This window comes from Nicotiana sylvestris, chromosome 12, assembly GCF_000393655.2.
Source record: "Nicotiana sylvestris chromosome 12, ASM39365v2, whole genome shotgun sequence".
Lineage (NCBI taxonomy): Eukaryota > Viridiplantae > Streptophyta > Magnoliopsida > Solanales > Solanaceae > Nicotiana > Nicotiana sylvestris.
The window spans coordinates 141,775,069-141,847,157 of record NC_091068.1 but is presented as its reverse complement, the minus strand read 5'-3'; the positions used below and the strand labels follow the sequence as shown (position 1 = coordinate 141,847,157).

The 72,089-nt window shown below is 37.7% G+C and overlaps 2 protein-coding genes and 2 long non-coding RNA genes across 6 annotated transcripts; 3 read left to right on the top strand and 1 right to left on the bottom strand.

Annotated features, from left to right (window-relative positions):
• Window positions 1–41,187: 41,187 nt before the first annotated feature.
• LOC104226756 (uncharacterized) lies at window positions 41,188–43,515 on the top strand. The gene is made up of 2 exons (XR_011404346.1): window positions 41,188–41,472; window positions 43,085–43,515. It is a non-coding gene; the product is annotated as an uncharacterized lncRNA (long non-coding RNA).
• A 657-nt stretch (window positions 43,516–44,172) lies between these two features.
• LOC104226755 (uncharacterized) lies at window positions 44,173–45,732 on the bottom strand. Its single transcript, XR_710916.2, has 3 exons — window positions 45,486–45,732; window positions 44,575–44,729; window positions 44,173–44,478 (listed from the first exon to the last, which is right to left on the bottom strand). It is a non-coding gene; the product is annotated as an uncharacterized lncRNA (long non-coding RNA).
• A 4,275-nt stretch (window positions 45,733–50,007) lies between these two features.
• LOC104226754 (protein IQ-DOMAIN 2-like) lies at window positions 50,008–55,042 on the top strand. 3 transcript variants are annotated; one of them, XM_009778815.2, is made up of 6 exons: window positions 50,008–50,068; window positions 50,807–50,890; window positions 51,003–51,323; window positions 51,468–51,689; window positions 52,216–52,335; window positions 54,091–55,042. In XM_009778815.2, exons 2-6 carry the CDS (start codon window positions 50,831–50,833, stop codon window positions 54,751–54,753), a joined length of 1,386 nt encoding a protein of 461 aa, XP_009777117.1. In that variant the 5' UTR covers window positions 50,008–50,068; window positions 50,807–50,830; the 3' UTR covers window positions 54,754–55,042. The 3 variants fall into 3 exon arrangements, with proteins under 3 accessions (XP_009777117.1, XP_009777115.1, XP_009777116.1); XM_009778813.2 differs by lacking the exon at window positions 50,008–50,068 and adding an exon at window positions 50,074–50,219; XM_009778814.2 differs by lacking the exon at window positions 50,008–50,068 and adding an exon at window positions 50,284–50,541.
• An 11,792-nt stretch (window positions 55,043–66,834) lies between these two features.
• On the top strand, window positions 66,835–70,393 carry LOC104226753 (mitochondrial import inner membrane translocase subunit TIM14-1-like). Its single transcript, XM_009778812.2, has 3 exons — window positions 66,835–67,000; window positions 68,358–68,536; window positions 69,898–70,393. The coding sequence occupies exons 1-3, from the start codon at window positions 66,998–67,000 to the stop codon at window positions 70,052–70,054; spliced, it is 339 nt and encodes a 112-aa protein (XP_009777114.1). The 5' UTR covers window positions 66,835–66,997; the 3' UTR covers window positions 70,055–70,393.
• The last annotated feature ends 1,696 nt before the right edge of the window (window positions 70,394–72,089 follow it).

Here is a 72,089-nt window from a genome sequence, read left to right as displayed (position 1 = left end):
GCAGCTGGAGAGGGTTTGGAGGTGGAACGATGGTGGTGGTGTTTGGACCGTCGGGTGGAGGGTGGTTTTGGGTAGTGGTCGACGATGGAGCTAGGAGGAGGAGGAATGGTCGTGGGCTGGTTTTTGGGTGGTTTGACGATGCTGAGGAAGACGACGAAGTGAGTAGGGTTTTCTCTTCTTCTTCTTTAGGAAGAAGAAGATGAATCAGTGGCCTCTTTTACCGTAGGGTTTCTTTGTTCCCTTTCTTTTAGGGAAGGAGATGAACAGTGCTCCATCCGTTTAAAAATCTGTCCAAGTCCAACCTTTTTAAATCCTCCCTTCAAAATTCTTTTTGTTCGTGTATTTGATATGGTTTTGCCCAGTGAAATGAGCCCCACGCGTGGTGGGGTTCGAGACTTGTGTCCCCCACGCGTGGTGGGGTTCCCCATGTGCCGTGGACTCGGTTTATTATGGGCTAGGTCCGAAAATTAGGCCTAAAACCGGGTAGTTTGAACCCGAATATTATTCTTTTGCCCGGATCCGAGAAATAGGAACATGACGTTGCTCAACTGGTTATGTAAGCAAAATAGCTACTAAAATAAGACTAATTATTTAAAACAAAACTATATTATTATTTTTTAATATTTTTTCGAGATTAAAATAGCTACAAAACATTAATAAAACTATTTTTTGTAATTTTTTCTTTTGCGACGAAATAAAGTAAAATAGTTAAAATAGCTATATTAGACCCAATTTCACATATTCATGCTAAAGATGTGAAATTTCTCGGGGAGGGTCAAAAATCCGGTATCTACAGCTGCCCCTCTTTGACTGGAAACACGAAGAGTTTTCCGACAAAGAACGGCTAGACATGTTTTTGACCCGGCCATTACTCGGACGGACCACACTAAGGAAAGGAAGGGGATGTGACCGAGCCCTGGTATCTGAGCTGCCTACATATCCTTGGTTATACAGGAATCAGGCCACGTGTAGTTCGGAAATGAGAGAGATGGTAAAGTGTACCGAGGTGAAGAGCCGATCGAAGTGCCGTTCCATTGAGGTTCCGGTCCGTGGTCCTGTCATTACATCAAAAATGAAAACTGAAAAAGACTAACTAAGCCTATCAGCTACTAGTTACACGGATTCATATCTTTAAGTCTTTCTGAAACTTGATCTTGAGTCTTGAATGGTGCTTCATACAGACTTTGGATTTGAACCTTGATACTTGCTAGTTGTAGGTGCTAGTTCTTGAGCAGACCGCATCTGTTCTCCACTTTCGTGCTTTGGATTCGTTTTTTTTCTCTTTTTTTCTCTTTTCTTGTTTTTTTTTTGTGACCAGCTTTTGTTGACCATCTCAGCCTGTTGACTCGCCTTCTTGAGGCGAGCTTCTGCTATTTATAATTTGGTTGAATGCTGGGGATTTTTGTTGTAGCCTTCTGCTTCCCGGTGCTGGGGATTGTTTCCTGCTGGGGATTCCTGTTGTAATCTTCTACCTTCCGGTGGGGTTACTGATTTCCAAAATCTGCAGTATAAGACTAAAAAGTATTTCTCTCGTTATACAGGTGGGCGCATGAAACATGAAATGTAAAGACTGAAATCTATTCATCTCGTTATACAGGTGGGCGCCTGACATGAAATGTAAAGACTGAAAAGTATTCCTCTCGTTATACAGGTGGGCGCCTGGCATGAAATGTAAAGACTGAAATGTATGCCTCTGTTCTATGGGCGGGCTCCCAATTTCAACACTTGAAAAGTAAAGACTGGAATGTATTCCTCTCATTATACAGGTGGACGCCTGGCTTTAGGTAAACTAAACGTTGATAATCTTAAGAAAACTAAAAATGACCTGTTTTTTTTTCAAATTCAAACGTTGTTTTTTTTTCTTCAAATTATCCTAGGAGAAAATTCGTCAGACTAGGATTTTTTTTGGTATCTTAGGAGAAAGATTCATCAGACTAAGATTTTGATCCTAGGAGAAGGTTCGTCAGACTAGGTCTCTATCTTAGGAGAAAAATTCATCAGACTAAGATTTTGATCCTAGGAGAAGGTTCATCAGACTAGGTCTTGTTTTTTTTGGTATCTTAGGAGAAAGATTCATCAGACTAAGATTTCGATCCTAGGAGAAGGTTCATCAGACTAGGTCTCTATCTTAGGAGAAAAATTCGTCAGACTAAGATTTTGATCCTAGGAGAAGGTTCATCAGACTAGGTTTTTATTGGTATCTTAGGAGAAAGATTCATCAAACTAAGATTTTGATCCTAGGAGAAGGTTCATCAGACTAGGTCTCTATCTTAGGAGAATAATTCGTCAGACTAAGATTTTGATCCTAGGAGAAGGTTCATCAGACTAGGTTTTTTTTTTGGTATCTTAGGAGAAAGATTCATCAGACTAAGATTTTGATCCTAGGAGAAGGTTCATCAGACTAGGTCTCTATCTTAGGAGAAAAATTCTTCAGACTAAGATTTTGATCCTAGGAGAAGGTTCATCGGACTAGGTCTCTATCTTAGGAGAAAAATTCGTCAGACTAAGATTTGGATCCTAGGAGAAGGTTCGTCAGACTAGGTCTCTATCTTAGGAGAAATGTTCGTCAGACTAAGATTTTGATCCTAGGAGAAGGTTCATCAGACTAGGTCTTGTTTTTTTTGGTATCTTAGGAGAAAGATTCATCAGACTAAGATTTGGATCCTAGGAGAAGGTTCATCAGACTAGGTCTCTATCTTAGGAGAAAAATTCGTCAGACTAAGATTTTGATCCTAGGAGAAGGTTCATCAGACTAGGTCTTGTTTTTTTGGTATCTTAGGAGAAAGATTCATCAGACTAAGATTTGGATCCTAGGAGAAGGTTCATCAGACTAGGTCTCTATCTTAGGAGAAAAATTCGTCAGACTAAGATTTTGATCCTAGGAGAAGGTTCGTCAGACTAGGTCTCTATCTTAGGAGAAAGATTCATCAGACTAAGATTTTGATCCTAGAAGAAGGTTCATCAGACTAGGTTTTTTTTGGTATCTTAGGAGAAAGATTCATCAGACTAAGATTTTGATCCTAGGAGAAGGTTCATCAGACATAGGTCTCTATCTTAGGAGAAAAATTCGTCAGACTAAGATTTTTATCCTAGGAGAAGGTTCATCGGACTAGGTCTCTATCTTAGGAGAAAAATTCGTCAAACTAAGATTTGGATCCTAGGAGAAGGTTCGTGAGACTAGGTCTCTATCTTAGGAGAAAAGTTAGTCAGACTAAGATTTTGATCCTAGGAGAAGGTTCATCAGACTAGGTCTTGCTTTTTTTTCTTTTTCTTTTTTTATCTTTAACAACCACTTAGGAGGAAATGCATCTCCTACGGGTGAAACTAAAACGAACTTAGGAGGAAATGTGTCTCCTAGGGGGTAAAACTTAAACTTAGGAGGAAATGCGTCTCCTATAGGTAAAACTTAAACTTAGGAGGAAATGCGTCTCCTATGGGTAAAAGTGAACTTAGGAGGAAATGCGTCTCATATGGGTAAAACTTAAACTTAGGAGGAAATGCATCTCCTATGGGTGAAACTAAAACAAACCTAGGAGGAAATGCGTCTCCTATGGGTAAAACTAAAACAACCTTAGGAGGAAATGCATCTCCTATGGGGTGAAACTAAAACAATCTTAGGAGGAAATGCATCTCCTATGGGTAAAACTCAAACTTAGGAGGAAATGCATCTCCTATGGGTGAAACTAAAACGAACTTAGGAGGAACTGCATCTCCTATGGGTGGAACTCTAATGATTTCAAACTAGGAAGTGCGTCTCCTATTAATGAAACCTTCGCTTTCTTTTTTTTTTGAATTATTTACTTACTTGTGTTGTCCCCATTCGAAACTGTTGGGGATTATTTAGATGGGGATGACTTTTTACCCTTTTTTCTTTTTTTTCATTATTATCTTTTTATTCTTTTTTTTATTCTTTTTTTTGTTTTGTTTTTGCATAGCTTCTTCCTTCGAAGACTACCTCCCTTGAGAGTCGTTTTGCCTTTCCCCGAAAGGAACCGCTGAGGATACCGACTTTCCAACCTTGTGTTGGACTCCTCGCAACTGCTAGGGATAACATTGTTGGGGAATTATTTACTTACCTGCTAGGGATAACACTGTTGGGTAAAATGTTATCAGCTGGGGGTACCTGACTTCCAGAAAATTTTCTAAATGGAAGGAAAATTTTCTGCCCCAGTTTGATAATATCCCTTGTGGCATGCAGTTCTGGCATCAATGCCATTTCCTTTACCTGTTTCAAATCAAACAAAATTGTTAGTTTAAAACATGGTGGTTGGTTGTGATACTCCCAACGGGATGGCTTTTCCTTTTTTCCTTCCTTGCTTTGCGTTGCACAACTTGTTGGGGACGATTTTATTTGCTGGGTACAATCCCTTTCTGCTGGGGATATCCCTCTTCTTTTGTGGCATAGCTTGGAAACTGGCATTTCCCCGACCCTTTAGTCTAGTATGGATTTCACCAAATCATGCTCACTGCTCTCCTTGCTTTGTTCACGGGCCTTGTCTTTGAGGTTTATAACCTTGGTTTTGGCAAGGATATCCCTCTTGACCCTCGTCAATCCTTTTGTCAATTCCCTTTTGCTGGGGATATCTTTCTTGACACTGGCCTCGCGCTTGTTCTTTGCTGACTATACCATTTGGAGGTACTAGTCAGATCTCATCTGGCATAATTGGAAAGCTGATGGCATATTTTAAAGTCATTTCATACTCGTTCTGACCAGACAGACTCTATTGGGGAGTTTTTCTATGAAAGGAGAAAGATAAGAGAAACAAAATAAAAGACAAAGGAAACGATGACTCTTTTACAAAAGAAACTATAAATAAAAATCTATCAAACGCAGATACCGACTCTAATGGCCATGACATGCGTATGTGGCCTATCCTCTACCGTCAATCATCTTTCAAGATCTTCAATTGGCGATTCCCCATCTGATTCTCAATCTTATTCGACTTGTAGTGCCCGAAGGGTTTTCACTATCAAGTCTCTCTCATTTTTGGGTTCTTCTCTCAGCTTTCATCGCCTTATGGTGCCTGTGAAGGTTTTCACCAATAAGACTCTCTCGTTTTATATCTCTCTCCAGCTGGGGGGATTTGGAGTGTTGCCGGTATGACTCTTTCTGTTGGAGATTAGAGTCCTTTCTGCTGTGGAACAGAATGTTATGTTCGCCGGTAAGACACTTCATTTGTCTGACTTAGCATCTTTTGGAGACTGATCAGAAGGTCTTTCTTTGGACCGTAATGTGGGTTTTGGATAGGCTAGAAAGAAAGGGTATAAAAGGCTCAAAAAATACATTAATTTTGGGTTATTAGTTACAACTTTCGGAATTAGATTTATTTACAACAAACGCAACTTTTGCCCCAGTTTCTTGCTTGGGGATATTTTAATTGATTTTTTTTCATTTTTTCTTTCAAAACTATGACCGAGCCGTGAAGCGCCTACGTATCCTCTTTGAGGAATCAGGTCAAACGTATTTCCCAATTCCTCTTTTTTTTTTCTTTGTTATCAATTTTTTTTCTTTTCCTCTTCCCTTTTTCTTTTTTTTTCGTTTTGTTGTTTTCTTTCTTTCTCTTTTTTTCTTCGTTGCTACTGATTCCGAACGAGGGGTATGAAAGAAAAATAAATAAGGCTCAAAGGGGGTAACGAAGGATAAAAGTGTTTGGGTAGCAGAACAAAATGCCTTCGTCATTCCAGTCTTCAAAACATGCCAAGTGCAAACAACACACTTTAAATTTGTAGTCTCTTCTGATGGTGCTGGACTTGACAATTATGTTAAACATTTTATTTTTCCTTTGTCATTTCTAAGCACCGTTGGGCGACACTCTCATTATCATGACCGACCCTCATGCCAATTTGGCGAATCTTGCTTTTAACGGTTTTCTTTGTGCTTAACTTGCCCCAGTTCCACATGACTCGAGCTCTGAATAATCTCAAACCGTCCTTATTTTCTTTAAATGGTCTGATCGCCTTTCCAGGGTTTTATGATTAACTTTAAAGATTAGGCCCAAACTGGGTGCGCATGTCATGTCCCTAGAATCGGCATTGAACGAAATGATAAAAGGACTAAACAAAAAGACGACTGGAACTAACAAAAGATCGGCTTTGTATTAGACTACCGGCGAAATGGTTTGAATAATAAAACAAACAAAACAACCAGAATAAAATCCTAACACAAACTGGACAAAATTTAAACAAACTGCTATGACAAAATGGAAAGATAAGAAGGTTTGACACAGGACAAAATCCAAATTACAACCTTAATAATCCGGACAACAGAAATGACAACAAAATAAGCCACCACAAGCTTCTCTCTTGCTAACCAAGGAACGGAGCGTCCTCCCCTTTATCAAAACTGGCATTTTAGCCACAGAACTTCGCATCGATACTGCCAAGACCATTATCAGCTTCAATATCATCAACCTCCATCAGCAAGTCCCCAATAGGATTCTAGTGCTTTTGTTATCATGCCTGATCCCAGCAGAATGTGTATCATGAGATGCAAGTAAAGGATTCTGGGTGTCATTGTCTGGCTTACCACAAACCAACCACCTTAACTTTCTTTGCAAAACAAAGAGGTTAGAATGGACTCAGTCGGTCCCCATTATTAACAACATCCTTTCTTTCTTTTTTTTCTCTCTTCTTTCTTTTTTTTCTTTTTTTCCATTCTCTTTTTTTCATTTTTTTTTGCTTTTCTTTTTGTTGTGGTCGAATCTTATGGAGATTGCCTACGTATCATGACCCCGCATGAATCAGACCTTGCGTAGTTCGGACCAATAAGAGATAAACAATAACAAACAATTTTTTCAATTTTCATATTAAAACAAACTGGGTTTCAAAGGTTTGAAGATGACCTACAAACTCGAAAATCAAATAACCCATATACTTTAATCAAGAGATTTATAAACTCAAAAACAAAAGGCTAACTCCCTTTCTCTGTTCGACAAATGCAACCAAATGGTTATTTTTGCAAATGTGGCCCCTTCCGAATTTCACATGAATTTTGAGGCCGGGGAGGATTATTTTATGACACTTTACCAACTTGTCCATTATTTTACGAAAATAACCTTTCGACAACTGAAAGATACTCTAAGGCTATTTCGGCAAGAACGGTTTAAGATGCGGCCGAAGCTGGCTCGGCTTATTATGACAAAATTTGAACGGTATTCACCTGACCGCCGACTCTTGTTTTTTTTTCAAATTATAATAAAAACTTGGTGTTGCAAACACGGCCCTTCAGCGCCTCGGGGACGAAAATTTTTAAGGCTGTGTGGGTCCATATCTCAAAATGACCCAAAGGTGGCTGTTTATGCCAAGTCAGCCTTCCGGCGTCCCTTTCGGGAACATTCGGCTATGTCTTGATAAAACAGCGTCACCCGAATTCTTTATGACAAAATTACAATTTGACATATTTTTTATTTATTATTATTTATTTATTTTTGGCTATTTTAGCAAAAGGTGGGGTTGGACCCGATGAGGGTTGCCTACGTATCTCACATCCGGTGAGAATCAAACCCGCGTAGTTCGGGCAATCAAACTATTTTTGGAGAAGACATTTTTCCATTTTCTATATTTTTTATTATTATTATTATTACAACAAATAAACAAACTATTATTCATAACAAACAAACAAACGTAAAACATAAAACATTCCTTCTTTTTTCATTTGTTTTTCTTATTCTAAAGAAAAGAAAAATGTTTTTTTTTTGGATTTTTACCTTGCTTAAAAAAATATTTTTTTAATTTTGAATTTTAAAGAAGAATCAAAATATTTTCGGATTTTTTTTTTATTTATTTTTTAAAATATTTTTTGAATTTTGAATTTTCTTTTGATTTTTTTTTTGGATTATATATATATATTTATTTTGGAAAAAACAAGACAGAACAATGATGATTTTTTTCTTCTATTTTTCCTTTGCTACTAATAAGACATTTTTTCTCGTTTTCTCAAAATTTCGGCAGAGTTTTGATACTACTCGGACATTGGTTTCTTTTTTCTAACAATAAGTAGCCACATCTCTACACTGTTATTTTCTCCTCTTTTCCACTATTTTCTAATTTGTGGATGATGAAAACATACACCATCCTTTTTTTGAATTTCCAATGTTTCTTTCGATATATATACATATATATTTTATTTTTTATATTTATTATATTTTCAAAAATGTGGCATGGGGGACATAGGGAATTTCAAGACTTCTTTGGATTCCGCAAATGTTCCTCATGTGCTTTTCAAAAATGAAGCGTGGGGGACATAGGGGAATTCCAAGGCTTCTTGGATTCCACAAATGTTCCCCATGCTTTGATTAAAATAACACCATGTTGGAGATGACCAAATGACTCATTCGCCCTTGACTAAATACAACATGTAGCACATAGGATGCCGAAAGATGGTCTATTATTTTCAGGTTGCTTGTCCTAGACGGACCCAACCCCTATGTTGAGTCCCCTAAGTCAAATGCACATGATGCAAATAAACGTTCCTACTAGGGATCCGGCATGTGGCTTTGTTATACTAGGTTCAAAAACCTGGGTCGGTGTTCTAGACAGTGTACCCGAGCGGACAACTCGAGCTGAGGAAGGAGCTCCTTTCCGGGAACCAAAAGGCCAGCCGGCTTAGAAACTTTCCGAGCCTCTTTTATTTAGGGTATGACACTAACAGAATAGGGAGTCTCAACCAGTAAGCACATCCCCGGAGGTAAGAAGAGAAAGGTTTCGGCACAGTTTATATACAGTTCAAATAATATCAAAGCGGTAAAAGCAGCATTTAGCACATTAGGCTCAAAACATGTAATAATCAGATAATAAATAAAGCCAAATAATAACAATTATTTTAAGCTCGAATTCTTAACCCTGAACCAGTGGTTCTGGGTCATATCCCCAGCAGAGTCGCCAGAGCTGTCACACCTCCTTTTTCCGCACCCGCGGGGGGGCAGGGGAGTTTTTCCAATTAAAGGACAATCGAAACGGGATTGGTTCATTTATTTCAGAGTCGCCACTTGGGAGATTTAGGGTGTCCCAAGTCACCAATTTTAATCCCGAATCGAGGAAAAGAATGACTCTATATTATAGTCTGCGTACCAGAAATCCGGATAAGGAATTCTGTTAACCCGGGAGAAGGTGTTAGGCATTCCCGAGTTCCGTGGTTCTAGCACGGTCGCTCAACTGTTATATTCGGCTTGATTATCTGATTTTATACAAATATGAACTTATGTGCAAATTTTATCTTTTAACCGCTTTATTATTATTGTTTTTAAAAGAAATATGAACATCGCTTAAAACACGTCTTTGGACTGCGTTACATGAAATGCACCCACAATCCGGAACACGTTTTATTTGATGTTTTGGGATTTGGATTCGGGTCACATGAAATGCACACCCAGGCTTAAGAAAGTAAAATATTAAACACGCGCCTAAAGAGACTATCGCGTTATTATTTTGGGGAAGACCGTGAAATTCGCTAAACGGTCCTTCCGAATTCTAATTAAACCATACATTTTGTGAGGGCCCCGCAATCTATACGTTTTATTTGGCGAGGCTCGTCTCATTTTTATTTTTAAAGGATAAACCTACAATGACTATATTTTCTATTAAGTTCGTCTCTAAAATAAAAGAAAATCTCTTAATTATTTACATGCTGAAAAACGTAACTTATTAGTTATTAGTTTACGGCTAATGCGAATGGAAAATTGCGATCGAGTTTGTACAAAGAAAAACTGCTTTCATTTTATATTCTGTTATTCAATAATACTAGAACATGAGATTGACCATAATATCAAAACAGATTAATTATTCTCCGTAATTTAAACTAACATTATTAGATGAAGAAAGTATACATATGCAACCTCATTATTCATTAATCATTCAACTACATCTTTATACGAAGAAAGAAAAATTATATTCAACCACAAATCTAAACAGGAGGAATTCAACAGGAACAAAGCCTGATTAATATTTCATTTTTTGCTTCAAGCCGAGATTGTACAAATGTGTACCTGGAAACAGCAGTACAAGAACAAAAGAAGGAGAAGTCAGCAGCAGTAATAACACAGCAACAGCAGATTCAGCAACATCGCAAACCAGTACAGTAGGAATAGCAGAAGGAAAAATCCCGAAACAGAGAATCAAAAGATGGAAATTTTACGACTAAAGCAATATCACGTATTCATTCGAGATTCAAGTATCACTCCGGCTAAAAATGTAATCATGCAAGAACAGAACAAAGAGAGAATAAAACTGGACCTCAAACTTGTAATGTTTTTGTTTCTTTTCTTTTTGAAATATGCTGAATAAAGTATTCAACACATAGTTCAACCATTAAAACCCAACTTAAACAAAATACAATCAATGACCAACATTAGGATTATAGTAGATTCCAAAACTCACGGAATCGTGTAATATATCTATGGATCAATAAAAGAAAGTGACAGGAACGAACCTTTCTTTTTCCTCAACGTAACGGACCTCGACGAACAACGACGACCTCAACGGAAACGAAAACTCGAACCAAGATTGTCAACGACCTCGACGCTCACCTTCTCTCTCTACGACCTTGACAGGCAGTGGGTTATTTGGGCGATGGAGGGAGCTGGTAACGAGCCCGTTTGGTGGTAGTGTTTTCGTTTTGTTTTGTTTGTCGAAATGGAGACGTTGGCTTGGTGGGGTGACGATTGGGAGGCAACAGCAGTTGCTGTTCGAACCAACCTGAGGCGTGGTGGTTGCCGGACAGTGACGACGAGCTATGGCTGGTGCGTGGGGGTGCCGGAAAGGATAGAGGGAGCTGGTTTTCTGGTTTCGTTTTCCGGCCAATTATGGAGGTTCACTGGAAGGGTCATTTTAGGGGTGGTCGTTCACTGGACTGCTTGGTTCAGCTATGCGCGAGGGAGCAGCTATGGCGAAGGGGAGGGCTGCTAACGGGTGTTTGACGGACGAGGCAGCTGGAGAGGGTTTGGAGGTGGAACGATGGTGGTGGTGTTTGGACCGTCGGGTGGAGGGTGGTTTTGGGTAGTGGTCGACGATGGAGCTAGGAGGAGGAGGAATGGTCGTGGGCTGGTGTTTGGGTGGTTTGACGATGCTGAGGAAGACGACAGAGTGAGTAGGGTTTTCTCTTCTTCTTCTTTAGGAAGAAGAAGATGAATCAGTGGCCTCTTTTACCGTAGGGTTTCTTTGTTCCCTTTCTTTTAGGGAAGGAGATGAACAGTGCTCCATCCGTTTAAAAATCTGTCCAAGTCCAACCTTTTTAAATCCTCCCTTCAAAATTCTTTTTGTCCGTGTATTTGATATGGTTTTGCCCAGGGAAATGAGCCCCACGCGTGGTGGGGTTCGAGACTTGTGTCCCCCACGCGTGGTGGGGTTCCCCATGTGTCGTGGACTCGGTTTATTATGGGCTAGGTCCGAAAATTAGGCCTAAAACCGAGTAGTTTGAACCCGAATATTATTCTTTTGCCCGGATCCGAGAAATAGGAACACGACGTTGCTTAACTAGTTATGTAAGCAAAATAGCTACTAAAATAAGACTAATTATTTAAAACAAAACTATATTATTATTTTTTAATATTTTTTCGAGATTAAAATAGCTACAAAACATTAATAAAACTATTTTTTGTAATTTTCTCTTTTGCGACGAAATAAAGTAAAATAGTTAAAATAGCTATATTAGACCCAATTTCACATATTCATGCTAAAGATGTGAAAATTCTCGGGGAGGGTCAAAAATCCGGTGTCTACAACAACTACCCGGTGCTGTAGGTAGGGACTGAATGGAACCTCTGGCCCTAGAAGGACCAGTAGAATGACCTGCCATAGAAGAACCCTATACTGATGGAGCACGAGATGAACTCTAAGCTAAGAGGGCACTTAGTGAAGGCTGACCCTGCTGAGAACCATGATAACCACGACCTGAAGATCCCATGCGATACTCTGGACGGGCCGACTGAGCGGGCCTAAAAGAACGGCCTCTACCATGCTGGAACTGGCCCCTAGATGGAGCACCACTGAAACTACTAGAACCTCGAGGCCTCTTGGCCTCCCTCTCCTCTCTATCCTGCCGGCGAGCTGTCTCAATCTCCCGAGCAATATCAACCACCTCCTCAAATGAAACACCCAAAACTCTCTCTCTAGTCATCAAGATACGGAGATGGTAATTAAGGCCATCAACAAATCTCCTGATCCGCTCATGATCGGTCGGAACCATCCAACTAGCATGACGAGCCAACTCAGAAAACCTTGCCTCATATTGAGACACAGTCATATCTCCCTGCTTTAGCCACTCAAACTGCCTACGCAGCTCCTCCCTACGGGACTGCGGTACATACCTCTCCAAGAAGAGAGTGGAGAACTCCTGCCAAGTAAGGGGCGTTGCACCAACCGGCCTACGCCTCTCATATACCTCCCACCAAGTGAATGCAGCCCCAGTAAATTGAAAAGTAGTAAATGCCACACCATTAGTCTCAAGTATCTCTGCTGTACGGAGCATCCACGGACACTTGTCAAGAAAACCCTAGGCATCCTCGCCCTCAGAACCACTGAATGACTGAGGCTGGAGCCTCCCAAACCTCTCAAAACGGCGTTGCTCATCATCTGACATAACTGGTACTACAAACTCCTGAGCTGCTGTAATCGGATGAACTGGAAGTGCCTCCGGGGTCTGCAATCCCTGTACCACCTGCTCAGGTGTGCGAGCGGCGGGGTCTGGTTGCCTCCCCCAGCCTGTGAAGTAGCCGTTGCTGTGGTAGCTGAAACTGCCTAAGCTAGGCCAGTGCAAACTGTCAGGATCTGAGTCAAGGTCTCCTGTAGACCCGGAATCATAATAGGCATTGTCGGTGCCTGGACTGGAACTGGGGCAACTGGTGGATCAATAGGTGCTGCCCTCGCTACCCTACCTCTGCCACGACCACGACCGCGTCCACGGCTTCTGGTGGCCTCAGTGGGTGGCATTGTTGGTCGTCCACCTCATCCAGTAGCATGAGTCCTCGCCATCTGCGAGAGAATAGGATAACAGAAGTTTAGTTCTCGGATCAACCAAAGTCGCACGACAAGAATTTCAAGAATATGAAGTTTTTCCTAAAGGTTCTGCAGCCTCTCGAGGATAAATACAGACATCTCCGTACCGATCCGCGAGACTCTACTAAACCGGCTCATGACTCGTGAGACCTATGTAACATAGGCTCTGATACCAACTTGTCACGACCCCAATCTTGGTCGTGATGGCGCCCAACACGATGCTAGGCAAGCCCGACCAATTACCACTCACAATCCCTTCTTATTAGAATTCATTACCAATTTTCAGAAATAGATACCAATTTAATATAAGTAGAAGTCTGAAATAAAAGATTGAAATATGTAGAAGGCCATAATGAAATCTCTACAAATGCCCAATGATCTGGTGTCACAAGTCTGAGCCTCTAATACAAGGATTCAACAGCCTAATGCAGAAATATGTCTAAAATGCGGAATAGTAAAGAAAGATAGAGGGAGAAATCGGGTCTGCGGATGCCATGCAGCTACCTCGATAACTTCGATGAAAAACTGAACGGCAGGAAAGCTCGCTCTACACCTCAGGGACACTTGTACCTTCACACACAGTGCAGGGAGTAATGTGAGTACTCCGACCCAGTGAGTAATAACAATAAATAATGGCTGACGGTATGAAATCACGTAAAGGCACTAAGTAGTTCTATATCAAAGCAGTAAAACCATTTAAATAGCAAGTAGTAAAGAAAATTGAATGAAACTCTTTGAACCAGGTGAAAACAGGTAATTTGACAGGCATTAATCCAGTATAAATTCGCTCCTCGAGCATTTCTGTTCATTTATTATTTCTTACCCTCAATACTCAATTCATATACTTCTCACAATAACCGAAATCGAAACATATATATATATACCGTTGCGGCGTACAGCCCGATCCGTATATCAAAATTCTCGAAATTGACAAAACCCGAGCCCCGGGCCCACTTCTCAAAATTCAGAAATTTTGACATCAACGGGTTCCTTATCTCCCCACGAGTTCATACATACCAAAAGTTCTCAAATCCGACCCCAAATGGTCCTCCAAATCCCCAATCAAAATCTCAAAATCCCAAGCCCTATTTCTTCCATTTTTAGCAAGAATTCAATGATTTTCTAGGTGGATTTCACAATATAAATGAGTTTTAGGTCCGAAATTCTTACCTTCAAACGTTTCTCTTTGAATCCCTCTTCAATCTCCTTCAAAAAGCACACAAAATGATCAACTATGGCTGAAAAATGGACCCAAATCGCGGACAAGAGGGCTTAAAAACATTCTGCCCAGGCTTCATTGAGGTGCACCTTGCGCTGTGCAGGTTGTACATCCTCTTACCATTTTCCCTGCTATACACCTTCTGTTAAAATGCTAATAACTCCTTATTAAAATATCCAAATGACAAACGGTTTAAATATTTAAAAACTAGACTCGAAGATCTTTCATTTGATAGGTTGTACACCATATAACTCTTTATATATTCCGAGATATGAGCTTCTAAAGTGCATCAGAAAATTCTATCAAAACTGATCCACCAGCCATATTCAATTCATCATAACTTTCTGATAGAATATCCAAATCATGAATGGTTTAACTTTCTGGAAACTAGAATGCAAAGGCTACAATTTTTAAGCTTTTGCACTTTTTCTGATTCCTTATATATTTCAAGATATGATCTTCCAAACTAGACTCCTCGCACCAGAAATTTTCTGGTGCACAACTGAAGCTAAACAAAAATCTGCAACTTTTCCAAAGATAAAATAGACCGTTTAACCACCCGAAACTCACCCGAGGCCACTGGGACCTCAACCAAAAGCATCAACACATCTTAAAACATCATCCAAACTTGTTCCAATCATCAAAACACCTCAATTAACACCAAAACCATCAAATTACATCGAATTCAAGCCTAAGTTCTTCTAAAACTTCCAAAACACGCATTCGATCAAAAACCCAACCGAACCACGTACGAATGACCTGAAATTCTTCATGCTTCGTTATCCATATCTTGTGTGATCGAGTTGATTTAGAGTGGTTTTGGTAGGAAATGAGACACTTAGTCTCTTTTAAGAAGGCTTAAGTTGAAAAAGTCAATCGGACATTGACTTATGAGTTAGAGGGCTCGGATGTGAATTCCGATGGTTCGGTTAGCTCCGGGAGGTGATTTGTGACTTAGTAGTGTGATCGAAAGTGGTTTTGGAGGTCCGGTGTAGAGTTTGGCTTGAATTGGCGAAGTTAGTATTTTGGCGATTTCCAGTTGATAGGCGAGATTTTGATAAATTCCGAGAGTTGTTGTAGCTTTGTTAGGTGATTTGGGATATGAAGAAATAGAAAATGGGGAAAACGGGGCGGTAACTCATGAGACGGCGGGTCGGGTCGTCACAAACACCCTTTAAAACCTTAGTAGCCCCCAGTGGTATAAAACATTAAGCCTCTTTATTGTTCAATATATAAATATGATTGAAATGGTATTGTCTTGGACCTTTATTTCAAGCAAGTTTAATGTAATGACATGATACACTGTTGAATTTAGAGCAGGGTTTGAATTTGTTGGTCACTCTCTTTGTCTGCTATTATTTCTATTTCATTGTTACAATATTCAGTTATTTGCTTTATTTCAATTCAATAGTCAAAATGATCAGTCCTTCACATTAGATGTTAAAGTTTTTCTTTGAATGAGATTGTGGATTTGTTATATTCCTGCACCCTTCCTCCATGAATATTTCTCCCATTCCTTAACGCTGATTTTTTGGTTGTTCCGGAGAAATGACATTCGAGAATCCAGTAAAATTAAGATGTCCATGTTGGCTCATGCTCATACCATATTCTTCCAAAGCACTACTCATTTTGAGACGTGAGTTGTTTGAAATTAATGGTGTTTTGGATGATTCTTGTGTCTTTTGAGCCAAAATTGGTTGAAGTACTAACTGATATTCCAGAGAAGATTGAAAAATGATGTGATAAGTGAGTTCCATTAAATTATGAAAAGATCAAAACTTTGTGAAAGTAGTGATGGCAGGTGGTTGAGCAAACTCGAAATTTAGTTGATAGCCAATGGTAATTATAGTAAGATTAGAAGCAATATTATTAGCTAAGCAACTCAACATGAATAGACAAGAAGGGTAAGAAGAAGCTGGAGATTAGGAGCAATATTATTAGCTTATATTATATATATTTTTCTCCTGAAAATAAGAGTTAATTCTTGTCCTTATTAATTTTTTCTCCTGAGAATGTTCTATTGGCATTATATAATATCTCAAATAACTTATTTTGGTGCAAAATAATTTTGAAAGAAAGAAACAAGAACTATCAGCTACTCAAAGTGCATCGACTGAGGTAGATGACACTAACTCAGCAAGCCAATTAAGTGAAATGGATATTTGGGTGCAATCTGTTGGTGGAAAGAAAAAGGAAGGGTTGCAGGCCTTGGCTCCTTGGGTCGATCTGTAAAAGCACTTAAGCATTTGACATCTACTTTACCAGGAGAAATTGATGAGATGATTAATGTCACGACCAAAATTTTTCACCCTCGGGAATCATGATGGCGCCTACTAGTGAAAGCTAGGCAAGTCCACCAATTGAACTATCTACCTTATTTCTATTTTTAATCCGATAACGGTTAAGAGCCAACAATTAGATAACAACAGAATTGAATAAGCGGAGGACTACATTGTAAAGATTTAATAATACTGCTAATACCAATCCATAACAAATCTACCCAAGACTGGTGTCACAACTTCACAGACTGTCTAGGGTACTACAAATAAAGGTCTGAAAGAAATAAATACAACATTGTCTCTGGAAATACATGAAGGAAATAGGAATAATAGATAGAAGGAGACGCCAAGGCCTGCAAACGCCTGCAAGACTGCCTGGGGTCGCCTGATGAACAAGAAACAACAATCTCGCTGCGGTCCGAAGTCTACAACATTGAGATCTGCACAAAAGAGTGCAGAGTGTAGTATCAACACAACCGACCCAATGTGCTGGTAAATGTCTAGCCTAACCTCGGCGAAGTAGTGACGAGGCTAGGGCCAGACTATCAAATAAACCTGTGCAATATAGCATACAAAATAATAGGAAGCAGATAACAATGATGGCAGCAATGATATAAAAAGCAGGCAACAAGAATACCATAAATGTTCCCCAACAATTAATAAATACAAGTGCAACCAATTAATCAAGTCCTTCAAATATAAATCTCTAAGGTAATATGCTTTTCAATGAATATATTTTGAATAAATTTCCTTTAAATAAATATCTTTCAGATAAGCATCTTTCGAATATAATTCTTTCGAGTAAAGATCACCTTGTGACGCCTCATTTCATAATCATAAATAATATAGGTCTCAGCCCACTTTCATATTTTTACAGCACCTCGTGCCCATATTTATATCACAATCGCACGGACAACTCACGTGCCATTAAATAAAACCATAATATTTTTCCCGGCACCTTGAGCCCACATATTTTTGCCTCACATTGCACAATAATACCCTCATGTTACTCAGTTCATAGGTTCCATAAACCCAATACAATTGAGAATGTTCAAAGAGCCTCATTCACTTAACATAAAGTAGAGTACAGCTTCCAACCCAATTAGGAAATCAACAAGAAAAGATGCGGTTATTTTTAGAAATCATTTGATAAAGAAAATACCATTTTCAATTAAAGTACAATATCGAATGAATCATTACCTTTTAATACGAAAAATCAATAAATCAAAACATAGTAGGAATTTCTTTTTAAGTAAAGTACAACCCCAAACGGTTTAAGAAAAATTTAATTGAGAAATCAATTGAGTTAAAAATGTAACAAATTCTGAAATTTAAAGTATTGAACATATAAAAAAAATAAGGCGAGGTATTGTAAACACTATGGATTCCAACACAAAGGATCACAACAGTAAAGGGATCTAAACAGTTAATACACTTGAATTGTTAATAACAAGTAAACACAGCAAACAGAAAGTGCACGGCATCACCTTTCGTGCTTTAACACTCTCTCACCAAAATAATACATGGCATCACCCTTCGTTCTTTACACTCTTCCTCGCCCAAGCAACAATCACAAGAAATAAAGGTAAGGGAATCTATAACATCGAAATAAAATCAAGTAACAATAGAAAATCAGTAAATAAACATAAAGGACAACATAACTCAATTAGAATTAAGAAAAATCAAGGACAAGTGACCGGCATCACCCTTCGTGCTTTTACTCTCGTCCTCACCATAAGAATCAATATAAACTGTACGACATCAACCTTCGTGCTTTTATTCTCATCCTCACCATAAAACCAATATAATCGGCACGGAATTGTACATCGTGCGGCATGACATCACCCTTCGTGCTTTACACTCTTCCTCACAAAATCATACACGGCATCACCCTTCGTGCTTTAACACTCTTCCTCACCAAATCATACACGGCATCACCCTTCGTGCTTTAACACTCTTCCTCACCAAAACAACAATCACAAGGAATAAGGGCAAGGAAATAAATTAAATCACAACAAAATTCCGGCAATTGAACAATAGTACAACAATCAAATTCCGCCAAAGGAAACAACATCAAAACAATAACATCCCGACAAGGGAGACAATATCATGATTCTCTCTCTCTCCTTTCTTCTTTCACGTTTACTTAACAACTCAATTCATAACTTGAGTCAATGCTCTACAATGTTCAACAATTCAATTCTCAACTTGAGCCAACGCTCTACAATATTCAACAATTCAATTCTCAACTTGAGCCAATGCTCTACAATGTTCAACAATTGAATTCTCCACTTAAGTCAATGCTTTACCATGTTTAATTAACAATAATACTTCCACAAGTCATATTTCTCGACAGAAATTATCATATAGAGCATATACAATATGAAACGGAGTCACATTAATCAAAGTATAAGACACATGGGCATGCTTGACACAAACGTATAGATACTCGTCACCATGCCTATACGTCGTACTCAACAAATAACACATAACAAATAGGACACAACTCCTAATCCCTCAAGCTAAGGTTAGACCAAACACTTACCTCGTTTTGAACAAATTCAAAATTCCAACAAGCCTTTGCCTCGCGAATTTGTGCCCAAAATTCTCAAATCTAGTCATAAACAATTCGATTCAGTCAATAAAAATTATAGGAATTAATTCCATATGAAATTATACATTTTCCCTTTAAAATTAGAAATTGCACTAAAAATTTGCCCGTGGGGTTCACATCTCGGAACCCGACAAAAATTACGGAATATGAAACCTCATCCAACCACGAGTCCAACCATACCAATTTTACCAAAATCCGACATCAACTCGACCCTCAAATCTTCAAATTAAACCAAGAGGGTTTTCAAGATTTTTCCAACTAAAATCACCAATTAAATGCCAAAACTAGTAATAGATTCGGGTAATGTAACCAAAATTAAGTTAAGAACACTTACCCCGTTGTTTTCTCTGAAAATCTCCCGAAAATCGCCTCTCCCCGAGCTCTAATTTGGTAAAAATGGAAAATGGGACAAAGTCCCATTCTCAGAACTCAACATTCTGTCCAGAATTTCCGTGGTTACTGTCACGCTGTCACACCTCCTTTTTACTACACCCCTTAAAGGGTATAAATATAAGGGAGTTTTTTTAATTAAAGGACAATCGAAACGGGATCGTTTATTTATTAAAAATCAGAGTCGCCACTTGGGATAATTTAGGATGTCCCAAGTCACTGGTTTAAAATCCCGAATCGAGGAAGTTGACTCTGTTATACAGCCTGCGAACACAGAAATTCGGGTAAGGAATTCTATTAACCCGGGAGAAGGTGTTAGGCATTCCCGAGTTCTGTGGTTCCAGCACGGTCGCTTTGATCATACTTGGCTTATTAAAATTGTTTAATTACTGACATTATATCCTATGTGCATTTACCCTTTACCGCTTTTAAATCACTTGATTATTCGTAGTTAAAGAATTGAGTTACGCGTACGTATACTCTTTTCCTTTGGCGCGTCAAAAATCATGTCACGCGAACATGTACCTAATTAATAACGCTTTATTTATTTATTTAAGAAAATTTGGTTGAAGTTGCGCGAACGCATCCCTCGAGTTACTTTTAGAATTTGCAATCATGTCACACGGACGTGTCCACAATCGCAATGGTATATTAAACATGCCTAAAGCAAACTACGAATGTACAATTTTTTTTCTAAAGCTAATGTTAGATTGTTGTGAGGCCAAAAGGACTCTTAGGAGCATACGACATATGGGTGTTACAATTTCAATTCTTCTACTTCATTTTGTTTTAGCCTTCATTTAGGTTACATGTTATACACATTTAGGCTACATGCTATACACGTCAGAATGGAATACACGGCTAAATCTAAACTAATAATGGAATGTGCACTGACCAAAAGTGAGACAAACGAAGCCTCCCCCTTTTAAAGAAAAAGATCAAAAAATAAATATATATAAAAATAATAAAGAAAACTAGTAAGCAATTTTGATTCGAATAAAATAAGATATGTAATCCAAAAACTAACTACTCTATTATTTTTATAAAAATGAGTCCATGATAATTAAATACCAACAGAAACATATACTTCATTCTTGGAAGCTTGGATGCACAACAAAATTACTCAATATTACTACTAAGCTAGTAAAACATGGAAGGGTCTTATGAGAAATTAGGCCATGATATTCCAAATAGAGTAGAACAAGAAAACTTCCTTAAGCCACGAAAATAAAGTAGATAACTGATTTCCTCTTTAAACCCATGTACCCTTAGATTTAAAATTGAACGAAAATTCATATCCTCAATTCATGAAACTTAAGCTATTGCAATAAGTTTTAATGGCTCTTTCATGTTTCAGTCATACAAAAAACCAGATCAAAGTAAGAAAGAGAGATAGAATAGACCTGAGAGTTTAGCTTTCGATTAATAGGGCTTTGGCAATTACAACAAGTGAAACGAGCCAAATGAATAGATCTGCAACAGAAGATTTCAACTAAAATTTCCAAGTAATAACTGCTAACCTCGACGAAACTCGACCGGACCTCGAAACCAGCATCACCTCGACGTACGACCGGAACACCTGAGTTTACAGCAACGTCGAGTTTCAGCAGCTCGAGCTCGACGAAAAAATGGACAGCGATAACCATAGACCGGAACCAACGTACGACAACTTTCCACACGACTCGAACTCACAAACGACTCCAAACTTCAGCTTCCTTACGCTCGTTCCCTCACTCCGTTCATGTGCATGACTGTGTGTATGCGAAAGTGAAACTCGCTGGATATGGCATCGCTGGCAGAAGGTCCGGCGGGTCAAGGTCGACGAGATGGGTTGTGGGAAGCTGGGTGTTGGGTCGTTTCGCTAGGGTGGGCTCGTTGGAAGCTACTGGTGTGAGGTCGCTTGGTTCTCCTTGTCGCTTTCGGAACTCGTTACTCCGACGAGCTGGTGGAGCTTGTTTTTTCCGGTGAGTTTCAGGCCATGGCTGCTGGTTTACCAGACTCTGACGGAGGTGGGGGCTGTGTCGTTTGGACTGAACAATGTCGGTAGCGTGGTTGAGGAAGGGAGGTGGTCGTTGGTGCGTGTGTGCGTTTTTACTGGTTGTTTTCGGCGAGGGGTCGCAAGATGGAGAAGCAGCAAGCGGCTCCTTGTTATGGTGTTTGTTGGCTTTGCCATTGAAGAAAAGGCAGTGGGGAGAGGGGTGTTTGGAGAAGATAGACGCGAGGGGTGGGGGGTCATTCTCTGGTGTTGAGTTGTGAAGAAGACGATGCGCAGCCTTCGTTCTTATTTTTGTTCAGCCTGTTTCGTTCTTCTTCTTTCTCTTAGGCTTTGTTTTTTTTATATTGTAGGTTTTTTGGTAGGGTTTTTAGGTTAAGGGGTATGAGCCTAGGAATTATGGGCTTGGCAATTGTGGGCAAGGTCCAAAATTAGGCTTAAAATAGGTTGCTCGAACCCAAGTTCTATTCTTTTGCTGCGAACGAGATTAAAAATACGGGCTCATTTATTAATTATTACTACTATTCAAATAATTATTAAAAAAAACTAACTATTAAAACAAATCTATTTTTGGTATTTTCAAATATCATATTAAAATAAAAATACAATACTATTGTCGTATATATTTTTTTGTAAGATTAAAAATGACTACGAAACATTAATGAACCTATTTTTTGTAATTTTTGTTTTCTTCTAATAAAATAAAGTAAAAGAGTCAAGATTACTTAAAATATCTATATTATGCCTAAATTAAATATTTACGCGCTAAAATGTGAAAAATCTTGGGGAGGGTCAAAAATCACATGTCTACAGCTGCCCCTCTTTGACTGAAAACGTACAGAGTTTTCAGATAAAGACTGACTAGACAGGTTTTTGACCCGACCCTTATTTGGAGAGACTAAAACTAAGAGAAAAGGGGAATGTGACCGAGCCCTGATATCTGGGCTACCTACATATCCTTGGCTATAAAGGAATCAGGCCACGTGTAGTTTAGAAATGAGTGAGATGACGGAGTATGCCGAGGTGGAGATCCAGTCGAGGTGTCGTTCCGCCGAGGTTCCGGTCCGCAGTCCTGCTATTACATCAAAATCAAAACATAAAAAAGACTAGCTAAGCCTATCAATTACGAGTTACAAGATTCCTATCTATAAGTCTTCTGAAGCTTGATCTTGAGTCTTGAGTGGTTCTTCATGTAGACTTTAGATATGAACCTTAACGCTTGCCAGTTGCAGGTGCTAGCTCGTTCTTCTTCAGATTTTCGGACCAAGACCGGACATGTAGTGCTTGTGGCCTTGGCCATGTCTTGAGCAGCTCACATCCTTCATCAACTTCTGTATTTGGATTAACTTGTTGCCTTTCTCTCTTTTCCTTTATTGATTAACTTCTGTTGATCATCTAGGACTACTGACTCGTATTCTTGATGCGAGCTTCTTTCGTTACTGACTTGAATTGAATTCTGAATTGAATTCCCTTTTTTCCAGGTAGGCGCCTGATTGCTGAACTTGAATCGTCTTATCTTGTTACTTGACACTGTTTTCCCTTGCACCTTGAACCATTTTCCCCTGAAACTTAAACTGCTTTCCCTTGAAACTTGAGTTGTCTCCCCTTGTTCTCCAGGTGGGCGCCTGATTACAACAAAATAGACAAAACAAAGAAATTTTTTCTGCCCCAGTTTGCACTAGGAAGATTTGTGAGTTGTTAGCAAAATTGTAAACCACTTGTACTATTGATGCAATGATGAAATTAAACTAAAGAATAGACTAGGAAAACTGTAAACTAAGCTTGACTAAAATAAAAACTTACGTTATTCTCCGTGCGGAGCTCCCTGACTGCTAACTTGAAATGTATTCCCTGCTCTCCAAGCAGGCTCCTGACCGCTAAACTTAACATATATTCCCTGCTCTCCAGGCGGGCTCCTGACTGCTAACTTGAAATGTATTCTCTGCTCTCCAGGCGGGCTCCTGACTTCAACAAAATAGACAAAACATAGAAAGTTTTCTACCCCGTTTTGTTGGCTGGGCACAGATGTAAGTGTAAAATGGATCACATTACCAAATATCAATAAGAACTTGAAAGCTAAAACTTAAATTGTACTCCCTTGTTCTCCAGGCGGGCTCTTGATTGCTGACTTGAAAGTATTCCCTGCTTTCTAGGCGGGCTCCTGATTGTTGACTTGAAAGTATTCCCTGCTTTCCAGGCGGGCTCCTGACTTCAACTTGAAAGTGCTCCCTGCTCTCCAGGCGGGCTCCTGACTTCAAGATAGACAACATAAAGAATTTGAAAGCTAAAATTTAAATTGTACTCCCTTGTTCTCCAGGCGGGCTCCTGACTGCTGACTTGAAAGTATTCCCTACTCTCCAGTCGGGCTCCTGACTTCTGACTTGAAATGTATTCCCTGCTCTCCAGGTGGGCTCCTGACCTCAACATAGACAAAACAAATAATTTGAAAGCTAAAACTTAAATTGTACTACCTTGTTCTCCAGGCGGGCTCCTGACTGTTGCGCTTGAAAGTATTCCCTGCTCTCCAGGCGGGCTCCTGACTGTTGACTTGAAATATATTCCCTACTCTCCAGGCGGGCTCCTGATTTCAACATAGACAAAACAAAGAATTTGAAAGCTAAAATTTAAATTGTACTCCCTTGTTCTCCAGGCGGGCTCCTGATTTTAACTTGAAATGTATTCCCTGCTCTCCAGGCGGGCTCCTAACTTCTGAACTTGGATGTGTTCTCCCTGTTCTCCAAGCGGGTACCTGATTTCAACAAAATAGACAAAAACAAAGAAAATTTTTCTGTCCCAGTTTGGTAACTGGGCACATATGTGAGTGTTAAACTGAATCATATTACCAAATATTACTAAGAATTTGAAAGCTAAGTCCCATTATGCATGGGAGTCCTGACAACTCTTAACTGAACGACAATTTTAAATCTAAGTTATATCTTCTACAGGTGTGACTTCTGTTAAATCTTGCTATCTAAGAGAATCTTTAAACTACTCCCCATTATCTAGGAGGGTCCTGAAAATCAAATGTCAAATTTTATCTTAAGGGTGACAACTTTCATGTCTGAATTATACTACCTTACAGCAGAGTTTATGCTACATGTTGTTATCGAATCGAAATCTTAAAGCTTAGTCCCATTATTCAGGAGGGTCCTGGAAACTCCTAATTGAATCCTATCTCGAACATGCAAACTTCTAAGCTAACTTATATTCTTTTGGGATACATTTATGCTAGATTATGCTATTTCTGAACTTTAAACTAGGTCTCATTTTCTATGAGGGTCCTGAAAATCAAAAATCAAACCTGTTCGGTGACTGCCTTTCTCCACGGAAGGTTTCTCCGAAACAAACGAGATTTCTGCCCATGTTTCAATCAAAGAAAAATCTTGTTAGTTTAAAATGCGGTGGTTGGTTTGTGGCCTTGACTTAGAGGGCGATTGCTCTTTCACTTCTCATGATAATTGAGTCCCACTCGAGGACCTTGCTTGTTTATGGACTAACCACTTTCTCTGTCGTCCTTATCACAAAAATACCCCTGATCCGTTCCAACCCAATACCCTTCATCTATTGCATTGTACTCTTACATTGACATGTACTAAACCTTTATGTTTCTCATGAATCTCAAAGCACGACAATTGCCACCCACTCATCGCGCATGTTGTTTTTTCTTGACTTAAACCACTGGCCGTGGCCTTGAGGTCTGTTGCTCCTTCACTTGCCACGATAACTTTGATTTCTGATCGAAGGACCTCGCTTATCACTGATTAAACACCTTTTGTCGATCTTACCACAGAAAATACCTTGATCTGTTCACCAAACCCCTCCATCTTGTTGCATTGATTATGAATTGATATGTACCAAACCGTCGCATTTCACCGAAAATACCTTTGATCCATTCACCTAACACCCTCCATCTGTTGCATTGTTCCTGAATTGATGTGTACCAAACCTTTGTATTTCATAAGGATCCCAAAACATGTTGATTATTACCAGCTCAATGCACTTGTTGTTCTTTCCTGACTTATGACACTTTGATGTACTGGCCAGATCCCGTTTTGTGCAATTGAAAAGCTGGTGGTAAATTTTAAAGTCATTTCTCACTTATTTTGACCAAACAGACTCAGGGAGAGGAAGTAAACAAGACTAAAGGAACAGAGTAAAGGACAAAGGAAATAGATGATTCCTAACAAGAAAACTACAAAGTAGAAACCTATCAGATGTGGATACCAACTCTAATGACCATGACATGCACCTGTAGCCTATTCTGTTGAGCAAGTCTGATGTTCAACTCCTGTTATACCTCTAAACCGTGAAACTGGGCTTCAATGCTCCGATCATCCAATCTGATTCACAATCCTTATTCGACTTGTAGTGCCTGAAGGGTTTTCACCATCAAGCCTCTCTCATTTTGTTCTTTCTCTCAACTTACCATCGCCTTACGGTGCCTGCAAGGGTTTTCACCAATAAGACTCTCTCATTTTTAGATTTGTCTCAGCTCCCGTCGCCTTACGGTACCTGTGAAGGTTTTCACCAATAAGACTCTCTCATTTTTCTTTTTTCTGCTTGAACCAGAGTGCTGCCCCTGACATGAATTACCTTTACCTGCTCGACTTGGCATTTCTCAAAGATTGATCAGAAGGTCTTTCTTTGGACTGTAATGTGGGCTTTTGGACAGGGTTAGAAGGAAAGGGTATAAAAGGCTCAAAACAATTCAAATGGGTTAAAGTTACAACTTTCGGAATCAGGTTTCTCACAACAAACACAACTTCTACCCTAGTTTCTTGCATGGGGGACTTTTGGATTTTTGTTTTGATGAGACCGAACCGTGAGGCTGCCTACGTATCCTTAAAAGGAATCAGGTCAAACGTAGTTCATGTCATAGGAATTACTTTGTTTGTTGTGATTTTTCTTTTCTTTTCCTCTTCTCTTCTTTCCTTCTTTTTCTTTTGTTGTTGTTTTTCTTCTCTTTCTTATTCTTTTTTTCTTTTCTTTTTTCTTTTTCTTTTCTCTTTCTTCTTCTTTTTCTTCTCTCTCTTTTCATTCTTTTTTTTCCTTTTCCTTTACTCATCTTTCACGCTTGCGTTTCTGATCTTTGCTACTAATTCCGAAAGAGGGGTATGAAAGAAAAATAAATAAGGCTCAAAGGGGTAACGAAGGATAAAGTGTTTAGATAGCAGAACAAAATGCCTTCGTCATTCCGATCTCCAAAACATGCCAAGTGCAAACTACACAATTTAAACAAACCAAGGAAAACATTCGTAACATCTTTTGATTGCGCCAGACTTGATAACCATATCCACACATTCGCCTTCTACATCTGTTACATACAAAGTACCATTGGACAACACTCTCACTCTCATTACCACGAACAACCCCTGTCAATTTGGGCAAACTTGCCTTTAGCTTCAAACCGATGCGGCATGATGCATTTCAATAGGGTTTCTTCATATTCTATCTGCCCCAGTTTCACACAATTCGGGCTTGAAGTGATCTCAACATGCCTTTACTTATTTCCCTCAAATGTCCCTATCATCTTCAAAATTGTTTCATTCATTGCTTCATGACTAAACTGAATTTTTAAGACCAGATCGAGAATTACGCATACATGTTATGTTACTAGAGTCAACAGAAAAAGAACTATAAAAGAAAAGAGAACTAAACGAAAATGACTAGAAATCAGAGAAAACAGAAAATTGCATTAGACAGATGGTGACAGGGTTTGGACAACAAAACAAACAAACTAAACTGGGGATACAAACCTAGAACAAACCTAGACAACACTAAAAAGGCTACTAGACTAAACAAACTAGGCAAAATAAGAGGATAGAAGGGTTTGAGTCACAAGACAATATCTGGATTATAACCCTGAAATAACCCGGACAACAGAAATGAAAACAAAATAAACCACCAAAACTCCTCCCTGGATAACTAAGACAGGAGCGTCTTTCCAATTGCCAAGCTCGGCATCTTAGCCACTGAATTCTGCATCAACATTACTAGAACCTTCACAACTTCCATCACATTGTTCTTAACAAATTGCTTTTGTGTTCCCTTTGCTGGCTCGTTCTTAAGATCAACCTCTGATAGCACTGAAAACTTTGAAGATCTCAGAAGAATTTTCATATTCCTTTTCAAAACAAATCATACTCACCATATGCGTCTCAGGCGATGGACTTTGGTTAGTGTCTGCTGTATCTGGATTTTGCACGACAATGTCACCTGCATCAATAAGCTTCTGAATTGCTATTTCTTCAGATTCCAACACTTCTCTATGTCATGCCCCGGGGCATCTGAGCAATATGCGCACCTTTGGGAAAAATCAAACTTCTTTGGAAGAGTGTTTGGCATTTTTATCTGGATCGGCTTCAACATGTCCAATTGCTTCAACTTTTGGAACAAATTGGCATATGATTCTCCAATAGGGGTGAAAGTCTTTTCTTTTTTAGCAACCTCTCATTCTTAAATGCTTGATTGGGCCGAAAACCTGATCTAGGGGGTTTTCGGCAGGCTCGTGGGGGCGGGTAAGCCATTTGGGGAAGTGGTGTGGGCCATCGCGGGCCTTGTGGGTGTGGAGCATATGGTGGTGCATTGTGGACAGGGTATTGGGAAAGTGATGTACGACTTTGGGAGTTCTGTGGGGAGAAGTAGCATTGGGGGGGATTACAAGCATATCCACGAGGTCGACATTGAGGTTGAAAGCATTTAGCAAGAACGACCACTGGACCCTGTCGTCGGCGGGGCTTACCAACATCTTTTCTATCAATGGGAGGACTATCCCGAGTAACTTGTTCATTCCATCTGAGCCAAAAATCCCTAAAACTTTTCTTGGGTTTCTTTTCTATTTGAGATAGGGAGGAGCGGTCTGAAATAACACCTGATCTGTATTGAAAGTATCGAACAAAATCTTGAGCCATGTCACCTAATGTAGGCCACTTACCAATATCTTGACGATTATGCCATTCCAAAGCTGCCCCAGTCAGGCTCTCACTGAAGTACGCCATCAACAAATCATCTTTCTCGCCAACACTTCTCATTTACTGCAATAATCCCTCAAATGGGCTACCGGATCCCCACACCCATCATACAAGTTAAACTTTGTCACTTTAAACCCCGCAGGCAGACGAACGTCGGGGGACATAGACAATTTTTTGTAAGACATGCTACCCTAGTCTCCCATTCCTTGCTTGTTCTTTAAAGACTGTTCTATGCCTTTCGGCCTCCTGGGTATCCCATCTCGCCCTTTTCTTCCTGTGAACTTTTCATTTTCAACATGAGGTTCATCCCACGGGCCCTGCTTGTATGAGTTAGGAATCTTGTGGGCAACCTTTGAGGGGTAATATTGGGCATCGTGAGCTTTGAGTGGGTGTTCATTGTTGGGGATGGTGGATAAGACAGGAGGGCAATTTTTGGGAAAGGTAATTGTAAAATGAGTGACGGAGCTACTAGGGTGGTTGGGAAAGCCATGATAAGCGGGTGGATCTGTAGAGTATGAGGGATCATCTGGCACTGTGACCGGTGTTTGGGTAAGGGTAGTATTTAGGAAGCTAGGTGGTGGCGGGGGTGGTGCCTTCCCAATCATCTAGGCCTGATACATGTCTACCATGTGTTGTCTTAACATCCTCACCTATTCAATCAACCCATTGTCCTGTTCAACCAATTGCTTTTGGGCACATGTATCAACCAACTCAGTTTTGTTGTTGTCTGCCATTGCCTTTTGACTTTATGTTGTGGAGAGGAGTTACTACTTCGAGAACCACAAACCAACCACCTTTCTGCTATGAAGATATCAAGAGGAACAAAATGGGGTCATCCTGTTAGCGTTAGGGCATTTAACACCAAAAATATCACATTGTGTGCAATGCACCTAGCAACAATTAATGGTTCTAGAATGACTTCGAGGGTCATAAGGTCACTTGGCATCATCCCAATTTGTCCATTTGAATCTTCTTTGTTCTTTTTTTTCCTCGCACTTCTTAGCTCGCTCATTTTCTTTCCCTTTTTCTTTCTGATTGTCGCTCTTTTCTTCCTTCTCAATTCTCACATCCCATAATTTCTGATTGTCCCCAGCAGAGTCGCCAGAGCTGTCACACCTCCTTTTTACTATACCCCGTAAAGGGTATAAATATAAGGGAGTTTTTCCACTTAAAGGACAATTGAAACGGGATCGTTTATTTATTAAAAATCAGAGTCACCACTTGGGATAATTTAAGATGTCCCAAGTCACCGGTTTAAAATCCCGAATCGAGGAAGTTGACTCTGTTCTACAGCCTGCGAACACAGAAATTCGGGTAAGGAATTTTGTTAACCCGGGAGAAGGTGTTAGGCATTCCCGAATTCTGTGGTTCCAGCACGGTCGCTTTGATCATACTTGGCTTATTAAAATTGTTTAATTACTGACGTTAGATCCTATGTGCATTTACCCTTTACCGCTTTTAAATCACTTGATTATTCGTAGTTAAAGAATTCAGTTACGCGTACGTATACTCTTTTCCTTTGGCGCGTCAAAAATCATGTCACGCGAACGTGTCCCTAATTAATAACGCTTTGTTTATTTATTTAAGAAAATTTGGTTGAAGTTGCGCGAACGCATCCCTCGAGTTACTTTTAGCATTTGCAATCATGTCACGCGGACGTGTCCACAATCACAATGGTATATTAAATATGCCTAAAGCAAACTACGAATGTACAACTATTTTCCTAAAGCTAATGTGAGATTGTTGTGAGGCCAAAAGGACTCTTAGGAGCATAGGACATATGGGTGTTACAATTTCAATTCTTCTACTTCATTTTGTTTTAGCCTTCATTTGGTTACACGTTATACACATTTAGGCTACATGTTATACCCGTCAGAATGGAATACATGGCTAAATCTAAACTAATAATGGAATGTGCACTGACCAAAAGTGAGACAAACGAAGCCTCCCCCTTTTAAAGAAAAAGATCAAAAAATAAATATATATAAAAATAATAAAGAAAACTAGTAAGCAATTTTGATTCGAATAAAATAAGATATATAATCCAAAAACTAACTACTCTATTATTTTTATAAAAATGAGTCCATGATAATTAAATACCAACAGAAACATATACTTCATTCTTGGAAGGTTGGATGCACAACAAAATTACTCAATACTACTACTAAGCTAGTAAAACATGGAAAGGTCTTATGTGAAATTAGGCCATGATATTCCAAATAGAGTAGAACAAGAAAACTTCCTTAAGCCACGAAAATAAAGTAGACAACTGATTTCCTCTTTAAACCCATGTACCCTTAGATTTAAAATTGAACAAAAATTCATATCCTCAATTCATGAAACTTAAGTTGTTGCAATAAGTTTTAATGGCTCTTTCATGTTTCAGTCATATAAAAAAACCAGATTAAAGTAAGAAAGAGAGATAGAATAGACCTGAGAGTTTAACTTTCGATTAATAGGGCTTTGGCAATTACAACAAGTGAAACGAGCCAAATGAATAGATCTGCAACAGAAGATTTCAACTAAAATTTCCAAGCAACAACTGCTAACCTCGACGGAACTCGATCGGGCCTCGAAACCAGCATCACCTCGACGTACGACCGGAACGCCTGAGTTTACAGCAACGTCGAGTTTCAGCAGCTCGAGCTCGACGGAAAAATGGACAGCGATAACCATAGACCAGAACCAATGTACGGCAACTTTCCACACGACTCGAACTCACAAACTACTTCAAACTTCAGCTGCTTTACGCTCGTTCCCTCACTCCGTTCATGTGCGTGACTATGTGTGTGCGAAGGTGAAGCTCGCTGGATATGGCGTCGATGGCAGAAGGTCCTGCGGGTCAAGGTCAACGAGATGGGTGGTGGGGAGCTGGGTGTTGGGTCGTTTCGCTAGGGTGGGCCCGTTAGAAGCTACTGGTGTGAGGTCGCTTGGTTCTCCTTGTCGCGTTCGGAACTCGTTACTCCGACGAGCTGGTGGAGCTCGTTTTTCCTGGCGAGTTTCAGGCCATGGTTACTGGTTTACCAGACTCCGACGGAGGTGGGGGCTGTGTCGTTTGGACTGAACAATGTCGGCAGCGTGGTTGAGGAAGGGAGGTGGTCGTTGGTGCGTGTGTGCGTTTTCACTGGTTGTTTCCGGCGAGGGGTCGCAAGATGGAGAAGCAACAAGCGGCTCCTTGTTATGGTGTTTATTGGCTTTGCCATTGAAGAAAAGGCAGTGGGGAGAGGGGTGTTTGGAGAAGATAGACGCGAGGGGGTGGGGGTCGTTCTCTGGTGTTGAGTTGTGAAGAAGACGATGAGCAACCTTCGTTCTTATTTTTGTTAAGCTTGTTTCGTTCTTTTTCTTTCTCTTAGGCTTTTTTTTTATATTGTAGGTTTTTTGGTAGGGTTTTTAGGTTAAGGGGTATGGGCCTAGGAATTATGGGCTTGGCAATTGTGGGCTAGGTCCAAAATTAGGCCTAAAAATGGGTTGCTCAAGCCCAAGTTCTATTCTTTCGCTGCGAACGAGATTAAAAATACGGGCCCATTTATTAATTATTACTACTATTCAAATAATTATTAAAATAAAACTAACCATTAAAACAAATCTATTTTTGGTATTTTCAAATATCATATTAAAATAAAAATACGATACTATTGTCGTATATATTTTTTTTTTAAGATTAAAAATGACTACAAAACATTAATGAACCTATTTTTTGTAATTTTTATTTTCTTGTAATAAAATAAAGTAAAAGAGTCAAGATTACTTAAAATATCTATATTATGCCTAAATTAAATCCTGCCAGTAGTCATATGCTTGTCTCAAAGATTAAGCCATGCATGTGTAATGTCATGGGCTGCTTTCCAGACATGCCCCATGACCCCTTGGCCGCGCCCCATGGCGGCCTAGCAAGCCTCACAATGCCTAGCGCCATGGTCGGCCCCGTGGTCTTGGCTGCGCCAAGTGACAAGCGCGCATGTGCCTCTGTCGCCCCACCGATGCCTCTCGCCAGCGCCCAAGGGCTGGCCAATGACAACAGCGCCGCGCGCCCTGACAATGCCGCGCGCGCAGATCCTGATGCCTCGCCAGCGCCCAGCTGCAGGCCCATTCCAGCAGCGCCTCGCGCACAGACCCTGATGCCAAGCACCAGTGCCCAGCCTCAGGCCAGCACATCAAGTGTCGCGCGCGCCCACAGCAACGCGCGCGCAGACCCGCAAGACAAAGATGCTGCCATCGGACTTAGTTTTTCCTTGTAATAATCTAAGTCCTTTTCATTGTAATCATAGACTAGTTTTCATCATTTTCATTTCAGTGTGCTTCTACAGCTTTATTAGGACTAGTCTTGTAATGTTGGTTTATTTTTTTTAAGCATTATTAAGGGGGACCAAACAATCAAACATTTCAATCAGCATTTTCTGGTGTCTCTCCCCCTCGACACCACATCATTGTAATCATCATTTTCAGTCATCAATAAAATCATCATCAGCATTCAAAACCCAATTCTCTCTCAGCTTCCGCAATTGCTCACGACATTGGTTTTCCCGCACGGCACTGACAATCTAGTCTAGCGTGCGGCGAGGACCTCATTGGCGGACAGCAACCGCACTGACATCGGTTGCTTAGCCTTACGTTGCCCTTCCAAAGATCATCAGGAAGGCGTTGCGTAACAGTTGGTATCAGAGCCTAGGCTCGACATCGGACGAGGGAACATTTGCCATCATCACCATTTCTGACCATGGTGAATCATGGGGAGCGTCTAGCATCCCTAGAAGAGACGGTTGACCGATTACGACCCATCGTAGAAACGGTGCCTGATCAAAGCAACAACCTAGTGCAAAGGTTGGACGACCTGGACCGCCGAATGCGGCAGGCCGAAAATGACATTGCAAACATCAGTCGTGACTCCGACGAGGACCGACAAACGGCAGCCATCGAAACTGCCAATATTCATGGCAAATTTGAGGACCTCCAACAGGAGCGTGCCGACGATTTAGCCCATCAGCAACATGAGGCAGACAGACTAACTGCCATGCAGCAAACCATAAACGACTTGACTGACAAGCTCAACGTTGTCAATGCTGCCTTACAGAGCCTACTTCGAGAAGGCGACCATCACATCAGGGGTGCAGCAAACCTCACCCCCATTCCACAAAAGCTTAAGATACCGGAGCCAAAGCCATACGACGGATCCCGGGATGCTAAAGAAGTGGAAAACTTCATCTTCGACATCGAACAATACTTCGATGCCGTGGGCCATTTGGAGGAATCCAAAAAGGTAGCGACTGCTGCCATGTATCTTCAGGGCGATGCCAAACTTTGGTGGCGGGTCAAACACGAAGCCATCAAGGCCGGTGAAGATACTCTTCAGACATGGGACGAATTGAAGGTAGCCATACGCCTGCAGTTCTTTCCCGAAAATGTGGAATACAACGCAAGGAGAAAGCTACGGGACCTCCGCCACACCAGATCAGTGAGGGAGTACGTGCGCGAATTCTCCGCACTCATGCTAAACATACGCGACATGGGGGACAAAGACAAACTCTTCGCATTCATAGAAGGTTTGAAACCTCATGCCCGTATGGAACTACAGCGACAACGGGTAGACACCCTGCCCAAGGCCATTCAAGCTGCAGAATGCCTTGGCGACTATCATTTGGGAACTCAGAACGACAGGCCCCAGCCGTCTGTCCGAGGGGGATTCAACGGGCACCATCCCAGCAATGGTGGCCCAAGCAAAAGTGGGGGAGATCGGAGTGCATCCAAAACTAAGACTCCTCCCTCCAACAGCAACAGTGCTGCATCCATCAACAACAATCAGGGGAGAAAGCCTCCCTCAGAATGCCGTCATTGCGGCGGGGCACATTGGAACAATGAATGCCCAAACATCAAGGTCAATGCTCATCAGACTGTCGAGGATGAGACAGATGCATCAGACACATCAGAAGACAACCAGGTAGGCGCCTTCAATGCAATTGTTGGCTCTATCCCTCATGCCTTAGCGGGGACCAGTGCATGTCCTCCTAAGAAAACATCAGTCCCGATCACCAGGAAAGGGAAAGAAAAGATGGACGAAGGACCTCCTAAGCAAGCGAGGACCCTAATGTTCGTCGAATTGAAAGTGAACGGCAAGCCCCTTCACGCATTGATAGACACGGGTGCCACCCATAACTACTTGTCATCAACGCAAGTAGAGCGCCTAGGTCTTGTGGTACAAAAGAGCAAAGGCCGCGTCAAGGCTATCAACTCACCACCTCAGACATTGGGTGGAACAGCTACAAATGTCCCAGTGAAACTTGGCCCATACAAAGGAAGCATCGACCTGCGCATCGCAATCATAGATGACTTCGACATCATAGTGGGTTTGGAGTTCATGAGGCAAACCAACACCATTCCAGTACCATTTGCCAACATGCTCCTGATGATGGGAGAAAACGGGGCCAAGCCCTGCACCATACCATGCTTTCCCATAAAGATGGCCGCTGAAAACATCTCGGCCATGCAGTTGGAGAAGGTAGTCAACAGACATGAACCTCAGGTTCAGGCTACCCTTCGCAGCAACAATCAGTCATCATGTCATCGGCCTCAAAAGACTGGTGACGCTCATCATCGTGTGAAGACTTGTCAGCCATGCCACAAGGACAAGTCGGATCACTCATCACAGCCGGGACCCTCGCAGTCATCACATGTCCCTCAGAGACCATGGGAAAGTGTTTCCCTCAGATTCATCACGGGATTGCCCCAAGTTGGCAATCTTGCATCCATCATGGTTGTCATAGATCAGTTCTCAGACTATGCAACTTTCATAGCAGCCCCGCAAAACATCTCAGCAGAAGATACAGCTCGACTCTTCTTCTCGCACATTGTCAAACATTGGGGCCTGCCCAAGAACATTGTTAGTAGGCGCGACTCACGCTTCACTAGCAACTTTTGGACCCATCTCTTCAGGTGCTTTGGGTCAACATTGAGTCACAACACAGACATCCATCCACCATCGGATGGCCAGACAGACCGGTTCGATGACATGCTGGAGGAATATCTCCGCAACTTCGCAACCGGATCACAGAAGCATTGGGTGAAGCTCCTGGATGCTGCTCAACTGTGTTTCAATTCTCAAAAGAGCCATCATACAAACAAGAGCCCTTTTGAAATTGTTACCGGACAGCAACCGCTTCTCCCGCAGACGGTGAATGCATCAACCATGCCGAAATCTCCTCGAGCTGCCAACTTCTCGAGCGAATGGGAGCGCAACATGGAGATAGTGCGGAGCTATCTCATCAGGGCCCAAGAGCGGGCAAAAAGGTTCACCGAACAAAATCTTTGCTTTGCCCAACATCAACCAGGGGACAAAGTAATGCTATGCATCCCAAAGCGGTACTTGTTTGCAGAAAGGACCCATGACCCTCGGCTGCAACAAAAATACATTGGGCCCCTGCCCATTGCAAAACGCATTGGGAAGTCCACATACCAGGTCAAAACTCCATCCTGGTGGAAGATCCATCCAGTCTTCCATGTCAGCCGCATGCAATCATTGCTTCGCTACAACAGCAAGCTCAAAGAACAGAGGGGCGCAGACCTCCCATCCAACAACCATCAGAATCATCATCATCATCATCATCATCATCATCATAAGGCTCCGAGGACGGCGCCAACTCAGGTGGGGGAGAATGTCATGGGCTGCTTTCCAGACATGCCCCATGACCCCTTGGCCGCGCCCCATGGCGGCCTAGCAAGCCTCACAATGCCTAGCGCCATGGTCGGCCCCGTGGTCTTGGCTGCGCCAAGTGACAAGCGCGCATGTGCCTCTGTCGCCCCACCGATGCCTCTCGCCAGCGCCCAAGGGCTGGCCAATGACAACAGCGCCGCGCGCCCTGACAATGCCGCGCGCGCAGATCCTGATGCCTCGCCAGCGCCCAGCTGCAGGCCCATTCCAGCAGCGCCTCGCGCACAGACCCTGATGCCAAGCACCAGTGCCCAGCCTCAGGCCAGCACATCAAGTGTCGCGCGCGCCCACAGCAACGCGCGCGCAGACCCGCAAGACAAAGATGCTGCCATCGGACTTAGTTTTTCCTTGTAATAATCTAAGTCCTTTTCATTGTAATCATAGACTAGTTTTCATCATTTTCATTTCAGTGTGCTTCTACAGCTTTATTAGGACTAGTCTTGTAATGTTGGTTTATTTTTTTTAAGCATTATTAAGGGGGACCAAACAATCAAACATTTCAATCAGCATTTTCTGGTGTCTCTCCCCCTCGACACCACATCATTGTAATCATCATTTTCAGTCATCAATAAAATCATCATCAGCATTCAAAACCCAATTCTCTCTCAGCTTCCGCAATTGCTCACGACATTGGTTTTCCCGCACGGCACTGACAATCTAGTCTAGCGTGCGGCGAGGACCTCATTGGCGGACAGCAACCGCACTGACATCGGTTGCTTAGCCTTACGTTGCCCTTCCAAAGATCATCAGGAAGGCGTTGCGTAACAGTAAGTATGAACAAATTCAGACTGTGAAACTGCGAATGGCTCATTAAATCAGTTATAGTTTGTTTGATGGTATCTACTACTCGGATAACCGTAGTAATTCTAGAGCTAATACGTGCAACAAACCCCGACTTCTGGAAGGGATGCATTTATTAGATAAAAGGTCGACGCGGGCTTTGCCCGTTGCTGCGATGATTCATGATAACTCGACGGATCGCACGGCCATCGTGCCGGCGACGCATCATTCAAATTTCTGCCCTATCATACGAACTTAGTCGAAACATCAAATCACATCAAATAACGCTAAAATCGTGAATCACACCCCAATTCAAGCATAATGAAACTAAGAACGTCCAACTTCTATATTCGATGCAAAAACCTATCAAATCAAGTCCGATTGACTTCAAATTTTGCACACAAGTCATAAATGATATAACGAAGCTATAAAAAATTTCAGAACTAGATTTCGACCCCGATATCAAAAAGTCAACTCTCCGGTCAAACCTAAGAAATCTTTAGCCTTAGATTTCTAGATTCTGTTAAATGGCGATAATTTGATCTAGGGACCTCCAAATTCGTTTTCGGGCATATGACCAAGTCCCAATTCATGATACGGAACTACCGAAATGGTCAAAACTTTCATCCGGGTTCATTTGCTCAAAATGTTGACCGAAGTCAACTCAATTGAGTTTTAAAGCTCTAGTTCACAATTTAATCCATTTTTCACATAAAAACCTTCCGGAAAATTATACGGATTGCGCACGCAAGTCGATGAATTATTAATACCGCTTTTCAAGGTCTTAAAAATACCGAGATGATTATTTAATTTAAAGATGACATTTTGGGTCATCACAATTAAATCTTAGGTGCATGCTTCCAATGCTAACTTATATGCTCAATTACAAGAAGAGCAGAGCAAAAATAAAAAGATGAGGAAGGAATTAGACTTATTGAAGAAGTATGTGAATTTCAATACATCATCTTCAAATGAGTTATCATTTCAAGAATACAATCAAGGATCTGAGGATTAAAGTGACAATTACTTTGATAATGTGAATGAAAGTGGTTCTAACCTTGATAACGTGAATGAAAGTGATTATAATTAGGATTGAGATGTTCATTAGACTATTAAGTTTTATATTTGAGATATTTTGCTTTTTGATGAAGGATTATATGTTATTAATATTAATGTTATGAATTATGTTTTTTCTTTATTATAATTATATTAGACGTGTGTGGAATGATTATGATTATATTGTGATTTACCTGCGAATTGTTTGTCGGGAATTTTTCTGGAATTTTACATGCAAATATTTCATGGGAATTTTCTTGCGAAAATATGCTCCAACGGATTGTACTTGGGATTTTTAAAGGAATTTTTCTGCGGAATATTCTCATAAATATGCACAAGAAAATTCCTTTCATCCATAAAATTTCACCTCAAAATTTCCAACGTATTTACTTGAGGTCTTCATGGGGAATTACCTGCGGATTTCTTCCTACATAATTTCCCAAGAAAATTCTTTTTGTTTACAAATTTTTACCAAAATACTCTTGCGATTTTTTTGATATGCTTCGCTGATAAATCCGCAAGTAAGTTACATGGGGATACAAAATCCCCAGGTAATTTACCTGAGGATCTTTTAATTCGCAGGAAATAATTACCTACGAAGGTTTTTCCAACGGATTTATTTTGGTAGGAAATTCCGCAGCAAATCAAATTACCTGCGAATATTTATATATTATCCCTAGGAAAATCCCCATGTAATCAACACTTTCTTAGTAGTGAATCTAATATTTATCGGACACTACTGGTGTCATGTATTCTTTAGGCAAACATTTAGCTCTTCAGGAGTTGTTGATACATTTTGTACTATCAAATATTGCTCAGACACTGCTGGTGTCATGAGAGAAAATCACAATCAAATAAACAATGTAAAACAATTGTTTAAGCACACGAAAACTCCTCTTCATAATATTTTTCCACTTCAGGAGGCAATTTCAATTGTGTTACTTCTTCAGGAGCAAATTTAAAATACGAAATATTGAGTATATATTCTCTCAATTATATTAACTCTTCTGGAGGTGAATTGTAATGTATTCACATCAAGAGCGCGTTCATATTTACCCGACTTATTAGTATTGTCACATTCACTTCAGGGAATGGATTAATATTATCAAAAGTTCTCATCCTTCAGGAAATCGAACATAATTATCTGAATGCGCATTAATCACATCAAATTGTGATGCCTCAACCTCTTTTAAAATATTTACTACTTCAGGAGCAAATCGAGGCGTGCATTTAATATAGAGAATATTTATGTAGCTTATCTTCAATTGTAACCATAGAAAGCCTAAATTATCACTTCTGGTGATCATAGGCATATACCACTTCTGGTAGTTAACAAAATATAATTACAATGAGATATACGAAATATAACCACTTCTTGTGGTTGTATATTTCTTGCAAACTCTGCTAGAGTTTAAGTTGATCTAATAATGTTATCCATATTCTTCAAAATGACATAAACAAGATATATTATAGTAAACATCATTATCAAATCATAATTTTTCTTTATGTACAACAATTACATAACCATACTATCTATTACAAATAACAAAAATTAAAATATTTACATTTCTACAGATTCACCACCGATTACATGACTTGTTTCTCCTTCTGGGAGTGCAAAGTAATCAGCTACATCCAAATGCATGAAGTCTAAATTATCTTCAGAAATAAAATTTGCTTCAGCATTTTTCTCTGTCTTCTTCAGGGAGGCTTGATAAAGCTCAACCAGGTGCTTTGGCGTACGACAAGTACGTGACCAGTGCCCTTTTCCTCCACATCTATAGCATGCATTTTCTGCATTTGGCGCTTGCACCGCTTCATGCTTTTGTTCCTTCCTTTTCCACTGCTGGTGGTGAGGAGGCTTCTTTGGTGCATTATTATTACCATGATTGGGGTTTCTTCCCCGACCACGGCCATGACCACGACTGGGGCCATGACCTCTTCCACGTTTAGCTTGGTGGAAGTTCATCTCATTCACTTCACGGAATGGACAAGAACCAGTAGGTCGGCTTTCATGGTTTTTCATTAATAGCCCATTATGTTGCTCGGCTATAAGAAGATGTGAGATAAGTTCAGAATACTTTTTAAATCTCATCTCTCGATATTGCTACTGCAGGAGCATATTTGAGGCATGAAAAGTGGTAAAAGTTTTCTCCTCCAACATATCATGATCAGTAATATTATCACCACATAATTTCAATTGGGAAATAGTTCTGAACATAACAGAATTATACTCACTGATAGATTCAAAATCTTGTAGCCTTAGATGACTCCAATCATATCGTGCTTGTGGAAGAACGACCATCTTAAGGTGGTTATATCTATCTTTCAAATTATTCCACAGTATGACTGGATCTTTAACAGTAAGATACTCTATTTTCAGGCCCTCATCAAGGTGATGGCGTAGGAATATCATTGCTTTGACACGGTCTTGGTTTGATGCCTGATTTTTGTCTTTGATGGTGTCTGTCAGACTCATCGCATTAAGATGAATTTCAGCATCAAGCACCCAAGACATGTAGCTTTTTCCAGATATATTCAGGGCTACAAATTCAAGTTTAGAAAGATTTGACATTATTTAATAAAGAAAGTTCGTACCTCTAATACTTTCAAAGTATTTGCTCGAGATGGCAGAGTCTCGTGCTGATAACGTGTTATAAAATAAAGACCGTAAAGTAAAGACAAGTATAGAGAGAAACTGATATATTATTCAAATTCAAACTGATGTACATAATGGACTGAAATCTCTTCTATTTATAGAAGAAAGGAAGATATTGTGTAAGCTGCTACTACAAGCTACCGTGTAAGCTACTATTATAAGCTGTTGTGTAAGCTGCTACTATACTAGATATGGATAATCTTCTACTGAGAGCAATGTTTATCCATAACGGAGTATCGAATGGATAAGCTCATTGTACCTAGTATAGATAATCTTCTACTAAGGGTAATGATTATCCATAACAGAGTACTGAAAGGATAAGCTCATTGTACCTGGTATGTATAATCTTCTACCGGAGATAATGTTTATCCATAACGGAGTATCGAAAGGATAAGCTTATTATACCCGGTATGGATAATCTTCTACTGGAATAATATTTATCCATCACCGGATACCAAACTGATAAGCTTCTTCAGAAGGCTTATTTCCAATAGAGTATTAAATAGATTAACATATTTACGGCGAAGTCACATGTGAATAAACTTTTTCAGCAAGCTTATTTACAACAGAATACTCAATGAACATACATAATATAATATATTCGTACGGTAAATGATGTTTTATTACAATCTTATTACTGTTATGAACTAACCACCCACTGTATTTAATAGCAACGCCTTACCTTAAGCAAAAAAGTCCACCTTTTTCCGTTTCGTTTATCTCCACGAAATCGCTGGTACGTGAAGATCGATTTCCTTTACAATCGAAGCTAATTGATAAGGAGGCCGAATTCGTAGATCTGAATCCTCCGATCGCGTGGTATGCTCCTATACATCTCACATTGCATTTCTGAATTTTCCCCATTTTTTCTCCTTTTTTTTTATGAGCAGATCTGCGTTGGTTCGAGTCAGATTTTTTATTTTTCGTATATGTTCTGCCATTTTAGTTGTGTGGGATCGTGATTTTTGATTTTGTTAATTTCATTTTTGAGGACGAAGAGTCTCTATGTTGCGAGCGACGTTATACAGACTTCTGAATGTCTGATTTTGTTTCCTCATTAGATACCGAAAGAGAATAATTAGTGCTCCTTATTTGTTTTTGATGAAATCTGGATGCCCAGTTGGTACTACAAGTTGTTAGCTCGTTAATATCTTTGTAAAAATTGAATATATCAGTGGATAAGATGCAGATGTCTGCATTTAATATTCTCACGGTCTCATTAGCATAGAAAATTAGGCTTTTTGAAATTGGTGATGAAAATTCTGTACAAAGCACCGCTTGCTACCCTTTAGCTCTTATGAATTTTCGGGTTGAAAGAGCAGCTGAGCATGACTATCTCCCTTCTTTGGTTAGGGAGGAAAAGAAAAAGGGTATTGTACCTTTTCTGTGTAGAATTCTCAGCTCCAAAGTGAGAAGAAGTGGAGGAATTAAATGTTCTTAACATTACTTCTACATATACCAAACAAGTGGAGTAGCTTAAATAGTCAAACCAGTATCTCTCTAGTCAGCGGTGGATGCAGCATATTGGAAGCAGGTTCATCCGAGCGCAGTATTTTTGACGCAGAACATAGATTTGTGTATGGAAATGTACTAAAATTTCAACGAATATTGAACCCATAAGTTTAAAAGTAATATGAGTTAGTGCAAAGAACCTTATTGGTCAAATCCATCAATTTTAATTCATGGATCCGCTCTGCTTCTAGTTCCACTTTTATCTCCTCACTATGGCCAAACCTACTGTAAGGTAATTCCTCCGTATTTCATAACTTAGCTTTTTATTGCCCACCTATTCTATCTTAAGATAGAACAACTTCTTGCTGTTCTCAGGTAATTGTGAATAATGTTTGGTTTTCCTCGACTCTTGCTATAGCTACCATAAGAACTTGACACCAAGATGCAACTGATTCAACTGCAAAGCAGTCTAAACCTTTGCCAATGCATTCTTATTCTTATATTATAGCTCTCTTGTCCAACACATAAAATCTGTTACATTGCTTATTGGTTCTATACACAACCAATTTTCGAGTCCTTCCTCAAACATTTGCTTTTACTTTAAAGCTTAAATTTTTAGTTTGACCTCCTCGCGTGCTATTTTCCCTTATTGATTGGCGCTTCTTTATAACTTGTCCTTTGACAATTTTCATTATCATGTTGGGCTATGTTATTATCTTTGTAGATGTTGCTATATAGCATTTTGACCTAGTATAAACTTCCACTGAAAATAATGGTTTATATTCTAGATAAATTATTTGCTCAATGCGAGGAAACATTTGAAGGCCTCTTCTGAAGTTGGATAAAAGCTAACGTGTGACTGAATTACAGAGGAATCAAATTTTGGATTTGTATTTGTTCCTTTTGTGTAGTCTTTGTTCTTACCAAATTATACATGAGTTTAACTTGAAATAATGTGTGTCATCTTTTGGTTAAGCAGAAGAATATGGCCAATGATGTCGAAGCTAAAGGATTCAACCCAGGCTTGATCGTCTTACTTCTTATTGGTGGGCTCGTGTTGGCGTTTCTTATTGGAAACTATGTCCTTTATGTGTATGCCCAGAAAACCCTTCCTCCAAAGAAAAAGAAGCCACTCTCCAGGAAGAAGATGAAGAGGGAAAGGCTGAAGCAAGGTGTGTCGGCACCCGGAGAGTAGATGTTTAGACAAAGTGGGGGGACATTCCCCTTGTTCATGTTGAAGAGAGATTATGTCTGAGTTATTCAGCAGCACTTTAGTCAGATGGTTGTACTTTTTAAGGTTAATACTTTCCTGTCAACATTGTCTGAATTTCATCAAAAGATGCTGCCGTTAATTGTGCTAGCTGACTGAGAAATTTTCCTAGAAGTTACTGTTCTTCCTTTTTCCTTCTAGCAGAGCTATTGGTTTTCTGTTTTTATGTTTGGTGGTGATGTGAGGTTTATGCTTGCTGCTGCTATTCTTAGGTCGCATGTTTGTGGAAGTTGTTGAGCTTGGCTCTCGAAAGACTATAATGGCAGTGAAAGAAATGTGGCGGGAACTGAAATGTGATAATCTTTTAGTTGTAATAATAGGCGCATACCACTTAGAAAGAAAGTTGCATTGCTTATGCATTTACAAACATATTGTAGTAGATGAATGTTAGAAGAAAAAAGAGGCAGACAAAAGTCCAGTTCAGATCGCAAAAACCTTGTAGTGTTCTTATTGCCTATGAGCTATGATTGATTCAGTGGCTGTTCAGCATTATTGTGGTTTAGTAGAGAAGAATGACAGAGTGCCGTAGTAACGCTGTTATTTGAGGGGTATTATTACTTTTAACTAGTGTAAAAAATTATTTATATTCGGTAGCCGAAAAAGTATATAAAATTTGTACTATAATTTTTGTATATAACATGTAAAATGTATATATATACAAAAAATATATAATTTTTCGGTTATTATTTTGAGAGCGGTTATACAGTGTCATTTTCCCCGTTATTGGGGATGTGTTGAGTTATGGTCATGTATTGATACACAATTCTAATGATTTTATTGATCAACAATAAAGGCAATTGAACCAAATAAAATCACATCCTCATTTACACAAATTATGGTAGTAGATATATTTTAAATAGAAAAAACTCAATGTACTACTTTTCATATTTAATTACATATATTCATCTGCATGCAGATTTAAGAAACATTCTCCATATTACCATATTCCAATGATGAAAACAAAGAAATTTTAACTCATCTTTCTTTTGCTTCGTTTAACCTAGAATTAATGAAACACACCCTGGATGATTGCTCCTTCCAAGTTTCAAAAACACTCAACTAAATCAAACTTTCATACCAACTCATCCATGATTTTTCTTCCCCTGCAACAAAACCATGTATTAAATCAAACTTAAAAAATGAACATAGCTCTAATGCTACTTCGTGTGTAGTAGCCAGTAGGAAGAGAGATTTCTCACATGAGTTAGGCCAGGCTTAGTAGCTCTAATGCCTTTAGATTTGCGACCATTATGTCGTCCCATGGATCGATTTGGTGAAGGATTGTGAGGATGAGTTTCAGGACCTCTATAATCGATATAAATATCCGAATCCATGTTTGTCAAATTCCTTCTCCCTATCAAGAGAACACCATTTATATTATTCATAAACATCTCACGTACATGACAAAATCCCATATTGATTGGTTGCTGAAAAGATTGGGAAGCTACATATTAGGTATTTGAAGAACATTTGTAGAAAATTATGCGGACTTCGTCCAAAGAGAATAATACCACAACTAACCTAGCCTCCTCCGTCCCTCGGGACCAACAAGGGGCATCCCCCCAATCAAGCAAGAAGGAAGTGGCTCTTCCCATGGAGGAGTCACATTGACTCTATTTATTATTATAGTAAATCAGTTACCTCTGGTATGTGTCACTTTCCTAATCAAAAGATAGGAAGGCGCCCCTTCTCCCCAAGTTACGGGTTCATTTTGTCGAGTTCTTTCGACATGGTTCTCTTAAGCACCCTACTATACTCTATTTGTTCACATGTGTTGGTTTGGGGTACGACCAGTTCATTGGGAGGATCGCCCTCCCAATTCGAAGTTTTTTCCTAGAAATTTCAACCTTGTTGACTATGACAACAGTCGCGACTATAAACAGACTCGTAACTATGGCAGGCGGTAGCTCTGCTCTCTCGTGACCCCTACTCTAATCAAAAGATTAAAGACCCCTACTAATGATCGGTTGCCAAACTATGGCCGAGAGTTTCGCCTTTTGAAGCGCCAGTCGCGTACGGGCCAGGCCGAGTCATGAAAGCTTTGATGACTCAAGGTTCATCATAAATAAAAAAGAACGAGGTGCCATCAGGAGGAGTAGGACGAACATACCTGAAGAAGAACAAGGTGCCATCAAGAGGAGTAGGAGGAAGAAAATGGAAGTGAAGCTAGCCTTAAGTTTCATGACAAATAATAAAGCTAGCTAGCTTGAGTTAATATTTTCACAAACTCAAGGGTCTTACTTGTGATGATAAGAATTAAGAGTTTTTTTTTTCTTCTTTTTGGCTAAGGGAACAAGAAACTATTCCTAAATCACGAGGAATTGGATCAGGGAAGAAGCATGAAATGTGGGCAAGGGGGGTATTGAAAGATGGAATATATATGAGTTAAGGAAATGCACAAGTTTTGGCTATATTTGAAAGTGTCGTTATCCTCACAGCAAATTAGTTACAAGGTATTGATTGATAATGTGTCGGGTTGGAACATTTATGTAGTGAACAGTGCCATTTGTGTATTATTGCAAAAATGTCCAGCAGTTAATTTCGGGTTCCATTTGCTAGCCTCATGAATAATATCATTATCTTCCTGAGTAAGATCACGTCTTTCCTTACGAGCTTGTATACATGCTTTTATTCAGCCTTGGTTGGATCATCCACAACTATAAAGCACATCTATCAGCTACTACAAAGAGCAAAATGTCGTGTCTGATACGATTTACTCATGCCATTATTTTTGGCTTTAATTGAAACGTGACAGACACGTGAAAGCGGAGTTATGACAGTGTTAGATTGAAATAATTAGATGCAGAGCCGGATTCAGGATTTAGAGGTTTTGGGTGTCAAAAATTTTGAACGTAGTCATATTACAATTTATTTTATCTAAATAAAGTATAAATTTAATCGGTTTAGTATATTGGATTTCGGTTTCGGTTATTCGTCTTTAGAGTTAATATAAACAAATCGATCTAACAAAAAGATTACGTAATAATTATGATAACTTGAAAAAAAAAAACATAAAAATTCAACTGGATTATGCATTTTGTACAAGAAAAAAGACTCGTCATCACTTTATATTTAGATACTTAAGGAAAAAACTTATACTAATAAGACCTCTAAATATTAAGTAAGTTTACAAACATTTTTCAATTTATGGTTTTTATGAAAATTAACTCACTCGATCTTATATACAATTGTCCTACTTTAGAACAATCCAACAACAAAATAAACTTTCATCATTGATTAAAATAATAACTTATTCAAGAATTCTTTTTTTATTTTTTATTTTTATTTTGGTTTCTTCAAATAGATTTCTAGAGTTGTGAGAAAACAATTAATTTTTTTTATCTACTGATAAATCATGGAGGAGTTAGGAATATAAAGAGCAACAATGGGGATTTCTTTGAATAGATTTGTGAAATAATTTTTTTAAAAATATTTTTATTAAATGTTTAAAGAAAGAAAAGATAAAAGAAATTTCAATAGGACCTATTAATAAATAAAAAAGAGCAATTAAATAAAGAGAAATAAGAAACAAAGGATGAGCTAGGCTGGATTTGAACCCCCACCATTTGGGTGAAAATGATGGTGCTTGATAGTGGCACCTTGAACCGTTTTGCTATTGAGGGGGTATATATATATATATATATATATATATATATATATATGCATACATACTATTGCATATTCTCGGCCAAAACTAGCGGGTAGCGTACCATCCCGCCCCTTGCACGTAGATCGCCCCCTGATCAGGTGTCATGCGGAAGCTAGTAATGCAAACTATGAACGATGATAAATTAAACAACAAAAGAGAAATCTATCAAAAGAGATACAAACATCTAACGTGATTCGGTCAATTGACCTACGTCGCCACGGGCAAAGATGAGCAATCCACTATATAAAAGGATTACAAAATATCGGAAGAACAACCTCACAAAAAGGCAAACACAAGTGGCACGCTAACATTTGTCCCGAAAATCTCCCCCTAAACAATACTCCCAAACCTCATATGGCTACATTATGGATGCTATTGAATTAGAAGGAAAGATCCTTAATCTATAGAAGTCCAAATCTTTTCCTTTAAGAAAAGGGACTAGCCAAATATGAGAGATTTATTATTTCCTTTTAAAAGAGAGAAAACTCAATTATAGTAAATATGTTGTCCTTTCCCTCAAGAAATACGAAAACTAAATATGGTAAAAGAATCAGGAACAAATACCTAACATGCAGTACCCTATAATTTTCTAGTATCGGCACATAATGTTTACACAAAACTAGAGTACTTTTCATTTCATGCGGCCATGGGCAGAGCCTGGGCGAAAAGGGTTCATCCAAACCCTCTTCGCCGAAAAAATACGTTATATATATTAAAATTATTTTTATGTATATATCATAGATATTGAATTTTCTTGACTTTTTTTATATGTTTAATTCTTTATATTTTGAATTACCTTGCTGAAACTGCCTACGGCATGTGTGTGCATATTTTTTCTTTTCATTTTGCATTTAGTATTAATAAATCCTGCAAAGATTGATTGGTAAACTTTTAATTTCATAGTGTACACTAGAAATGTTGGCTATTGCCTATTAGATTGTTACAAATGTGCATAGTAGCATGAGGTTGTTTTCCTATGTTCAATATTTAATTATTCAATGATTTTGATCAATTATAAATAAGACGTAAAGTCAGTCAAAAACTTTTTAAAATACCAACCAAAAGAGAGAAAAAAAACCCAATTCGATATCCAACATATGCAATAAGTGTGAGTTATTTCTCATCAGCTATATTAAGTAGTATAGGATGGACCAGCTATATTAATACTAAGACTTATCTTTTTTCAGGAGGCGCAGATGATAAATCCTCAGTAAATGTATACTGTGTCTACCCAATTTAAGTGTTTCAAAAACCTCACTAATGCTCAGTAATGAATTAGATAATAATAATTTAATAACCTTTTAAAATCGAATAGCAAGAAATTTCAAAAAAATTCATAACACCATCATGTTTATCTTTCTATTTTACTTAATTTATCCTCGTTCAGTGAAAAAAATCAAAATGTTTTATGATGTTTTCTTTTTTTCTTTTCAACAACTTTGTATTTCTATTTTGTTGGTAAGGTGGTAAATTTAATCTCCAAATCATATTTAATTTTCCTTGTAATTTGATTGGACACAAAGTTTAAAAATAATAATAAAAAATTTAAATTTTTTTTTGTCTTAAATACAGTCATATCTCTATTATCTATAACAATATCCTTATGTAACAATCATTTATTATAAAAGCCAAGTTTTTCTTGGAACCGATTTTTATGTGTATGTTATAATATATGTTTTCTATAACAACACTTCACTATATCAGCCAAAAAATTTCAGAACAAACGAAATTGTTATAGAGAAATTGAACTATATAACATGTGAAATGTTAAAGTTAAATTACTACTACAAATATTGAAAGAAATATTATTTTTAAGAGAGACTAAAAAGAAAGTGAGTATATTAATTAATGTGGAGTGAGTACTTTTTTTGTTTTAGGGGTATTGATGAAGTGCAAGGTAACAGTCCTACAAATAAACCAGCACTTTAAGTTAGACAACTGTTGTTTTACACATAAAAGTAACTGTCAGTTATCTTTACAAAACTAACCTTTTTCAGTTTCTAATTCCTCTCTAGCTGTGGATGCTTTTACTTTCTGATTTATTAATACTTAATTAATGGTGTCAGCTAGGGTTGGCGTAAAAATCTAAAAGTCAAACCAAATCGATCAAAAAATCCGAGTTTGTTTGGTTTGATTTAGTTTTGTATTGAGTAAAAAAACCCGAACCAATCCGACATATAAATATAGTATAATTTTTATATGTACTTTTAAGATTTTATATAGAATTTTCTTTAAAAATATCTAGAAATATTTGGGATTCTCTTGCGGGATATAAATTTTAATAGAATATGAAGTGCTCCATATTTATTGACCTTAAATAATGGGTTGTATGATCACTTTCTTATCAAGTGTTACTGAAATGCGTCTATCTATTCGTTCTTCCATATTCATATCATATGTTAAAATCTATTAAATTCTTATATCTTTTTCGAATGTGAAGTGGTTATTAATATTTATGTATCATATTAATTTTTATGTTTAATTACTAAATTCGGTTAACCTGAGTGTATATCAATGAAAAATTATTGCTAGACGACTAAAGAAATAACTATTATATGTTACTAATAGAATTCTTTCATAAGAATATTTTAATCGATAATATGTTTGTAATTTTTTTTATATTTTTACTAAATAGATATTTACTTATCAAATATTTAACAAAGTAAGATTGAAATAATATGCAAGTAACAAAAAATTCAAAATTCGAAAAACTCGATAAAATCGAACCAATTCAAACCAATATAATTGATTTGATTTGACTTTGATAAAAACCGAACCAAGTCAGTCCATGTATACCCCTGTGTCAGCTTCCGGAGTTGTTATTATTATTAAAAACAAATCAAGAAAACTCAGAAGCATCTAATCATTATCTACCGGATAAATAAAATACTAGTGAGATAATCACAAATTACAAGTGCGGGGTCCACTTACACCCCAAGTGGGGCCCATAACCAGCTGGTCTTTTTTCATGCTCCCTCATTCATGGTTGAAATTTTCCACTATTCTTCATCAAGATCTAATTTTTATCACACTAGGGTACTAAAGTAAGAGGGGTCCAACGCTTTACTAATCTTTTTTTGTTACTGTGTACAAAATAGGAATATATTGTAAGATAAAGCTACATTTTTTGAAATAAAGAAGAACAAATTAGATATTTTTCTGAGATCTGAAGAAGCTCCATTTTTTTTTCACAGGGTATTTCCTCATACTTCAGATCTTTCTTTAACTTCCAATTCAGACAAAATATGTATTTTTTCCTGTACAATTGTCATATTCTTTAATGTCTTTTATTTTGGTGGGCTGTTGTTGTTATTGTGTATATTTTTATTATCTTCCATGATGTTTCTTACTATATTTAGAACTGTAATATAGTAATTGAATTGGATTATTAGTTCTGTTATTCTGTTTTTAGTTGCTGAGAATGTATTGAGATAAAGAACCAATTGTGATCTATTAAAGAGATTTTTGACAACTATGGGACTAAGGATTCAGAATATTTCTTGATTTTTATCTGAAGGTGATTAGAAATGACTGTTTAATTCATAGATCTTTCAGTTGTTACATTCTTTTACTTAATATTTTCAGATAATCTTAGGTTCTTTCCTCACCCTTCTACTCTCTCTAGAGCACATATATGTGGAAAGTAGATATACATTTGTGCATAATTGTGATCTTAAGTTAAGGGGATTAGCTTCCTCTTAATTATGTGAATTATGGGGATGAATCTTTCAGTGAAAGGTTGATTCAGCCGCGTAATGTGCTTTGTTTTGTCTTTTAAATAGGGAAAATTGAGGAATAAATTGAAAATGGGGAAGAAAGGAAGCTGGTTTTCTTCGGTAAAGAAGGCTCTGAGCCCAGATCCTAAGGTAAGAACGCGAACAAGGTTTTGTGGAGTAGCTATATTGAGTTTTTTTAGTATGATGTAAGGCATTTTTTCCTCATTTAAAAGTGACTAACGGTTCTTGAGTTTAATTTCAGAAAGGAAGTAAATCAAAGAAGAAATGGTTTGGGAAAGAAAAGGATCCGGTTCCAGATTCTGCGTTCCTGGTCGCTTCCTCAGTGTCTCCTCCTCATCCAGTTCCTGCAGTAGAAGAGGTCACACTGGTTGAAGTAGAAGAGGAGCAGACAAAACATGCATATTCTGTTGCAGCTTCCACTTCTGCAGCTGCTGAAGCTTCTGCTGCAGCTAACCAGGTTGCTGTGGAGGTTGTTCCGTTAACTAAAGTGACTAAGTTTGCAGGCAAATCAAAGGAGGAAGTAGCTACAATCAGGATTCAGACTGCATTTCGAGGATATCTGGTATGCTTTTGTACATTCTCATATTCATTTTTCTTTTCAGCTAGTTTACGACAGCTTGATGCTTTTCCTTATTAGCTCGGTAAAGCTAGTAATAAATGGTTTGATACTAAGATGGAAATTGTTATCGGGGTTTATTATCTGCAGGCTAGGAGAGCGTTGAGGGCGTTAAGAGGACTTGTTAGACTCAAATCACTTGCTGATGGACCTACTGCAGAACGGCAAACTGCCCATACTCTAAAATGCATGCAAATGCTTTCCCGTGTGCAGTCTCAGATTAGTTCAAGAAGGATCAGGATGTTGGAAGAGAACCGAGCTCTCCAGAGGCAGCTTATGCAGAAACATGCAAAAGAACTCGAGAGTTTGAGGGTAAGTTTTCTTCCTTTATTCCATCTCTTTTTTTTTCTTGAAAAAAGGGATATTACTGCTGGAACATTGGAACTTGATCCTCATTAGGTATCGAATAATTAATGCTTAATGTTTTTAATAAAGTTCATTAGGAAATGTTATATTCTAAATAAGGAAACTTTGACTCCAAAAAATGCTGCAATGGAACTTGATATCTACACTTGACCATCGAATAATTACTCACTGTTTGCAGATTTGACAGTTTTAAAAGTTATGCACCTGATCTGTGTTGTTTCAATTTTGGGTAACAATTGTTCTTGGTTGAACTTTGTCTGTGCATTTCTGTACATTCTTTTCTACACCAATATTTTGTTTCTTTCTGAACTGCCCGGCATCCTATAGCATTCTATATGTCGTCAGCCAAATTGTTTTTATATTTTGTTTCTTTTTTCTATATGATTACCGTGCATCTATATCTGTATAATAGGAAGTTTTGAAATGGATTTTTTGCTTTTTGTCTAATAGCAATTCTTGTTTCTTTTGATAGAGAGGGGAGGAATGGGACGACACAGTGCAATCAAAAGAACAGGTCGAAGCAAGCTTACTCAAGAAATATGAAGCTGCAGTGAGACGTGAAAGAGCACTAGCTTATTCATATTCACATCAGGTAATTAGCTCTTTTCTTTTACGCAAAATGATCAGCATTTGGAAAGAGTGCAGTCAATGCATATGGACGGAGAATGTGAAGGGTTAGGATGTATGTACTATGTAGCTTCCTAGTCTCATCTGCTTTCGTTTTCCCTATTAAACATTAAAGGCAGAATAGCCTAAATGGCACTTATACTTTTGCCTCTTTGTCATGCCGGTCCCCAAACTTATCATTTTACCAATTGAACACTTACACTCGTTCAAAACTAATCTTCTAAATCCTTCTGACCATTGACCGAGCTTATGTGTCATTGACATAGCTGAGGTGGATAAATTATGTGTAACACACGCATGTAAATAGAGTGATACTAGTGATTTTGATTAAAAATGAATTAAACTAAAAAAAAGAGTAAAGTTAATAAGTTAATCAAAATTACCACCCTCCCCCTCCCGATTTTCTTCTCTTTCTCAGTTTCTCCCACCTTTCTTCTCGCCCTCAATCCCTCTTTTCCCCTCCATACTACTGTAAACAATGGATGAGCCTTCAAAATCACAAAATCAGGCAGAAATATACAATTTTTCTCTATTTCTTTAACAAAAGAATCTTTTACATTTCTTATTTCTTTTTTTGTTTAATCAAAACCCAACTGATTAGGGTTCCGGCGAGTTTCGTTCCTCCTACGACGCTGCTCCATTGCCCTAGCCGTGGTAGTAGCGTCACTGATTCTGACGACTCTTTAGGTTAACGAACGAAGCTGTTTTGGTTATTGTTGTTGTGTTTCGCTATTTGGAACTGGTCACGCCGGAATAATTTGCCCGGTGGCCCTTACTGTTGGTATTTGTACACTTTTCGGCGAAACACATATCCTCGGGCGAACATCCCCTTGGCTCTGTCTCGTTACTGTTTTTCCAGTGCACTTGTTTTGGTTAAGTTGGTTGAAATAACTTGGTGAATCAAGGTTACAATTTGCCGCTAAGGAGTCCGAATCTTTGGGCGTTCACTACCCCAACGGCTTCTGATTTTTGGCTTAGTGTTCTTGCATATCTGGAGTTTTGCTTTTTGTTGAAGATTTGCAGCACTTGTGTGTGCTTGCGCGCTTCGGTGTTAGTGCCTCCCTTAGGAAATCTTCTGTTGCTGGGGGTATTTGAAAGGATGATCTTTGTTGGTGGTTTTGTAATGGTGGCTATGAGGTTGTTTATTGGGGCATTTTGGATTTTTCTTCAAAAAAAAAAAAAAAAAAAATACTTTCTGAGAAAATAAACAATGCCGTGGAATAATCCATAAGGTGTAAAATGACAGAAAATATTAGGTTTGGGTGGCCAGTCCTATTTTTTAATTGTTTATTTTCCTATGTGGCACTAGTAATGACGTGGCATCCTACGTGTAAGAGATTGTATTACACGCACTGGTAGTCTCCTGCGATAAGTGTTTATTATACACGATTTGAACAAGTGTAAGTGTTCAATTGGCAAAATGATAAGTTTGGGGACCGGCATGACAAAGTGGCACAAGTACAAGTGCCATTTAGGCTATTCTGCCAACATTAAATAGAGAATTACTTTAGCAGAATGACTTTAGCATGCGTTTAATTTATAATTTCACCGCTAGTTAGAAGACTCTCATAAGGTAGGGGTAAGGTCTGTGTACACACTACCCTCCCCAGACCCCACTTAGACCCCACTTGTGCGATTTCACTGGGTTTTTTGCTGATGTTGTTCACGGTTATTTAGAAGATATTTAGTATTGCTTGTGACAAAAACTTTGACTGGACAGAAAACCTGGAAGAAGTCATCAAAATCTCCCAACTTGTTGTTTATGGATCCAACCAATCCTCAGTGGGGTTGGAGCTGGTTAGATCGGTGGATGGGCGCGAAGGAACTCAAAAATGATCAAATGTCCATTAGAAGTACCAGTATGAGTGTTGCCGGAGGAGAAATTACCAAGGCATTTGCTCGGCATCAGCTGAATTCAGAACTCCCTTCTTCTCCGTCCAGCCAAAAGCAAGGTCACCAATCTCCTACGACCCCTTTCAAGACAGCCAATTCAGTCGCAGCCAGAAAATTGAAATCGGCAAGAGTAGCTGCAATAAGCCAAGATGATGATGCACGAAGCATGATCAGTGTTCAATCAGAACGCAACAGGAGGCATAGCATCGGGGTATCATCTATAAGAGATGACGAGAGCTTGGCAAGCTCTTCCTCTGTACCGAGTTATATGATACCTACTAAATCAGCAAAAGCAAAAACACGGTTGCAAAACCCTTTAGGCATGGAGAATGGTACACCAGAAAAGGGATCAGCAGGGTCTGTCAAGAAACGGCTCTCTTACCCGCCTTCACCGGCCAGACCAAGACGGCATTCAGGCCCACCAAAGTTTGAGAATACATCCCTAAACACCTCCATTGCTGAGGATAACGTGAACGAGGTCATCAACTAATAATTCTTGCCACAAGTAAGAAGCTATCCTATTGCCCTACTACATGAGCTAAATGCAGATAAAAAATAAAGATCAAAAGGGGAATCACCTTCTCCATAAAGTTCTTATTAATTTGTCGTTGTATTTGGGCTTACCTTGGATGGTTCTTGCTCTTATATATTTCTTTTCTTCCACAGTTGTTGATAAGGTGAGGTTGTGATAATAGTGAATCATTTTAAAGAAAACATTTTCCTTGGTTGTGATTATATATGTAATATGATTATTTATTTATTCAGTTAAATGTTCATTATTTTCTGTCTCTAGATCAATTAGTATTTATCTGCTTGAATTCAGGGGATTCTTGATAAACAGATAGCCTTAAACCTAAACCTGAATGTCAAATCATAACAAGTACGCGTCTTTACCGGGTAAGTTTGAACAACAAGCAACTGCAGAAAACATCTGCATTTCTTGAGATCAGATGCTGTTTGATGAAAAGGAGCTTGAGTAGAAATGAAGTTTATGCAAATGGAAATGAGTTCTGAATTAGTGTAAATTACATATGAATTGGAAATGATGATAATTGACATAATGATTTGGGGAACTTCATAAATTTTTCGCTCAAAGAATGAATGGATACAGAGGGGAGACAGCTTTTGAAAGGAGAAACAATATATCAAAGTTACAGCTTGTTTGGATGGTTGTTACCCATTGTATCATATTGCATTATTATCCCAAAGCAATGTTTGTTTTGCTGGTTTAGTTAAAATTGGTTGTATTATATTGTTAAATCCATTGTTCCGAAACAATAAAAAGTCTCATTTTTTAAAACAACCGATTTGGTGTGGTGGGATTATTTTTTATTTTTCTTTCCAATTATGCCCTAACTTATTACTTTATAATTCTATTTTACCCTTTATCTTTTTATTTTTATTTTAACTTCAACCTATAACCTAACTCTTTTTCCTTCTGCCGCTTCCAACTCCAACGTCAGGTATAGGTTTTGCGTCCTTTTGTTTCATTCTTTCTTCTACTTTGATTTGTAATTTCAATTCTAATTACTTTATCTCCAATTAGCTGTATAATATTGGTTGTTTTCAAGTGTACACAATGTTATTATTTATCTTTGTTCTGCCAACTCCTTCGTTTGTTTCTTAATCATCGTTTTTATTATTATTTTTATTCTAATAATATGAGTATTTCATTATGGATTATATGTCACGTTGTTAGAAAACTTTTATGTTATATACTTTAAGTTATGGATTATATGTCATGTTGTTAGGAAATAGTATTACTTATAATCTAAATTTTGAATGGAGTGTACTTAACATTTTGTTATTATTATGATCTAGTTATGAATATAGTGTACTTATTATTGTGTTTAATATCACTAGTTACTATGTACGTGCGTTGCACATAAATCTTTAGTCAGAACTTTTATGTGAAAGAATAACTAACTAAATTTAGTAACAAATTATTTACAAAATGAAATGATCATTATAAAGTAATTAACGTTAAAAAAATACAATAATCATTTAAATGCTAAAACTTAATGTTATTACATTAACAAGATACCTGAATTCAAAATGATATCGTCTTAACTCTTAACCTACAAAGATGATCAATTTAGTCAAGTTAGAAAGTATCGTATTTATACTATATAAATATTCAGTGTAATAGAATCATATCTAATACTTCTTTATAGATGACGTTTTTGGTGTATATTTCCTTTTATAACTTTGGCTTCATCCTCTTAAAAGTGATACATATACTTGTCCATCTTTGAATCACCTCAAAAAAATATTACTTTTTCACTACTATCCTACGACATATTTGTGAGGGTTTTAAAATTATTTATAAGTTATGTCGAATTTAAATTATGTCGTATATAACCCCGAATAAAATTATTATTGTTTTATCTTATTCAAAGAAATAAAATATTAATCATACACATATTCTGATAATCAAGTACATGATTAAAGATTTTAGAGAAATATTTATTTTAACCACTCTAAAAAATAATAGCAGATAATTTTTTTGTACATGTGTATATTATATATATATATATTTATATACTTTTTGGCTAGCTAATGCAATTATTTTTAGGAAAGCTATCAATTTTGTATTTTTCCTTGGATTCATTATATACTCCATGATTATTTTAATAAATTGCATGGTATTTCACTTTTTGTATATTTTTCACTCAAAATGATCATCCCGCTCCTCAAATATAACAAAAATAATAGTCACAATCATGCAAGAAAAACAATTATATATGGCACCTATTAAGATGATTTTTTTAATACATAACATAACATTGTTGAGAAGTTTTTTCACAATTATTTCAACATATATAAGAGTAAAATTTTTTATGGTAATCAAATGAATCACATAATTGCGTCGAGTTCACACTTTTTTACTCGAAAATATTATCAAAAATTACGAAGAAGTATAGGGTAATTTTGAAATTCATTCCACGTCGTTTGAGATTAAAATAATTTTAAAACTTTTGGATAAATCTCCACTATTAAAATATGTAATGTCGAGAATAATCAAGAATTACGTGGACATGATGAATAGATATATTTAAAAGAATTATATTATTCCATTGCTCTAAAAATAACATTTGTATTCCTCAACAAATCAATACCTTAAACAATATAAATATTTATTTGATTAAAAAAATAAAAATAAATATTTATTATCTAGAATAAGGTCAATATGAAAAAGATAGATAATTTGAAAAAAAAAACTTAAATTCATAAACGAAATATCTTCAAAACGATACACAAAGATATAATCAATAGTCTTATATTATGCAAACATCCTATTTGTTTGGAAAGTTCCAGTTGATTTTCACATTCTATAGGAACATATTTTTGCTTCTGTCACATAGTCGATCCAATCATTGTGTTTCAGTTACTTTAAATTATTTTAACCAGTCATCATGCATACTATATTAAAAATAATATTCTAAAGTATTTTGCTTTTTAGTTGAATATAAATTGATTTAAATTTTGAATTAGACATTCATGGCACATGAACATCTAATTAAAATATATCAATCAAAGGATTTTTTTTGTTAAACTTAAATATATAGAAGACTTGGACGTACTTGTTTTTTGGAAACCTAATCTAACATCCATCAATTTTCTTTGAGAAATTTGTAAAGAAATCAATTACTCATATTGAAGTAAAAATAAATAAATTAAAGAACACAATCTCATCTGTATTATTAGAAACACTTTGTTATCATGTAAAATAAAAATATTCATATAAACTTTCCCCTATATTTTTATCCTTTAAAATTAGATTTTATATTTTAAAAAGTTATTATTTTATTTTTATTTAAAAATTTAATAATAATTAACTCAAAATATTTAAATTATGTAGTGACCCCTAATATTTAGGAACACAAAATATATCATAAAGGATACTAACTTAATTTAGTTTTAGGCTTTTAGCTTTATATGAACTAATACAAAGAATTTTCCACTTTGTTCAAAATATTATAAATATTTTTAGAGGTAGTACTAACTTTTTCTTTTAGTACGTGCCTTGTTATAAGGAATTGTAATTAGGAACGGTAACTTTTTTTTTAAAGAAAATATTGGACGTACTTTTCTAGTTCAAGTGGGATCAACGTGGTAGGGTCGGGCACATATGTAGTTTAAATCGAAAAATAATTCTATTATTAGATAATTTACCATTAAATCCTTAAATTATACAAATATTTAAGGGCAAAAAGATCGATCAATGTTTTAAGAATATTTTAATCGTTCAACATTTAACATAAATTATTCGTACTTTTATAGTATTATAGATTAACTTGTTCCACTAATTTCGATAGAATTTGCATGAATTTAATTGCTTAATTTTTAAATAAGACATAATTAGTAGAAAGGAGTTTTCTTAAATTATTTTTATGTGTAATTCTTGATAAATTAAATCTTTAAATAATTGAGGGTATTTTAATAAACTTATCAATTACAATACAATATGATACAGTCAAACCAAACAGCAAAATATTATTTAACAACAACAAACAATACAATCTATCCAAATATTGTATTCATAAAACGATACAAGACAAAACAATACAGTACAATATGATACATCATAGAATGATGGGTAACAATGATCCAAACATTGTGTTAAGCCCATGTGTTCGCTTTTACCGGGGGGAAAAAATTAGAAATAGCCAAATTTACAACTGGTAATTGAAAAATAGTCGTAGTTTCAAAAGTAATCGAAATTTAGCCACGTTTTCATTTAAAGATAAAATCTGAATAAAAACGCCCTTAAAGATCCAAAATAATTCCAGCATGATATGCTGGAGTTCAAATTTCTTACGTATGAGATTCCAATATAATATGTTGGAATTTCATAATGTGCTGGAATTCCAACATGATATGCTGGAAGTTTATACGCAGGAGCTCCATAATCCAACATATTATGCTGGAACTTTCTGTGTGCTGGACTTCCAACATAATATGTTGGAAGTTTATACGCAAGAGCTCCATTATCCAACATATTATGCTTGAACTTTCCATGTTTCCACAAAATAGTTTTTCAATGACTTTTCAAACACTTGCTATTTTTTAATTACCAATCCAAAAACTGGCTAGCCCGTGCTATTTTAACTTTTTACAAATAGCCAACAACTATTATAAATCCACTAATCTAATGAACTAAACCAATGTACCAAGTATTCTAATCTATAGCTTCCAAACAAACCCCACAACCCGCTCCCAAGTTGGAGTATGAACATCATAGGCATGGTGACCGGTGGAAAAGTGGAATCAAATCGAAAATTTGAATTAATCCGACTTAATAATTTAATATTTATTAAGTTTGATTTGGTATCGAACAAAAATAAATAATCAAACCGACATATAAATATATTTAGTCTTATAAAAATTAAAACTTTATATAATATCTTTTTTGAAAAGTAGTATAAAAATATTGGTATCTTTGCTTGAAACATATACTTTTTTTAGTAGTTAACTGGAAATTTATATATAATACTAGATAAAGTCTTACATATTACATGTCATAGTGACATCGGGGCTACATATCCCCTCTCGCAAACAACTGTTGTCACTTGTAATGTTTAGGTTCCCTAATGATTTAAACATATTACATAAAGAGATAGGTAATTTTTTTAAAGATAGGCTACCCCCACACATATCCTTTGTCAAAAGTTGATGTACAAAAATCGGCGATTCAACAAGCATCTTAGTTCCTCTTGGGTTAAATTTACTTGTTTTTTGCTTCCTTGGCTAGTGCATCAGCTACAACATTCCCTTCCCTGAAATTATGTCGTAGTAGAAGGCCCTTCTCCTGGAGCATTAATGACCTGCATGAAAGGATTATATTAGTAAGAATTGAATGTCCATTGTTTATTACGTTACTTACTTCAGTTGAGTCTGTTTCCACTTTCAATGGGTAGAGATTGAATTTTGAGGCCAACTGAAGTCCTTCCAGGAGTGCATGTAATTCCATGCGTAAAGGAAATAGAGCACTACAGTATTTATGAAAACCTAGAATCCACTTTTCCGTACTGTTTCTAAATACTCCCCATATTCCACCGTCTGTTTTGTTGCATGCCCCATCTATGTTAAGCTTAATCCATCCTTTCTTATGAGCATGCCATTTAACTTGGATTACTTTGGTAGCCTATGAAGGGGGGGGGGTTGGTATTGAAGAAGTGGAATTCAATTGCATAATTGTAAATGGACTTTAAGGAGGGTTTTATGTTGTTGTTATAGTTGTGATTAACCCAAATTCCCCAGATTAGAAAGGGAAAGAGATCTGACCATTCCAGGTGTGAGGATTTAATTCTAGGGAACTGATTTAATGTGGATGAGCCAGTGTTGGTTAGATGTTGGAGTAGGTTTAGTGATACCAAGCTCATTCCATAAGTGATGTACTAGGGGACATTTGATGCAGATGTGCTCTATAAATTCTTCTTCATTGTGGCACATCGGACATTCATTGTCTATATTTATCCCAATATGCTGAAGATATTTCCTGCATGGTAGACTATTGTGAAGACATTGCCAAATAAGGTATTTGATTTTATTAGGACAATTTAGTTTTCATATCCACATGAAGTCATATTGAGGCTTTTTTGTTGGTTTAATAATTGCAAGACATGATTTACTGGTGAAATAGCCATTAGAGTTCATGTTCCATATCGAAGTGTCTTTATTATCATTAAGAGGTATAGGAATTTGATGAATTTTTTCCATTATGATAATTTAGAGGAATCCCATTGTCCATTTGAAAAGATATCCTTTACTTTGGTGGATAATTCATGCTTATTGAGAGGACCCTCGATGCATTCCCTTAGAGGTTGGATATCTAGTATCCAATTGGATAGCCAAAGGTTTTGATTGGAATTCTTGCAAGGTTGCCATGTAATGTCCTTAGAGCAGATTGACCACCCTTTTAGGATGTTTTTCCAGATGAATGAGGTATAGGTAGGTGTTTTGTTCCTTGCATATTTCAGTATGATAACTTTGCACCATAAGACAGTGGGGTTGGAGATAATCCTCCAGGCTAGGTTACTTAGAGCTATCAAGTTTTTTGTATTAACATCTTTTATGCTAAGCCCTCTCTCTCTTTGCTTTTAGTAATGATATTCCGGTTAATATAGTGGAATTTTTTGGTCACATTCGTAGAACCCCAGATGAAGTTACGTTAAAAACGGTCGATTTGGTTTAGAGTTTTGGTAGGGAGATGGGTGTATTGCATTACATGACTAGGGATAGCATTGAGAGTTGATGTGGCTAGGGTGGTACGACCTGCTATGTTCAGAAATTTGGCTTTCGATAAAGATAATTTTTTTTGCTTATTGTCAATAATAAATTGGTAATCCCTAAGCTTTGGATGCTTTTGAAGAATTGGGAATCCTAGGTATTTGCCGAAGGTGTTGCTAAAACTTATATTAAAATCTTTAGCAACTTCTTTAGTGATTGTGGCGAGACAATTTTTTGAGAAGATTATTTTAGATTTGTGCATGTTGATGTTTTGCCCCGACAAGGGGAAGAAGATGGAGATGCTCCTTTTAATAGTATTACAAGATTTCTTGTTTACCTTGCCCATAAGGGTAAGGTCATCCGCAAAGAATAAATGAGAGATACCTAGAGCATTAGGACTGAGATGGATGGGATCCCAGTTGTGGATATCTACTTGATGTGAAATTAAGCGTGAAAATATTTCCATGCATAGGATGAATATATAAGGGGATAGGGGGCATCCTTGTCTAATGCCCCTACTTGGATTAAAAAAGGAAGTAGTTGATCCATTAACTAGAATGGCAATGTTACTAGTAGTTATACAATGAATAATTAGTTTGGATATAGAGGGTGGAAAATTGAAGAATCTGAGCATACGATAGATGAATGACCATTCAAGACGATCAAAGGCTTTTTCTAAATCAAGCTTAAGCATCATGTTATACTTTTTGCCTTTGCTCTTCTTGAACTGGTTCATGATTTCTTGGACAATTATTGCATTGTCACTGGTTCTTCTTCCTTTGATAAAGCTTGATTGAAAGGGGATGATCAGATCATTTAGGAAGGGATTCAATCTATTTGCAATTATTTTAGTAATAATTTTGTAGATCGTATTGCAAATACCAATATGCCGATTTTTTTAAGTTATTAGCATTGTCAATTTTTGGAATTAGGCAGATGTACGTATTGTTAGTGCCCATTGGAAGAATGTTAGTGCGAAAAACTTGGAGACAGAGTTGTGTAACTGAAGGACCTACTGTTTTCCAATATTTTTGATAAAAAAAGGGTGAATTCCATCTGGCCCAGGAGCCTTGAAAGGTTTGAACGAAAATATGGCTTTGATTATCTCATAGGGCATTAGAGGGTTGTCAAGTGAGTCTAAATTCACTTTGCTAAAGCTAGTCGGGCTGTTAGTAATGTCAAGCCAGTTGGTGTGTTGGTGAGAGATGGTGAAAGCTGTGAGAAAATATTGATAGGTGTGATTAAGGATTTCTGTTAGTTCATTAATCCAATCACCTGCCTCATTTTTTAAGTGAGTAATTTTATTCCTCCTTTTTTATTAGTGGCCATGATATGGAAAAATTTAGTGTTGGCATCTCCATCTTGAATCCATGATATTATAGCTTTTAATTTCCAATAGTCATCTTCTATTTTCAGGTAGTTGTTATACTCAGATTGCAATTGTCTTTCGAGATTTTGGAGAAAGTTACTGTGAGGGAAGTGTTTTTGGAATTTTGAATTCCATTAAGTCTAGCCAAAATTCTTTTTTTCTTCCTAAATATGACTCCAAAAACTTTATTTTTCCAATCCTTAACATTATTTAGAAAGGAGTTAGATGCTTGTTGATAATTGGTACCTATCCATGAATTGGTGACTAATTTGTTGAAATCAAGGTGCCTGCACCAAAATGTTTCAAGTCTAAAAGGCTTTTGAAGAGCCAAGTTATATTTTGGAATTATTTCAAAGAGAGGATTATGATCCGAGTGGACTTTGGGGAGGTGGGATACAGTAGTGTTAGAGAACCAATTAATCCAATCACTATTAGCAAATATTTTGTCTAGTCTTTCCATAGTTAGACTATTTTTTCCTACGGTTGGTCCAGGTATACTTGCACCCCTTATAACCAAGGTCTAAGAGGCCACATTTATTGATGCAATTCCAAAGATAATTGGCCCGGTTTCTGTTAATAAAATTTCCACCAAAATTTTCATTAGAGCTTAGAACATCATTAAAATCACCCCCTACCAACCATGGTCCATTAAAAGAATTATACATGTTGATGAGATTGTCCCATAAAAGATTTCTACTATTAATATTAGTACTATCATAGACAGAAGTAAATAACCAAGATTTATGGGTGGGGATTACCTCAATTGTTGCACCGATTTCTTGATTTCTACGCATGAAACTGTGAACATTAACTAGAGTGTAATCCCATAAGATAACCATACCACCCGATTGACCTTGAGCCGGAATTTCAATCATGTTAGAAAACCCAAAGGGGTTAAGAAGCAGCATATGATTGTCCATTCTAGTTTCCAAAAGAGTTACCATGCAGGGATGGTGAGTATTGACCAACTCTCTAAAGTTTAACCTAAAGTTATCATTGTTACCACCTCTAATGTTCCATATGATGAAGTTGATAGGTTTATTCATCATGATGTTCCAGTTGTGAACTCCATTCTCCAGCACTCTTGGTGCATGAATTGGATTCCTTCTCTGAACCAAAATCATTGCATGCTGCCCTATGGTCGGATATGCCGGTGGCCTTATATCCATTGTACACTTGTAGAGAGCCATTAGACACTTGAGAATCTGCCTCTGCTCTTGCATCTCCATGAAAATGAACACCTTTACCTCGTCGAGATTTGAATCCTTGAGTATTGGTTCTGGGATTGAGTTGGGTTCCACAACTTCCCCCATTGTTTCTGTGTGAGGAATGTTTTGTGGTATGTTTGGGTGAGTTTGCGGGTGAGATGGTCCCGGTTGGTGGAACTGGGGTGCATGCTGAGCATTTGGAGTTTGACCCTAGTTTGCATATGCATCCCAGGGTGTGAAAACTGGATTGATGTTGGTCATCACCTCCGGAGTGAAGAATGGAAGATCCATAATTGGGTTTGCATTTTGTACTGGGAAAAAATATGGAGAAGACTCCACTGACCCATCATCATTTGAGCTATGTTGGGTGATATATTTGGGGCTATTGGGTGAAGAATGTTGTTCACCCATACATGGTTCATGAAGTTGTTCATTGCCATCCGGATCCCTTCCGAGATTAGCTGAGCTAGATAATGGGAGTTTTGAATCACTATTATTGTCTCCCTGCCATTCAACATTATGTTGAAGGATATTGCAAAGCCCATTAGACTCAATTCCACCTATGACAGAGGTTGGCGATTCTCTGAAAGTGGAGGTTGGATGAATATGGTGGGAGTGTTTGTTGTTGGAGTGTAGGTGGGAGGTTGATTTTCCATAGTCAGAGGCATTTGTTGGCATAGGATCTGTATGAGACGATAGCGCCTACTGCTGGGAAAAGGAATTCTTAGCATATTTTGTTGGAGGGTTAAGGCTTATATGCTGTGTTTGGACTGTATCAGGTCCTTTTGGATGTAGAGTATCTTTGCCAATGATTGTATGTTCGATTTGCATGACTTTTGGAAGGAGTAACGTACTGGTTTTATCAAGTGAGGAAGAGGATTGGGCTTGGTTTACGTGTTTGAGGGTATTGGCCATTTGGAGGATGGTTGTTTGTTTTTCAGAAAGGTGTGTAATTTCATTAGTGGCATGCAAGGTTAAATTATTAGAATTTATAGGTTGAATTGGGGAGGTGGTCGGGTTAGTGCATATATTATAATTATTAGTAGGAGCATTAATGATGATGTACGATACGTGTCCTAATGATGTGTCATTAATAAGGGAGGTATTGGTTCTTTGTTTGTTTCCTGTTTCATCCTCCGATGGGTGGTTTGTGGTTTTACCCAAAACCATGTTCTGTTCCATTAGAGCAGTAAAAAGATTATTTGTTTGAATATTGTTACTACAGATTGAATGGGGTTCTTTTGTCATATATTTTCCAGTAGCAAATTCAGTAGATTTATTGTAATTAGAGCCTGATTTGTATTAAAGACTTGGGAAGTGAAGAACTTACCTGTGTTGGCATAAAAATATTTACATTGATACCTGCAGCTTTCGTTGATTCTGTGCCTCTGTTGGAAGCAGTAGGGATCTTCTTTTTTTTTGATTGAAAGTAACTGTCTTCCATTTTTCCTTCTCTTTGGGAAGATATTCTTGTTCCTGACCTCTCTGTTTCGTTTCGCCATTGTTCATGGGTGCTGAGGTTGCTGGACCATATGGCTTGATATTGCACTGTCTAGATGTATGCCCTAGACAGCCACAGTTTTTGCATAGGAGATTTTTTCCTTCGTAGAGGATCTGTTATTTGTGGTTGCCTATCCATACATTGGATTTCACTAATTTATCTAGAGGAAGTTCTACACATATCCTAGCATAGCGACCCTTTAAGGCTGATGATGTGCAAGCATCCACTTTGAGTAATCTTCCTACTGTGTTACCTATTTTTTTTAGAATTTCTTCATCGTAAAATTCTGTTGGAAGATGTGGTAACCGGATCCATATTGCAGTTAAAACTTGTTTGGCAGTAGCGGGAACAAAATTTGGTTCCCAGCGTTGTACTAAAAGGAAGTGGCCAAAGATAAACCATGGCCCTTTTTGTAATACAGTCTCCAAGTTCTCTTTATTATTGAATTTTACTATAAAATACTATTCACCAAGATCTATTAGGGGGAAAACTTCAGTTGATTTCTAGAGATCTATAAGTTTGTGTTTGAGAACTTGGTGGAGGATTTTTTTACCTAGTAGTTTTATTATAACTGAGAATCTCCATGGATAGTAAATACGTGATTTATCTTCCCCACTTATGGGAACTTTAATTTCCCCATAAGGATTCTCAGAAGACTTTTCATCTTCTTCCTCGTTTGTGTCCCCTGCCATTGGAGATAGGTATGTCGGTGGCGATAACATTGAGAAGGTTTCCTTCTGCTTATTGGCTAGTAGTTTGTCTTTAAAAGAGGCAAATATAGTATTGTTTAATTGAGGGGAATTAATGTCTGATGGCTTTGGAGGTATTCCACTTTGGCAGTGTTGTTGATTCATTAGAGTTGTAGGAATGTATGTTTTGAAAAAGTATAGGTAAGAACGGATCCTAGTGAGAAGGGAGAACTTCTCTCTAATTTTTGTTGAAACATATACTTAATATGACTTATAAATGGCTCTTCATTTTTTCATTTTCACAGGCTAATATTTATTAACTCATGTATCCTTTTTAAACAACAATTCCAAAAATTAAACAAGACATATACTAATTGTTTAAGTTTCATATTAAGCTTTTCATCTATTTTTAATGTGAGTTACTATTATTATATTTACATAATTTCGGTAAATCTAATAGAAAGAGTTTGTTAAATATTTGATAGAGACTAAAACTGCTCTCTTTTGATAAAATTAAAGGACCAAACTGATGAGAACGTATTTAAAGGACTACTTTGAATCTACTCTAAATATAAGGGACCATTTTTCTCATTTTGTCTCCTCTTCTCCCCCATTTTCTGTTCTAGTCTTTTGTTGCTTTTCAGAGGTAAAACCCTAACAGGAAAAGGTGCTATGAGCTCATCTTTGTTCTGAATTCTTCTTTGAGCCCTTAGGAAAAGAGACCTCTGCAGAAAATGGTAATGAATCTTTTTGTGTTTTTGAAAGATATTAACTTTTTTTTTATAGAAAAAGATTAAAATTTTAATCTCTGCCTGTTTTACTCATACTTATCTACTTAGCTAGAATTGCTAAGTAATCGTCCGATTTGCTTACTAATTTCATATGATTCTCGATTTGGGTTATCTTTCGTAAGATGATTTGTAGTTTTTCATGTATCTGTGATTTTTTTGCTAGTTGTGTTGATAAAGTTTGAAACTTTGCTTTTTTCTCTATCCAAAATTCGGTTTTTATCTGTGAGCTTGGATTAAATTATTGCTTTGGGTGTTCAATGCTGCCTAAGCATCTTTTATTTTTCATATTCATTTCTGCCGACTCCAACTAGCTTAGGATTGAGGAGCAGTTTATTGTTGTTTACTCCCTTTACTCCCAAGTTCTCCCCTTTTTGCTGTTGTATGTCTACAAAATCTATGTTTTGTAATTTTTTAATCTCTAGTATTGCTCCCAAACCCAAGGAACAGAGATTTGAAATTTCTCAAAGTGTCATGTTTCAGTTAGGTTTGGTTTAGATAATAATTTCCTTTTCTATTTGAGATAACTCTTTTCCAGTCTTGATGGTGGAGTGATAAGGGCGCCCTAACCCGATTTGAATAGGCAAAGTTCCCAGAGTGGGGGTGGTTTTTGAGGGAGTGGAGAAAGGCTCTTGATGTTTCAACAAGGGTCTTGAGGTGGGATAGCATCATTTTGAGCCCATTTGTGTTCATATAGTATCTTCCTATTTGTTGTTGGATGTGTGTTTTCCCTTTTGTTGTAAGTTGTAGGTGCTTCACTTGCATCCTTTGCAAGATACTTTCTATTTGTTGTTAAACTTGTTTTACTTAGTCTGTGATTTGTCCTTTGAAACAATGGTTCAAAGACGTGTTTCACATTCTAATGTTTAGTTTCCCTTAATTCTTTTACTCACTTTCACGTAGTTCTGCATTCTTTTCTGTCTCCCTTCAGTTTCATTTTTTCAATACCTTATCCCTAAGTATTTTGCCTCATCTATGTGTCAAATCTATTACATGAATTTTAAGCAGTAATAGCCCAAGTGCTTTGGTCTGGTGGTAAACGCGCAATTCGTGATGTGTGGGTTAAGCTCACATCACGAGTTTGCACCTTGCGACATGCAAAAGTCTGGTATTTAAGTGGAGAAGGGTAAAGGGAGATGCCCATTATCCCCTGAGCTTCAAACAGTTCGCCAACTGGTTCTCACGAATTTCTCAATTATCAAGAAAAAATTAAGCAGTAGTAATTGTGTAAACAGGCTGCTTTTCAATACAACGGTTATTTTCTAGTATGATTGAGATCATACTTATTTCCAAACTGTGCATACAGACCACACCATTGATAGTGGGACTGTCTGTTGCTGCTGCTGCATATGCTGGAAGGTATGGCATCCAAGCTTGGCAAGCATTCAAGGCCAGACCACCCACTGCAAGAATGCGTAAATTTTATGAAGGAGGTTTTCAGCCTAAAATGACAAGGAGGGAAGCAGCTCTTATTCTCGGAGTAAGGTATGTTCTATCATTCTTTTAAAGGCTTGGTGGGATTTCCAACACCTAATGTGCAAAATCATCTCCGTGAAGGCCTCCTATTTTTCAATCACAGAACTTGATTGTGCAGTATGCGCATTTTAATCTGACATGCCCCCAGGGTTTTGGGTCTAGTGGCAAGAGCGTAGCTTATGATGTATGGCTAAGGCACGCATCATGGGTTTGAACCTTGCCGTAGACAAAAGCCTTGGTATTTAAGTGGAGAAGGGTAGAGGGGCAGACCCATTATCCACCAAGTTTAGAACCGTGGGCCACTCTCCCTTGGGGATTTCTCAGTTATTTAAAAAAAGATTAATCAGATTGCTCTGTGGCACTGTCAATATCCTATACCTTAATTGTATCAATATTGCTGTGACTTAAGCAATGACCTAAAATTGTATGATGAAACCTTTCTTAAAGTATGTTCGATATTCTTTATCTTTGGAATTTCTTTAAGTTAACAAAAGGTAGTTGTCAGCTTACATGTATTCCTTCATTTTGTTTCCATGTCTTATTCAGGAAGTATTTCCCACGCTTAATCATAGAATACATTATAAATCTCAAAAAAAAAAAAAAAATTGCAAATCTGAAATGCTCATTATTTGCATAGATGGGGAGATTGCTTATGGTTGTTTTAATGGTACTGCATTAATGTATATCCACAATAATGTTATTGCAGCTACAAGAAATAACATTGTAATGACTATATACATTATTAAGGTAGTGTCAATGTGCCCCTTGATAAAGGATGCAGATATATGGTGAAATAAGTTTTCCATGGTAGATTTGAACATTTAACAATTTCTTGTTGCACATTGATATTGACCACTCTATTCGTTCTAACATAACTTAATTAATCTCAGAATAATGACTATTTATATTAACAAGAGAAACATCTACATATGTCCCTTACTAGGGAAGCAAAATAGAAGCGATGCAAATATTGATGAAAAATGAGTTTTCTTTTCTGGATTTTGGAGATTTGTTATTTTTTTGCACAATCATATTTACTAGGGAAGCATTATATCACGATGAGATTCAGCTAGTACTTCGTTATGGATGATGAGGAGATGGTTTGAGACATGAGATGGGTAATTTTTGCTTTCAAATCAAAATGTCGCTTTTAGCAGAATATATGGGCAAATAACATATGTGATTTGTTTCTTATTATCCCTCGGGTTTCATTTCCGGACTTTTGGTCTAATATGCTTTGTCGCCTATCTCTCCCCCTCCCCCTTTTAGGCTTGTGGTTTGGTTGATTGTAATAATTATACTCCATACTTGTTAAAGTGGAGAAAAGTATTATCAATTCTTTTTCCACTAAGTATGTGCACATTCAACAGGGAAAGCACGCCACCAGAGAAAGTGAGGGAGGCACATAGGAAAGTGATGGTAGCCAACCATCCAGATGCAGGGGGCAGTCACTACCTTGCTTCAAAAATTAATGAAGCAAAAGACATATTGACTGGAAAGACTAAGAACAGCGGATCTGCATTTTAATCTCAGCCGAGTCTCCTTGTTGCTTTAGAAGTTCCAAATCACAAGGTAATCGGGAGGTGTATCATGCTTTCTGGCACTAGACACTAAAATTTTGAGTGGAAGTGGATTAATTCTTTGGACCAAGAAGCTGTATATTTAGTTGGAGAAGGCTTTGTCAGTTGTACGCTTTCACTGAATGTGAAGAAGCTTAATATGGAGTATTAAGCTAATATGTACTTTACTAATTGATGACACAGATTCATGGCTGAAGTTTGTTTCTTCTTTGTTAGGATGCTGGAAACAAGCGATATGTGCTGAATAATCAGATTATTATTATACAACCCTGATAGTTCTGAATTAGTTCCATTATCTTTACAATTGCTTTTGACAACCAGAGTGTCCTGTAATATAATCGCCGAAGGTCTATTGGAAACAACCTCTCTATCTCCATGAGGTAGGGGTAAGGTCTGCTTACACACTATCTTTCCTAGACCCCACTACGTGAGATTACACTGGGTTTGTTGTTGTTGTATTCCTGCTTTTTGAACCAACTCTAGTGGTTGCATGACATCTTAAGATAAGGGGGAAGGGTCAAATTTGCAGCTACACTATTTGAAATTAAGTAATTTTGCCTATTAGACTTTTGATTACCATATTTATATAAAAGTTTCATTTTTATCCTTGACCCGTTATGCAAGCACTAACATGAAAGTAATTTTAAATCATTGTCTAAAATTGAGGAGTAAATTTTGAACCTTTTTCCTAAAAGAATTTGGACCAGCTGCATGCTGCAGTTCCCTTAAATCTTAATGACAAGGACACACAAGATGATTTGCTTAAGGCAAGGGCATAAATGGACCAAAAATAAAATAGAGGATAAAATTGAGCAATTTTAAATGTTATTGGGCAGAATCGAAACTTTTCCTGTTAGATAATGACTGTTCATTCGCTTGACGGTTCCTCTGAAGTCTTAGTCAAATTAAGAGCTCTCATGTGTGGAAATATGTGGACCAAAAGTGCACAACTGTTTTAATTGAAGATTGAACATGTTTAGTTTGAAATTACAAGGACTAAAATTAAAATTTGCTAAAAAGGGAATAAGAAATGCAATTATCCCTTTAACCCTCGCACAACTTCCTTAACAGTAATCCATTTTGTTTCGTAGGAAATCCTTTACTCTAGCACTCCTATTGTATGTGTTAGCATTATCATCTGATAGTTTCACTAATTCTGACTAGATCTTCATAAATTTGGTTAATGAATTATTTGACCCCCCCCCCCTCCCCCCAAAAAAAGAAAAAAAAAGAAAAAAGAAAAACCAACAAAAATCTGTGGTTTAAGTCTAAACAACCAACTGACAGTGAAAGACAACTTAATTAAACAACATATACAATTGGCACATGCATGTGTATTTTATGTATTTAATTAAAGAAAATAGTTGTTCAAACTAATAAAACCACAAAAAGGTATACGATATGCCTGAAGAAAGATTATCCCATTTTTACCAACTAAGCTTTACTAAGATATCACAATTTCCAGGATAAATTAGGTAGGATGTATACATGCAGACACTGAAATATAAAAAAAGGGCATCATGGTATATAAAGTATTCTGTGTTTACGCAAGGTTTGTGGAAGGCCGCACCCTAAAGGAGTGTAATGTAGGCCGCTGATTCCACGATTCGAACTTGTGACCTATAGGTCACACATATACTGAAATATTGCTATATTAAAATCAGTATCAAAATAGTTTTTACGCATTCGATATTTAAAAAAATTGTATTAATTTATCATACTTAATGTTATGGGCGGCTTTCCAGCCATGCGCCATGACCCCTTGGACGCGCCCCATAGCGTCCTGGCAAGTCTTCAGACGCCTAGCGTCATGGACGGCCCCGTAGTCTTGGTCGCGCCAAGTGACAAACGCGCCTGTGCCTATGTCACCCCACTAATAGCCCTCACCGGCGTACAGTCGCAGGCAGATGCCAACAACACCGCGCGCACAGACTCTGATGCTAAAGACAAAGTTGCTGCCAACGGACCTGCTTATGCTTTGT

Bases quoted from the DNA above. Each gene is read 5' to 3' on its own strand.
- LOC104226753 (XM_009778812.2), top strand. The intron at 68,537-69,897 runs GTATGTTCTATC...CACATTCAACAG, and splicing joins GCTCTTATTCTCGGAGTAAG to GGAAAGCACGCCACCAGAGA.
- LOC104226754 (XM_009778815.2), top strand. From the start codon at position 50,831: ATGGGGAAGAAAGGAAGCTGGTTTTCTTCGGTAAAGAAGGCTCTGAGC. The intron at 50,891-51,002 runs GTAAGAACGCGA...GTTTAATTTCAG, and splicing joins CTCTGAGCCCAGATCCTAAG to AAAGGAAGTAAATCAAAGAA. The intron at 51,324-51,467 runs GTATGCTTTTGT...TATTATCTGCAG, and splicing joins CTGCATTTCGAGGATATCTG to GCTAGGAGAGCGTTGAGGGC.